We start from the raw sequence: 72089 nt of genomic DNA on the forward strand, positions 1-72089 counted from the left end.
GTTCAAAAATTTCTCGGGGTAACCGTTTCAACTAATCTTGAGTGTACGGGGGAGGTCCACTTTTGATGAACTCGTATGTGTGGTGACAGCCTCATTTCGTTTTACTTGTTTCTTAGACGTGAAGGCTAGCTTTGCTCCGATTTTTAAATTGCCTGAGTTGTTTTCCCACCATGCTTGGAAAGTTTGGCTGCATGCCAGTTTGGTTCTAGAGCTATTTTCCGTTTAATGGATGGCAAATTCGTAACATACTTAGAAAGTTTTACTCTGTTAGTTTGGCTTTAATATTGATTTCTTTTTCGGATGGTATAGTTCATTTTAGGTATTTATTGCAAATTTTCACACTGCCAGTCTTTGATGAGGAAATTTTTTTTGGAAATGATTCAGCGCAAAGGTGCTACAGGATTTGGGGCTGGGAATGTTACAGCTCTAGCAAGATCTATTGAAGAATCTTCAAAAAATCTAGTCAATACCAATTAGTCAAATTTTACCTTAGTTTTATTTAAGTAAATTGTTATATTACTATACCGTCTATTATGTCTTTAAACCAAGAATGTACCCATATTTTAGTGAAATTCATGGAACTGATTCTGTGGAAGGTTTGTATCGTTTGACATAATTGACTGTAACACTTTAATAAATTATTTCGAAAAAAGGTTGAAAAGTAAATTAAAAACTTGTTTACCATTGAATCTTTGACGTTCAATTTTTTTTTTACTATTTGAGCAGAATGGCGCATTATTTTGTTTAATAATTTTGACCCTCTTATTGGTTTTTGTAGCGAAACATATTTTCTACCAGCTTCCCTGAAGGTCTTTGTGAATACTGTCATTACCTAACGAGCAAGTAACGCTTAATGTCTAATAATTTTTACTAAGAATAGCTGTCACTTAGTACCCCTTGTTACCTTAGAAATGCTCCTCTTGCAATATACCTAAGAGTAACATGGGTAGTGCTTCTATTGCCGCCAATCTGATCATTTTTATTGTAATACAATATAATACATTACAAAACAGCCCAAATTTTGGTCGGTTTTAGCTATTTTTTTGGTATGCCATCTTTAGCCTCAGCTGGCTGCTAATACTTTTAAATTTCTATGCATAGCTTTTAATTAGAACTTTTATTAGTTTTTCGAAAACGAAATATACTTTCCAGGAAGTACTTCTCTTGCCATAAACCCAGAAGTCTGATTATAAGACATTATGGTGGTTTCATCGAAACCACCATACTTCTGATAGTTTTCCTTGTCCAAATAGTATCTGTGATTAAAAAGCAAATGAATTGTAATTTGTTCTTTCCACTCCCTCCAGTAGCTATGGTAAAGCTGAGGTACAAGCATGTGAGCACCAAATTTCAGCTTCACCCTGTGCACAAGAGATGGATCTTTGTATAAGACTTCCACTGTTGGACGCTCACCAGCGTTGTAATACCATCTAAAATAAAATTATGGTTCGTTACTGAAATAAATAATGATTTTATTCCTTGCTATTTTTTGAAAGATCGTAACTGTCAGTTACACTGGGCTGAACTTTGTTTAATACTTGGTTGGAGCAACCGCTGCCACCATGATAGTACCATGGTATACTATATGCTACTATGGTGTACTGCTACCATGCTACCATGGTGTACTACCATGCTATACTATATAGCACAGTTAACAATTAAAGTTGTTTTAGAGAGATTCTTGGATACTTATTTTGCGTCTTCAAATTTTTTCACATTAGGCACAAAAAAATCGTCCACTTGATTTAATGTAAAACTTTACTTCCTATTTTTGAATGCTATGTCGGCAGAGATTTATGTTATTTGTTTATCAAGATTTTATTCACGATATTCGTAACTTTCTTAACTACTGTGAAGAACATAACTTAGTCAAAGCCTGAAAAATGTGGTATGTATAGCAAATGTTTTTTTTTCTTCTGCCCTTGTCTAAGAAAACTAGTTAAGCTTTAGCACCTTTCAAGTACTTTTCAGATCAATTTAAAATATCCTCAATTTTAGGTAATGAGGTAAAAAAGTAATGAGGCCTCAGGTGCTGTTGGTGCAGTAAATGAAATTTGAAACATGTAGGCTACGAAATTAGAAATAAATTAGCGATAATTGTGAATCTGACTTTTGAAAAAGAGGAAGTGCTTAGCGATTTAGGAAAACTTTAATTAAACCTCTTTCTGAAAAGGTGATACGAATAAGTGTAGTAATTGTAGGGACATTAGTTTGGTGTGTGTAAGAATTAAATTATTTGGTATAATGCTACATTTTAGACTTGTAGATCCTGTAGATAAAATTTAAGAAAAGAATATTGAGGTTTTAGGAAGAGTGCAAGAGGCGTCAACCAAAATTTCACTATTAGATTAATAATTGAGAAGTGTCTGAGTCATAAGACCGCTTTAATCTTCGGTGCTATAGATTAGGAACAACTGTTTGATTCAGCCGAGAGAAGAGGTTTTGTGAAGGTTCTGTCCTTGGATGGTATACCAGATCATTATAATAAAGTGATTGTTTTATGTATGAGCATAATATTGCTGCAGTCAAAGTACGGAATGAAGTTTGTAGCTGGTTTCGTAATAAATCGGGGCGTTAGAAGACCTGTGTTCTATCCCCATTTATAGGGAGTACCCTGCTCAAGGTGGTACTGACGAGCTGTACTTCGGCGAGTTGATCGTAAGGGTTTTGTTCTATTAGGAACAAGCTTTGATAGCTTTTCTGATGGAGGGTTATATATGTACTTGTAGAAAATTGACATGGAAGCCACGTCGAGGCGTTCCTGGATCAACTGTGGGGTTACAGCTTTTGTGTTGCTAGAGGATGCTGCACGAACTGATCTATTTTGAATTTATTGGAGTTGGGCGATGTGGCTGTTTGGTGCAACAGCGAAGAGAGGGCATGCATATTCCATGACAGGTCTGATGCACGAAATGATGAGTAGAAGAATAAACTCATCAGGATGAAGATTTTTGCATCTTAGGATAACTCCTAGCTTCTTGGAGCAAGAGGATCTAATTTTACTTAAATGTCAGTCCATGAGAGATCTAAAGAGGAATTAGCTTCAAGTAGGCGCTGTGTATAACCTCGCTTTATTGCCTCTCCTTTGAAGACAAAATCAGGATGAGCCCTCATATTACGCTTCTTAGAAATTAGGAGCTCTTTGGTTTTTGATGCGTTAAAACTTACAAGCCATACATCTGCCCACGCCTCAATTCTCTCAAGTTCGTCCTGAAGCTCCTTGCGGGGTTCACTGGGACCTTCGACTTTTGCAATTGAGGTTTTTGTTGTCGTGTCATCAGCAAAGTGGTGAGGTATCCATACAAGGTTGTCCCCTAGCTCGTTTATGAACACCGAGAAAAGAGTTGGTCCAAGAAGGCTTCCTTGGGATACTCTTGATAAGACTGGATGTTGTTTTGATATTAAATCACCAAGGAAAACTTCCAATGACCGTTGACGAAGTAAGTCAGTAAGCACCTCAAATAGTCGTCCATCAATTACATAGCCTTTCAGTTTACTAAGAAGTCCCTTGCGCCATACACACTGAAAGGCTTTTGCGATGTCAAAGGAGAGAAGGCAAATATCGTGCCCCTGAGAGAGGAGCTCAACCCAATCTTGATACTGTGCAATCAGACAGTCTAACGTGAATCGTTTGCTACGAAAACCGTATTGCGTGTCTGCCAACAACATATTGGTCTTACTAATTAATTATTTTATTTTAATTAATTAATGGTATTGGTTAAAAGGTCTTACTAATGACGATAATGGTAAAGGGTCTTACTAATTACTAATAATGGGTCTTACTTATTTTGTGTAGCTGTGTTGGCCTCAGGCGGCCTCTTGTTGCAGTGAGTTATTTGTATTAGCAGTAACACTTAAATATTCTTTGAGGGTAATATATGATATACATACTTTTTTCAAGTTCCTAGGTTCAGGATGGAAAATTCAAAGAGTTTGGGAAAATTCCAAGGAATAGCAGCCCCACAGCCACCAATTGACAATGTTATTCTTGAAATTGTTAAACCTCTGATCGTACCAGAATGAACTTGTGCCTTCTGAAAAAAAATGGCTTGAAATACCTTAGATTCCATGGTATTTTTTTACCAAGAGTCCTTGGATTTATTTATTAATATTTTTTTTTTGGTTAAAAGGTGTGAGATCTTGCCAGATTGATTGACAAGAATTAGGGGTTATGTATTTTAAAACAGACATTGAACCAATGTGTTAGGATGAATCAATACTCATGCTTCTTGTAGTTTACATGTATAAACAATATGAAAAATCAAACATAGAAACAAGTGCACATAATTAGGCCCATATTATATAGAAATAAAATCTAATAATCTACGTATAACCGAGAGGGACCTTGTCAAAGCGCCGAGAGGTGAGAGTCCACTGTGCAAGTACTTGGGTACCACTATCTGCAGGCCCAGATTTAACAATAGCCCCACTAGGTCCGGGCCTAGGGGCATATAATGCCTGGTGGCAGAAAAGGTTGGCACTGATTGATTTTTTCTTAACAAAAACGGGATTGATATGATTTATCATCAACGTGCCAGGTGCACTTTGTCACCGCACTAGCTATTTACGGAAAAGTGATTTAAAACAACACAAGAATTCCGTGGCAACTTACAAACTGTAAGATGTCTCCTAAGAATGGTAGCTGAGAATTCGGTATAGTCTTTCATTTCCATTACATTTGGCTCATCAGCTGCGTTCTATCCATTGCTTCTACTATCCCTAAATTTTTGGGGATTTCAAAAGAAAATATCGCGAAAACGGAGCGGGAAATATGCTTTTGTCTAGAAGGATGACATATTGCTGAAGATTGTCCTTTATGGTCAACTTTCTAGGGCTAATCGGAAAGCAGGTCGATCTCGTTTAGGGCGGGAAGATGTCATGAAGAAGGATTTAAAGGAAATGGAATACTACTACTACAAGTACTACTACTAAAACTATTTCTACTACCACTACTACCTCTAAACTACTACTTCTATAGCGAGTTTTACCAATCTCGAGGTAATTGAAGTGAACTTACTTAGGGAAAGAGAACCTAAATCAAAACATACTATGTTCATAAAGATTGTCAAAAGGGCGCATCAGCAATATTTCATAACGCCTTGCCATGTCAAGATGAAACTTCCGGGGAATCATATGGGGGACTACTACTGCTAATACTACTATTACTGCTACTATTATGCTACTACTACCATTAATACTGCTGCTACCACTACTACTAACACTGCTATTAAAGCTAAGCACATGAAGAAGAAAAATTGAGAGAATTTGAACTAAATCAAAACACACTAATGTATGCAGTTGGCCAAAGGGCATATCTCAATAATAGATTTTGGTATTAAGTCAAGACTTTCAGAGAATGCTTAAAGAGGAAGCTAAGTCGACCAAAAGGCAGTATATGCATGCTATTACTGAAATTACAACCGCTGCTAATTTTACTACTACTACTAATACCACTTTTACTGCTCCAAGTCCTACCTCTGTTGAAAGTAGTTGTAAGTTTATGAGCACTAAGATGAAAAGGGTGTATAAAGGGGCTCAAAAGGGCATATCATCGATATTTTTGGAATGGTTTACCGTATCAAGATGAAACTTCCGGGGTGTCATGAGGGGGAAGTTCAACTGACCAAGAGGCAGCATGTACATACTACTAGTGCTATAACTACTGCTGTCGCTACTAGCTATTGCTACTAATAACACAACACTGCTACTGCTACTACTACTCCTTATACTACCAATACTGCTATGATACTAATAATACTAGGACTAAGCTAATGAAGGTGAAAATTTGAGTGAACTTCAAATTGAGAGAAATCAAAAAAAGTGTGTGTCTACAGATTGTCAAAAGGGTCTATATCAAGAATGGATTTGTGTATTAAGTTGGAAATTTCATAGAATGCTTAAAGTGGAAAATCTAATTACCAAAAGGCAATAAGCCCACGATACTATCACTACTACTCCAATTATTACTTATATTGCAACTACCAGTAAGGCTAAGAGTATTAAGATGAAAAATTCAGGAAGTATCAAGGAGGAGGTTTAGCTGAATTGAAACCATGTATATACAGATTATCAAAATAACTAGCTCTACTAGTGGTGCTACAACTTTTAGTGTGACTACTATTAGGACAATGCCTAAGGACATGAAGGTGAAATTATAAAGAAATATTGAAAGGGGAAGATGGAATGAATAACAACACGCCTTCTGTATGCAGGTTGTCAAAAGGGCATATCAACAACACCTTAAGAATGGTCTGATCTGTGAAGATGAAACCTACAAGACATATTTTGGGGGAAGTTGAGCTAAACAAAAAACAACAACAATATTTTATCGTAATATTACTGCTTCCACTACTATTACTTCTACCACTGCTACTATTACTAGTTTCGCTAGTACTATTACCTACTGTTGCTAAGGCTAAGGCTACTAGTATTAATTCTATTGCTAGTACCTAGTAGCAGCTACTACCCAAAACCCTCAGGGCAAAGACTGTAAGCTATGCAATTCGCCCATCACTTACATATTGTACATGTTACTGAAAAAGGGGGATGTTTGATCTATCATTTCGGAACAGACGATGAACATTAAGGTGAGCCTTTCATAGAATGCTTAGGAGAGTGGTGAACTAAACCAAAACACTTTATTTGCATACGGGTTGTCAAGGGGGGGGGGTGAGTATGTTAATTTAAAACTTTCAGCAAATGATAAGGAGATGAAAAATTAACCAAAAAGACAATATTACACGCTACTACAACTGCTGCTACTACTACTACTAAAACTACTAACACCATTAGTACTACTACTATTACTACTATTACTTCTATTACAACTGCCACTGCTACTACTACTACCACTAAAGCTATTGCTTAACATTACAAAACTATTACTAAAACATTTTGTTCATTTAGAAATATAAAGCTCTCACAAGCAAAAAGATATGTCTTTCTCAAATGTTCAGAAGAACGTCTTTGGCCCGGAAAAGTTTCCTGATATCGGCAAAATGATTAATCAGTCATTGAGGGATGTCTGTTAAAAAGAAAGAGCCAATTAAAGCTACTACTGATGTAATCCATGTTAAAGTGGATAGGTAAGGGTAATGAGAACTATTTTGAAAGCAATGGTTTGTGAAAATTAGATACTGACTAGTAAACATGAAAAATAGAAGAAAAAAAAGCATTTTAAAACCAATTTTTGCCACCCCTACAAGGATGGTAACCCAGGGGGTCCCCCTTACTATACCATTGCCTGATATCGTTATAAGAATACCTGACAGTCAACTCCATTCATTAAATATGTTAAACAAGATTGAATGGAACAAACTTACAAAGCTTATAATCATATATTTGAAAACCACCACAAAATACCAACACAAGTTTCTTCATAAAATTGATTACTTAGTTTTCGAAGGCTATCCAGGCTACGTAAAAACCCAAACACAGAAAAATTGTAAGAAAAACTGTTGAGAATTATCTAGAAAACCGCAAAAATCTTACTAGCTCAATTAATGTTTTTTTTTTCATCGCTGGTCATCACTTCACAATAGGGGGTATCGTATGAATACAACTACTGCTGCCAACAATTCAATATAGCACCAAACGAACCTAGGCCAACACAGACGAGCAAGCTCTTCCCCCACTTCCTTCTATTCAGAGCTTCATCCTATCCCAATAAGTTCAATTTTTCTTTAAATTCTTTTTCATTGTCTCTTCTTCCTTCATTTGCGGGTGACCTTCATTTTGTTTGACCCCAGATTGATGGCTAAAAAGTACAATCTTAGGCAATATGTCATCCTTGGTCCATGTAACGTGTCCTACCCATCTCAACCTTTCTTTTATTTTGACCCCATGATTTGGAATCGAACTACATCTTTCATACAGCTTGTTGTGTGTTGCACGGCCAGTCAAAAAGATACTAAGACTATTATTTAGGTAGTACTTCCGGAAAATATTTAAAAGATCTTCCTCTGCCTTTCAAAGTGACCACATTTTAGAGCGATACTTGATTACTATCGTTAACGTAGCTTTCCATATTCTAATCTTGTAGTTGAAGCATATTAATTTTGTTTTTTGTTGGCGACAAGAACTTGTGTTCCAAGAAATTGATTTTCATCCCAGGCCAATGCCATTTCAAAACGACGATAATAATTCAGGTTTTGAACAACATAGACATCATTGTCAAACCATATTCCACCATACTTTATCAATATTTGAATTCGTTCGATGTCAGATCCATGAGGAAGACGCCACCCTATGAAATTGCATGTGTTCTATGAAAATGCTTTGATAAATAATAGCAAAAACTGTCACAGTCAAATTCTCTTCTAAATTCTAACAGTGCCGTAGTTAGGAGAAACAGCGGTTTTCATGTGGAGCCTCTAAGGGTGGACTAAACTGAATTATTTTCACTTATGGTAATAATGGTGGGGGGATTATCTTGTACCAAGGAACTGAAAACCCTCGTTACGCCTCTTAATATCAGATAGCTTGCTTAAAGATTTTGCTATTGTATAAAAGACTACTACCAAAACAAGAGCAAAAAATAATGAAAGTCAAACTAAATTTTGGGAATGCTTACACTTGGAATTTTTTCGTGTTTTACACAGTTATTACCCTTTATGACGCAGGTCAAATTTACACAAACTGTGAAACAAAAGATAAGTTATTTATGGAACACGTAGGACACTTATGTGAGTTATTAAATATTGTGAATTACTACTGTGATTATTTCTCAGGTTCATGCTATCTCGTGCTCTACGCGTATATATCAACATTCAAATGATTTGAAAACTATATTTTTTTTATACCTAAGTTTTGTCACCTTTGTTACAGAGGAACAAGATAAGAATAACACATGTATCATTATATATTGCGATCATATATCTCTGATCATATATATTGTGATCAATATATTACGTATTGTGAGCTATTGATTATATACTGTGAGTAATTAATAGTTATTAAACATATTAATTATTAAATATTTATTTTAGTCAATCTCAAACTCTGCTTGTGAGCTTTGGCCTTATCATATTTTTACGTTGGACTTTATCATGATTTGATTACGAACACCCATATTTCAATATTTGCCTTTTACAAAAAAAAAGCTAGAAAGATTTCGAATTCAAAATAGAGTAGGAACTGAAGGCCCTTGTAAGAAATTTAGGCGGGATACTGTGTTGTGCATTAGGACGCTTGTGCTTGAATTCAAGTCCTATGCTTTTAACTAATGCTTCAAAACCCTCAAATGCCAATCATGGTTGTAGCCGTAGCTGCAACCTAGAAAAGAATGAACTACGGCCCATAGTAAAAAATATTTAACACACTATTTAAAAAAAAGTGGTGATGAGAAAAAATGGCATTTGTTGCTGATTCAAGGATGGTAATTATTATCTCTATTTGTCTTAATAGAAAAGGTTATTTCGAAAACAAATGTATGAAAATTTAAAAAAAAATAGGCTACAATCTACAAAAAAGGCGTTAGACTTGAACAGTTGTAGTTAAAATCAATCACTAAGTGTTAAATAAGTAACTAATTTTCTCTTGGTCGAAATTAAATAAAAAAAAAATTAACTGAAAGTAAGGAGTGACAATAAAACTTAAAACGAATAGAAGTTATCCCATATATGAACGGGGCTGTCCCATTTTCAACACCCCGCTCTTTACGCTAAAGTTTTTTACTGTTTTATAAAGTAGAACTGTGACAAAGGGTCAAACTTTAGCGTTAAGAGCAGGGCATTGAGCAGGAGACAGCCCCTTTCATATATGGAATAGTTTCTTTTCGTTCTAAGTTTTAATGTCGTTCCTAACTTTCAGTTAAAAAAAGTTGTTTTTTTTATTTAATTTCTTAACGTTTTTGAATTAATGCTGGTTTTGATTTTGGCTCATCGTACATGAATATTTAAAACAAAATTTGGCTATAAATTTTTGCTTTTTTGGCTAAATGGCTTTCTCAAAGTTTAGATCGGATGATTTTGAGACAAAAGGGGCGGGAAGGGGACCTAGTTGACGTCCAATTTTTTGGTTACTTAAAAAAGCCACTGGAACTTTTAATTTTATTTACGAACGTTTCATTAGTAGTAAATATACATAACTTAGGAATTAACTTACCTAACGACTTCTATATTCGTATATTCTACTACGTATATGAGGGGGCTCACCCCCTCGTCAATGCCTCACTCTTTACACTAAGATTCGAATTTTGTTTCAATTCTTTAAGAATGACCCCTGAATCACATAGACCATTTAATTAGAATAAATAGCTCATTTGAAATTACTAAAAATACTTTAGTGTAAAGAGCGAGGCATTGAGAAGTGGACGAACTCCCTCATATACGTAATAATTTCTGTCCGTTTTAAGTTTTAATGTTGCTCCTTACTTTTGGTTAAAAAAAAAACTTGTTTTTTCATTTAATTTCTCATTGTTTTTTTGAAATAATGCTGGAAAATCCAGTGCCCCCTTCATGGAGAGTCTTTTTCCCCATTATAAATTTCTCCGTCGAAAGATACTCCCACGTAACCCCCTCTTCTCCCACCACCAGAAAAAAAATCCCCCCTAAAAACGCCTTTATGCTTCCCAATTACCAATACTATATGTAAACAATGGGCAAAGTTCATAACTTGCAACCCTACTCCTGGGGGCTCTGGGGGATTAGGTCGTCGTCAAAGACATAGTTATTAGATTTTTTGACTATAATGAACAAAATGGGTATCTCAAAATTTTGATCCGGTGATTTTGGAAAATACTATTCTTAATTAGTCTTTTGGCCACACTGCTTGGGCGAGTATAAGTACAAGATTAATTTCAGTTTTAGAATTGCTCTGTATTAAAGTGGTCTCCAAAACAGCCTAAGCTTTAAGTAAACATTATCAATAGCACCTTAATTAAGCGTTTGTAAAACAAATTTTTCTTATTAAATTGATAATGGCCCAGATACATAAATATCTAAAAAAATGAATATATCATCAAACTATTGAAAAAATGATTCAATTTTGCATCGTAAGCTTTAAACGGTGCATTTAATGCTATTTTTTTCTTATGCTACTAAGTCTTACGAGAAGATCAATTGTAGAGAAATGAAATAAGACGTATTTAAAAACGTTTGATCCGCTCTGACTGTTAAAATTAACTTGGTGAGTTCTAATGTGCTTTTTAAAAGGTAGATGCTCTTTCTACTGCGTCCAACCCTCGGGAATTCAATGATCACAAAGCATGGTTTAAATATGAAAATACCCTATGTTGTTACCAAATGTCGCTATATCATTACCTCAGAGAAAAGAGAGTTCATCTCTAAAAACAATTGTGCCTAAGAAACTTTTCACTTTCTTAACTGGCTAAAAATCACATTAATGAAAAAAAACAATCAAGTTTGGTATCCTTACTATGGGGTCAAAATTTTACATAAAATATCAAAGCGTAAAAAATAAGAAATAATCTTGCTTCCCTTTCTGACAAATTCTAAAGGAATATTGTGATTGGCTTACAAAAACACATCACAAAAATATGTCAATAGAATCGAAACGCACTTTTTGACTCGAAAATATGGAGCAGTAACTTCCCCTTTTCTCTTTCCTACTGCCATTAAATAAAAAACAAAATTTAACTGAAAATAAGGAGCGACATTAAAACTTAAAGCTAACAGAAATTACTTCGTATATGAATGGGGCAGTTATCTCCTCAACACCCCGCTCTTTCCGCTAAAGTTTGACTCTTTTCCTCAACTCTACTTTTTAAAACAGTAAACAACTTTAGCGTAAAGAGTGGGGCGTTGAGGAGGGAACTGCCCCTTAAATATCTGAAGTAATTTCAGTTCATTTTAAGTTTTAATGTCGCTCCTTACTTTCAGTTAAAAAACTGTTTTTTTTTATTCAAATTTTGAACGTTTTTGAATTATGCATGTTTTGATTTTGGCTCTCCGCAGATGAATAATTAAAACAAATTTGTGTATTTATTTTGCTAAATGGCTTTGTCATGTTTTTGATCGAATGATTTTGTGAAAAAAGGAGCAGGAGAGGAGGCCTACTTGCCCTCCAAATTTCGGGTTACTTAAAAAGTTAATTAGAACTTTTAACTTTTTACGAACGTTTTTATACATAACTTACGAATTAGCTTACGCAACGAACTTCTATATTTGTATGTTTTTACTACGTACTAGCTGGGTCCCGGTGGCTTTGCCGCCGGGCCCCAGCATGGCACGTGGCAGGCTTCTACATATGGATTCCCATCTATATATTGGGACAGTGACACGCGGCAGGCTTCTACCTATGGATTCTCATTGTCCCTTGTGTTCTAACCACAGACATTGCTGGGTCCCGGCGGCGTGGGCCACAGTATGGCACGTGGCCGGCTTCTATATATGGATTCTCATTGATCCTTGTGTTCTGGGTCCCGGCAACGCTATGTCATTTTTGGGTCGAATTGATGACGTAAATAGAACATTCCTAATCTGGCCCTTTCTCTTTGAGCTTCAAGCCTGGTTTTGTGTTGCTCTGGTGTTACCTTTTTGGTGACGTTGTAGGATAATTATAAACGTATTGCTTTTGTAGTACACCGACACGCCTTCCTTTTTTACTATTTCAGTTAGCCGCAAGCTTGGTTTTGCGTTGCGAATATGACGTCATTTATGGATTTTAATCTTTAATTACAGTTCTTTTTCTTTTTTATTTTCTTTTTTTGTTTTTTCAATTTTTTGAGGTCATATTTTAGTTTTTTTCTTTTTAGTTTTTTCTTTTTTAGTTTTTCCTTTTTTAGTTTTTTTTTCTTTTTTTTCTTTTTTTTTAGTTTTTTTAAATTCTTTTAGGTTTTTTTTTGGTTAGTTTTTTTATATATTGACGTCATATTTAGTGACAGACAGACAGTGTAACGATAAAGATAGTGTAACGGACAGATAGAAACTACATTTATATATATATATATATATATATATATATATATATATATATATATATATATATATATATATATATATATATATATATAGTATATATATATATATATATAGATAGATATGAGGAGGTTCACCCCCTCGTCAGTACCTCGCTCTTTACACTAAAGCTTTAATTTTGTCTCAATTCCTTAAAAATGACCCCCGAGTCACAAAGGCCGTAAAATAAATAGTTGAAATTACAAAAAATACTTTAGTGTAAAGAGCAAGGTATTAGGAGGAGGTGAAACCCTCATATGTGTAATAATTTCTGCTCATTTTAAGTTTTAATGCTGCTCCTTACTTTCAGTTGAAAAAAACTTTTTCATGTTTATTCTTTAATTGTTTTTATAAGTAACACTAGAAAATCCTGCACTCCCTTCGTGGAAATTATCTTCCCACATGACAAATTCCTCCATAGAAAGTTCCCCCAACCTATCCCCTCTTCTCAACCCTTTACCCTCAACCAAAAAATCTCACTTAAAACGTCTCTACGCTTCCTAATAACCATCACTATATGTAAGCACTGGTCAAAGTTTGTAACTTGTAGCCCCTCCCACGGGGACTGTGGGGGAGCAAGTCGTCCCCAAAGACATAGTCATAAGGTTTTCGACTATGCTGCATAAAATGGCTATCTCAGAATTTTGATCCGGTGACTTTAGAAAAATGATTAGCCTGGGAGGTGGCCTAGGTGCCTTCCAACTTTTTGGCCACTTAAAAACGCACTAGAACTTTTCATTTCCGTTAAAATGAGCCCTCTTGCGACATTCTAGGACCAATTGGTCCATACGATCACCCCTAGAAAAAAACAACAAAAAAACAAAACAATCAATTACGCATCCGTTATCTGTCTTCTGGCAAAATATAAAAATTTCCACATTTTTGTAGATAGGAGCTTAAAACTTTCACAGTCTCATGGTGTGATTTTCGTTAAGATCTTATGACTTTTAGTGGGTGTTTCTCCCTATTGTCTAAAATATGGCAAATTTTCTCAGGCTCATAACTTTTGATGGGTAAGACTAAACTTGATTAAGCTTATATATTTAAAATCAAAATTAAAATGTGATTCTTTTGATGTAGATATTGGTATCAAAATTCCGTTTTTTACAGTTTTGGTTACTATTGAGTCGGGTCACTCCTTACTACAGTTCATTACCACGAACTGTTTGATATAGCTTATTGTTACTATGAAACTTACCTTTACTAAGTTCCTGGCCAAATATTTCAGAAGGTGGCTCTAGCCAAAAAATCTTGATACGGCTTGACCAGTCCTTTTCTTCGTTAATTCTTTCCCACCATTTTCCACTAAAATTCATATTTGTGTATACATGAAAATATTGGGGGCTATGATTGATGTATGCAGACCGAAAACAAATGTAATGTGTAAAGCTATATTCTGCCTTATTCCAACGTATATAGTGCACTATGTTTGGTACCAAGTAACTTTCGGTCGGTGTGTCATTTTTAAACTTATTTCCATCAAAAATAATATCTTTAATGATCGAGGAATTAGTTGAGGAATCCTGCTCTTTTACTCGATAATGATATTTTTCTTGTACACTAGCTTTATTAGTAGATTTTCTGATACTTCTATGTATCACCAGTAGACTGAACAAGATGAATATTGGTCCTAACCAAACTCTCCTTCTGACTCGCTTCCTAGAATAGTTTTGATTTAACCAAAACAAAAAACAAATAAGCTGATACAACTGAATATATCTAATAATTTGAACTCGAGGTTTTATTCAGTAAGCACGAAGAAATAGTATATCTGAGTCCAGCTGAAATCAACCGTGCTTATCGTATTTTTGAATTCAAGTTAAATAAGACAGCATCAGAAGGTTGCAATTTTAGTTTCTGGGTAGAGCGATATGGTATGGACGACATTAAAAATTAGCCAAATGGCTGAGATATGGGCGTTCAAAAGCCTGATGGGTCAGCTGCTACTGGAGAACAAATATAAGGCAAGGAAAACAGACTTAAATTGTGGAAATTACTTTGCAGGCAGCCAATGATTCTAAGTGTGTTGAAACAATATGCGTCTTTTCATAGATGGGCCAGCTGGTACAAATAAAACCTTTTTGCATGATACCTTCTATAGCTGTGTAGCCGAAATCGCAAAGTAAAATGAATGGCTTGTATTATAATCCCCTTACCTGTTGCATACACAAAAACATTTCACCTGAAAGTTTCAAACTCACCAGATTCAATTTTAAACAATTAACCTAGTTCGGTCAAAGGTATAGAACTAGCTCAATTTGATAGTTTCCTTATGGGGCAACGAGGTTACCAAAGTATGCTTTACAAAATATGGATCAGCTGTTGCGGTCTACTGCAAATCCAAGCTCACCATTTGGAGGGAAATTTCTGTCACCGGACGGAATTTCCGTCAGTGCTTAGCTGTTCAAGTCGAAAACAACCATAATGAAACAGTCGACTTTTTGATAAAAGCGATCTCCGGAAGTATTTTCGAAAAAAAATTCGTTCACGAAAACATGCTTGTCGATCTTGAACAGGAATCATTTGGAAAGTATATCCTGAAAATGGGAAACAGAAATATTCCAAAAAAATTACTTCAAAAAAATTCCGTTAACAAAAACATGCTTGTCGATCTTGAACAGGAATCATTCGTAAAGTAAATCCTGAAAATAGGAAATAGAAATATTCCAAAAAATTACTTCAATGAAATCGAACTACCGGATGATTTATTTTTCAATAATAATTTAATTGATGAAATATTTGGAAATTGCCTCGAAAATCGAAATTACGATGGAAGGAAGCAACATTTTATTTTAGAGTTACTCAACAAAGAAGTAAGTATAATGAATGCTGAGGTTATTGATCGTCTCCAAGGAGATTACAAATTCTACAGAAGTTATTTTCCTGTGGAGGATAAAACAGGAAGGATTGATTGAACTCATAAGAGAATTTCTTAATTAAATTGAAATTGTTGAGCTGACAGTCCATAACTTAAAACTAAGGAATAACAAGACAATTATGCTAGTGCATAATTTAAAAATTTCAGTGGGTATATGCAATGAAGCATGCCTGGTTGTTACTAAATTATTTAACAACGATAAATATTAAACGTTTATTATTAAACGTTAATTATTAAAGCAACTACATCAACTACACTTTGAATACTCGTATTCAAACTACATCGACATTAACCCCATTTCTATCATCGTTTGCGATGACTGTACATAAATTACAAGGGCAAACTTTTGAATCTATTGGTGTTCATCCCTGTACATCTGTCTTATATCTCGGCATGTTGTATATATCCTTTTCTCCGTGTTAAATGACAAAAAAAAAACTCTCTAAAGTTCTACTACTAACTTTGGACGCACAGTGTTGCATGGAGGTAGGCATTGAACGCTCCCCAAGAAACTTGTATTGTGAATATTTTTAATAGAAATATCAAATGACGTCATGATATCATGACAATAGGCTCAAATAAAAGTTAAAATTTTCTTAAGCATATTTTTGCTGAAAAATATTCTTCTAAACTGCTGAAATATTTCCCTCTATCTTTGTCTTTCAATTCTTTGTCCTATATCCTTCCCTCCCTTTCTTTTTCTTCGTTTAATTTACTGGTTTATGATTTAGTGTTTAAATAATTGCATTAGAAACTGACGCAATGGCACATGCGAAGGCTATTGCTAACTTTAATCAACGTGCAGATGAGAAAGTAAAATAAAATTTATATTTTGGTACTATTTGGCATACTCCTCAGAAACGTCAACTGCCGAAATTCAGAGTTTTCTACAGAATTGTAAAAAAGTGTCGTAAATACGATCATCCAGACCTTTTCGCTTGAAGTTTGAAACCAATGAACACCTACAAAAAGTGATAGACAGTCCATCTAAGATAGGCTTTGAGTGGCTTCTCGTTATAGAATACAAGTTCCTGACCCCTCAATGTTACAGATGGAAAGCATTTGACCACAATTCTACTGACTGTGTTAATACAGAGAAATGCTTTCAGTGTGCTGGTCCATGTAAGAACTTTAGAGACAGTTCCCGTTACCTAGTCGTGACACATACACTATGTGGTAAAACGGACCACCCCTGCTATGTATATAAGTGCCCTATAGCCCAGAAAATATTACAAAAAGTCACTCTCTGAGTCGCCAAATGAGGTGCAGTCATCAATAATAAACCTCTCTTTGTTTCACCTCGTGGCTAATTGTGATGTGCTTCGTCTACAGAAGCATTTCCTATCGAAAGAAGGACTAGCCCTGCTACAACTTGATGGTTGAGGTGAAGTATGCCTGGATTGTCGAGTGGTAAAAGAAGACTCTCTAAATGTTTAGCTCAACCTATTCGTTCCGAACGTATGCCCAAACCAATTTCGTCCTCTGATTTCTTTATGTTTGTTCAACTCTTAGACGCTGGTGTGTTTTTACATATATGCTAATTGACTACCATGGCTTATGCTAAGAGTGGAAGTTCAACATAGCTGGAAGTGAGGTTGGAAGCTCTGTGTCAGAAGCACAGAAACAAGACCTTAATGCTATCGTTGCAGGAGATATGAACTGTAATTTTAGCGATAGCAATAGCTCCAGGAAAGTGATTCTTAGTTGCTGTCCTCAAATGAACTATTTTTTAACTATTTATTTTTCTTCACACATAAAACCAAAACACAAACACATCTTTTTCAAAATGCTAAGAAAACCTCCAGTTTTGTATACAAAAGAAAGTAACAAGTAATAATTTATATTCCATTACAGATCACAACATACCCAACACACAGTAAATACACGGTTATCAAATCACGGTTAACAACGACCTGTTATTTACATATGCGCATAACAGTGGGTCTACATTCAATATAGATCTTTTCTTTCAATGAGACCGAATGTGATTAACCGCTCTTCCAGTGTTAACAATTCAATCAGTGTTTCTGACCATCTACCGGTTTCAAATATCTTTCGTGTTGGTTTAGATAATCCTATTGCTCGACTAATGAATCTTAGTTGCTGAGTTTAGAAACAGGAGTGAAAAAAAAACTTGATGTCGATGCACATAGCTAGAATCAAATACACTGACCGCATCACAAATACCGAAGCACGCCAACGGCTCCAGTCGAGTAAAACCGTTCTCAGTAGATCAAGAAACGGCAACCGTGTTGGTTTGGCCACGTCAAGTGAATGGAGCCAAGCCGCCTTCTTAAAATCGCTCTTGAAGGATCTCTGCACGGTCCCCCTCCGCAAGACACACCACGAATGATCTGGATATAGAAATTCAATTTTTACAGCGTGAATTTAGCCTAATTGTCACGCACTGCACCTGATAGAATAATATAGAGAGCCTTTGCGCGGGAGCTAGCAAAAGGAGTGGCCCCAAAAAAGGAGTGACTTCCAACGAAGAGGGTTGGGACCTAAGGGCTAAGGACTTACCAATTAGTTTTTGATAACATATTGTCGAAAAATAAAGTGCCCTATCACCTATTTCAGACTAGCTGAGACTAAGGTAATATTGACAAGCATTTACCACTGAATACCTATTACTGGGAAATTATACGCACGTCGATGGTGGTAGAAATGGTGGCTCTATCTTCTAGAGAAACTTAGATCAGAACAGAAATATGACGGTAGAACGAAAACTCCAAGATTAGTAAAGGCTGCCATCGGTCTTGGTTTTGGTCTTAGCTGTGGTGTGATGCTAGGCATAAAGTGGGCAGAGAGAATAAAATCAGATTTTACACGAAACGCAAATTTTCAAAATTTTTAGCTCATCCCCTGGCTCATATTATAAAAGAAAATGTGCTCGAATCAAAATAAACCATTCCCTGGTCTGAAAATTTGTGAAAAATAATAAACGTATTAAGTATTCGGATCCTGTCCATCTAAGCCGTTGAAGGAAGAGTCGAGTAGCTAGTAAACTTCCGAGGTTTTGCACCTGGTCCACAGCTTGAACAGACTTTTGAAAAGGAACTAGATAAAATGCTCTCAGGATCTATTGAAAGTCCAGGCTTTGTAGAAGCCTTCTCGAGCGTCTGTAATGCTATTAACAAATTAAAAAAAAAATATTGCTCAAAGGGAGTTAATTATATTTGTGGCCTGCATCTATTGAATGGCAGTCTAATGCTGTTTAAGCACTTAACTTTAATGTACCAAAAAATATTCTCGCATTGATTAATGCCCAAATTGTTTGGTATCAATATCATCACTCTCCAGTTATTAAAAAGGTAAACGACCATTCTCTGTGTAGTTTGTATTGGCCAATTACTGTTGCTTCGATTCTCTTTAAAATTTTGAAATAGTAGTTTTTGATGATAAAGACCGAGTGTGCCACTCACCCAGCAACCAGTTTGGGTTGCTGTTACAGCAATAAAAAAAGGGCTGTAGTAGACAGCAATGTGCACCATCCTGTGTATAATATCCTTCGTTATTGCAGGTTTGAAATGTAAGTCAAGCATTCTACTCCAGTCTTAATAGTCATCTGCTATTGAGAGCACATGTAAGATGAGTCGGTAGTCTTGACGCGGTCTTGACAAGTTGGTAGTTCTTATGTTCCGTAATTTGTACCGAAAACTTGCAGTGGAGATTAAGTTTAGCCAACTAAGTTTGATTAAGACTTCTTCTACTACTATCCCAGTTCAAAAAGGGATTTGTCAAGGATCTCTTCATCACTTCTTTTCAACAGCAGTGTAGTTGAGGCTCAGCATGTGGTTTAACCAAGTTTTCTTACCTGGGCCAAAAACTGTATTTGTTGAACTATGCCGACAATATTTTGTATTTAAGTCGTTCTTTTTCCTGTTCTGAAAAGAGTTTTGTAGCGTTGAATTGCTGAAATAAGAAAATCGGTCTGTCTTTCAACGAGACTAAAACAGAGCTTATTGTCTTTAATCGTAAAGGAAGTTTTCCTACTCGAGAAGTAAAACTTTGTGACAAGATAATAAAATTTTCTTCAAATATAGAGCATCTTTGTCCACCTGTGGATTGAAAAGTTAAACCAATGCGTCTGTTTTTAATAGATGATATTACTAGTAAAGTCCGAAAAACTCGCTTAATATTTGTATCTTCGAAAGCTTCATATATAATCAATTGATTCGGACCCAGCTTTTTTTGGTGATGGTTACACCACACGTGTTGGCGATCACTGCTTTTCTGGATTCTCTTATCAGATAAGAATAAACGTAAATTGCATTCTTGTTACTACCGTTTTTGTAAATTCCTTTTGCGTGTAACTCCTTGGAAACGTAACGCAGCTATTAGCAACCAATAAGAAAAAATAGTAGCCGTACAGGTCTATTCAAAAGAGACTGGAGGAGTTTTATACGATTTTAACGGAAACTGAACTCTGTGACGCTTTGCGATTTTAGTGTCAATTTGTTGTTCTGCCTGTATACATTTGTGCGTTTCTTATTTGGTACATTTTTGTTGTTGTAGTCTGTTGTTGTTTTGTTGTTGTATGTTGCAGCCTGTTGTAACGCAGTGGATTGATGCTCTGCTTGGCAATAGGGGGCCCAGGGTTCGATCCCCGTTGCAACAAGGTTGAGCGACAAGCTTGCTACTTGTCCCTAGAAAAAAAACACTTAGCAACTTAAACGTCGATTCGACGCCCTATGGACCATCAATGGCTTTGGAAGATCTTTATTCTTTATCCTTTGTTGTTGTTGTTGTCTATATTTTATTATTGCGTTAGTGACATTTTATCTTTTTAGTGGGAAATATTGTTCCTGCCTTCATTCATGTGTTTATTTCCCCCTCCTTTACAGGTCATGGAGTATTTGTGGGGATCAGCGAATTATATTTGTTTTGTGATTTTTTTTTATTGTTTGGAAGCATATCTTATCTATTGTCTAAATTTTTCAAGCTGTTTGGTGCTGATTTTACTGCTAATTTTTCATATATTTCTTTTTTTTAACTTTATGCCCACTACAACCAAATACTGCACAAGTGCATATGGAGGTCAATTCATTGCAAACTGGATTTCATGGTTTTCCATTTTTTTTTGTTTTTTAATATGCAGCAGAATAAAATCTCAGTTAATTTAATTAAAATACTGAGATTTCCATTTTATCTTGCTTGCTGTTTTGACAATCAACAATGAGTACCAAATTTTCCTGGATTTGTGGGCCGAGACCTTTTTTCTCGGGTTTTACTGTACTTAATTCTGTTTCTATTGTTTTCTACTTTATTTTGCTTTATAATTCTTGTAGTGTGTTTTGAAAGGGGAAAACTGATTTCTGAAACTGTAACTAAAAAAACTCTTCAAAAGTTTTTTCAAGAATAATCCCTATTTTAGAAATGCCCATTTTGGATTTTCTTTTTGTCATAATTATGAATTTTCTTCGTGAAAATGGCGACTTTTGATATGACGTAAATTCGTCCTCAATCAGCTTGAAAGAATGTTTCAGATGAAATAATAATGACAATCGAATTATGCGAATAATAACCCTAAATTTTCTAGGATCTGAAAAAATTCAAAGTCAAGGTTCAAAAAACTACTAGGCCTACTAAAAAAAAAAAAAAAACAATTTAAGTTAAAATCATAAGCTTAAACTAGTTGTATTTGAACTGTGATCGCACTTTAAATTTGGAATTTTTCAGTAACATTAGGCTTTGAATTTGAGAAAAAAAAGTCTCTCAGACGTTACCAATCGGCAAAGTAGGGAATATATCCTCATATTTAATGGTGATCAAAAATAGAAAAAAATGCTAATTTTCCTTTTTATTTCGAATAGATAGGCTGTATAGTGCTAAGAACCTGAGATAGGATGAACACTAGAATATATTAAGGCCACAAAACAATCATGGGACACCAAAAGAGGAAGACAATGTTTCTATCTAATGAAAATATTTGATAGTTGCTTTGTTTCAATACTTCTTTCCCTCTGTATTTTGAGTCGCCGCTTCAAGTTTTATTTTTAGCTCTTCAATTAATTAAAAGCAACTTGTTTATTTTATTATTAAATAAAAAACAAGTATTTTTTAACTGAAAGTAAGGAGCGACATCAAAACTTAAAATGAACAGAAAATACTCCGTGTATGAAAGGGGCTGTTCCTTCCTCAACGTCCCGCTCTTTAATACTACTACTACAACTACTACTACTACTACTACTATTACTACTACTACTAATAACTCACTGCAGCACCAAGCCACCTGAGGTCAAAACAGCTATGCACGATCCTCCTCCAGCCTAATCTATTTAAAGCCTCCCTCTTTACAACCTCCCAGGAAGTTCCCATTTACTTTAAATCTTTATTTATGACTGCCTCTCAACCCAAACAAGGACGACCTGCTTTCCGTGTAGCCTCAGACGGTTGGCCAAAAAGGACAATCTTCGGTAATCTGTCATCCTTCATCCGTAGAACTTGGCCTAGCCATCTCAACCTTTCTTTCATTATAGCGCTAGAAAGTGGGATTGAACCACATTTTTCGTACAACCTACTGTTTGAAATACGGTCAGTCAGCCGGGTACCCAAAACAATCCGTAGGCAATTTCTCTGGAAAATATCTAGTGAATTTTCATCTGCTTTTCGGAGCGCCCATGCTTCAGAGCCATATTTGATCACTGTCATCACTGTAACTTCTGATATTCTAATCTTGGTTTGCAGACTTATCCTTCTATTCTTGCAAACTTTTTTTAACTGTGAAAAAACACCCTGAGCCTTAGCTATTCTACTTTTAACATCTTCAATGGTCCCAACATCTTTACTAATAAAAATGCTACCAAGGTAACTGAAGCTTTCAACCTGATCAATCTTTTCGTTACCTAATGTCACCTGTTCATCTTCACTTATTTCTAGCCTTAGTGACTTAGTCTTCTTAACATTAATTTTCAAGCCAATTTTAGCACCCTGAACTTGCAAAACCTCTAAAAATTCATTCATTTTTGTCAAATTTTCATCTAATATGCTTCAACCATCAGCATAATATAAGTCCAGGAGTGTTTTTCCTCCCCGTTTGATTCTGTGGTCTCCAATTGCCTTTCCTATACCTCTTAAGACGAAGTCCAGTTAAAAAAAAAAAACTTTTTTCTTATATTTAATTTCTGAACCATTTTTGAATTAATACATGTTTGATTTTGGCTCTCCGCAAATGAATAATTAAAATAAAATTTGTGTATTATTTTTTTTGCTGAATGGCTTTCTCTTAGTTTTGATCAGCACGATTTTAAGAAAAAAGGGGGGGAGAAGGCATTGTCGTCCTCCAGTTTTTTCGTTACTTAAAAAGGCAACTAGAATTTTTATTTTTTAACGAAAGTTTGTATTAGTAAAAAATATACGTAACTTACAAATTAACTAACGTAACGAACTTCTATATTCGTATATTTTTATTATGTATATGAGGGGGTTTGCCCCCTCTTTAATACTTTGCTCTTTACACTATAGCTTTAATTTTGTCCTAATTCTTTAAGATTAACCCCTGAATCACAAAGGCTATAGAATAAATAGTTGTAATTACGAAAAATACTTCAGCGAAAGAGTGAGGTATTTAGGAAGAGATGAACCCCCTACATGCGTAATAATCTCTGTTCGTTTTAAGTTTTAATTTTGGTCCTTACTTTCAGAGGAAAAAAACTTTTTCATATTCATTTTTCATTTTTTAAATAATGCTAGAAAATCCTGCGCCCCCTTCATGGAATTTCTCTTCGCCCATAAAAATTTCTCCTAGGGAAGATCCTCCCACGTATCCCCTCCCTTCAACCCCTCCCCAACAAAAAAATCCTCCTGAAAAGGTCTATACACTTCCAAATAACCATTACTGAATATAAACACTGGCCAAAGTTTGCAACTTGCAGCCCCTTCCCCGGCAACTGTAGGGGAGTAAGTCCCTCTACAGACATTGTAGTCCCCCTAATAACAAAGACATTGTTATTATGTTTTTCGACTATGCTGAGCACAATTGACATCTCAAAATTTTGATCCGTTGACTTTGGGAAAAAATGAGCGTGGGAGAGGGCCTAGGTACTCTCAAATTTTTATGTCACTTAAAAACAGCACTAGAACTTCTAATTTCCGTTAAAAAGAGCCCTCTCACGACATTCTAGGACCCCTTGGTTGATACGATCAGCCCTGGGGAAAAAAAACAAATAAACACGCACCTGTGATCGGTCTTCTGGCTAAAAATACTAAGTTCCACATTTTTTTAGATAAGAGCTAGAAACTTCAAAGTAGGGTTCTCTGATACGTTGAATGCGATGGTGTGATTTTCATTAAGATCCTATGACTTTTAGTGGGTGTTTCCCCCCATTTTTCGAAACAGATTTCTATTTGCACTTAACTTTTGATGAGTAAGACTAAATTTAATGAAACTTATATATTTAAAATTAGTATAAAAATACAATTCGTTTGATGTATCTATTAGTATCAAAATTCTGTTTTTTAGAGTTTGGTTTACTATTGAGCCGGGTCGCTCCTTGCAATAGTTCGTTACCACGAACTGTTTGATAGACGGGATCTAAACAGTGAATGGCATTAGGCCGTGTCATCATATTGGCTTTTTCTGGAATTGTCACTCGTACTCTGTTAGTTTTTAGGGCAACCCCAGTTTTCTTTGGTACTTTTTATGGCTCAAAAGGCAAATCAGGCACATTTAAAGTGATTTTTCAGAAATGTTTATCTTACGACGAACAAACTGACTTCACTATGTCTCAACCGACTTCGTCTGAAAAAGACATAATGAAGACAAGGTCTAAAGGATTGCTCCTTAAGAACGATTTGGCCAATACGAAAAATTAAGCAAAGAAAAACAGGTTTTAATTTCGACACAGCAGTGAACAAAAATAAAATATAAAAACTACACTTTAACTAAAAAATAAAAATTCTCCGAATATTTCGCCTCTCGTCCGGGAGCCTTTCTCAACGGAAAAAAAAATGCAACCGACAATTAAGACTTTTTTAAGACATCACAAAAAAATGCGGGTCTGTCAATGCGTATGATTGTCCGTTGTAATTTTTTTTTTCGTTGAGAAACGCTCCCAGACGTGGGGCTGAAATTTTCGGAGAATTTCTATTTTTTACTTAATGTGTAGTTTTAATTTTTATTTTTGTTCCCTGCTTTTTCAAAATTAAAATCCGTTTTTTCTTTGCTTAATTTTTCTTAAATGGAAAAGCAGTGTGGTCTAAGAAATTATTTACGTCTAGCCTACGGGTGACAAAAGACCAATTCAATTTTAGCGCTTTTGAATTTAGCAAAATAACATGCCAATATAATTACACAACAAAGGTTTTTAGAAAAATGCAAAGTAAGTAAGATAATTCCAAAATCGTTTCGTTTCAAGTTTTATTTAAATATATATAATGAGACTAATCTCACGAGAAAGGTAAATTTACTAAATTTAAACCATTTGTTTAAAGATAAAGGTTTCCAGAGATAACAAAAAGTAAAAGAAATAGATTTTTAGAAAAATATCCTTTGCGTGTCCGTTAATGCGTATGATTTCCAACAAATTATATCAATTTAAAAAGTTCTTTTGAACATGTGTTAAGGTTATCCAGGAAGAGGTTAAACCAAAAATTTTTGCAATTAAAAAGGGAACATGAAGGACAAAATATATCAACGTATAAACCTAAACATTTCCCAGGGCCAGGTGTGATTAATTTAAGCAAAAAGAAGTTAATCAAAGAACAAAAGGAAATCCTTGAAAAAGGTATAAAATTTGGAAAAAATCCTAAAAAAATACTGGTAAATTTCAAAGATTGAGACAGGGATTCATGCGTTTGCAAAAGATGTTAATAATGTTGAGAATTTAAGACTGGGTGTCGCTAATATTACAAAGATTTTGTCAATTTTCAAGAAAACCTTAGGAACAAAGATGCAAAAATTTTGAAAGATTTAAAAAAGATTATTTTCTAATAATAAAGAAAGCTGATAAAATCAATACGGTAGCAATTCTAGAAAAAAGATGATTATGATAGTGAAATAGAAACAATTCTAAAGGATATTTCAACATACAAAAAAATTAACTCAGACCCAACTAAATCGTATGTTGCAAAATTAAGAAAGGACTTAGACGGCCTAAAAAATAATCGAAGCATCTCACCAGAGATGTATTATAAGTTCTTTCTGAGGTGATCAATTTGCCCAGAAATATATGGTTTTCCAGCAATACATAAGACAGACATTCCTCTAAGACCTATAGTATCAACAAGGAACTCGCCAACAGAAAAAAATTAAAAAATGGATAGCACAGATGCTTAAACCTTTATTATCTCCAAAATTCGTATATAAAAAACTCAGAATTTTTAAAAGATAAACTTAAAATATTGAAATATCAAACGAATCTAGACTTTTTAGTTTTGATATAAAATCAATGTATACGTATATACCTTTCGATAGATCTGTATTTGTTTTATCTAAAAAAACTTGATGAACATAAAAATGAGATAGAAGAATTATCTTTAGGCATTGAGATTGAAACTACATCAAATTTAGTTAAAATAACTAGCAGGTTTACTAATTATTTCAAATTTAGAGATAACTTTTATCATCAAATTAGAGGATTAACAATGGGAGGACCTTTAAGTCCGCTGTTAGCAAATATTTATGTAGAGTATGTAGAAACTTTAGCTATTGACACATATTTCTTAAACCCTAAATTTTGGGGCAGATATATGGATGATGTTTTAGCTATTTGTAACAATGAGCAATCACAAATAGAAGGTTTTCTCGAACATTTAAATAATTTGGAAGAGGAGTTAGTTTTTACAATTGAAAATGAAACAGAGAATAAGTTACCGTTTCTGGATATTTGGATCCATAGAAATAATAATGAACTAGCTTTTTCAATTTACCGTAAACTAACTAACAACAACCGTTATTTGTCTTTTGCATCAAATCACCCGATCAAACAGTTCGTGGAAAGGAACTGTAGTAAGGAGCGACCCGGCTCAATAGTAAACGAAACTCTAAAAAAACGAAATTTTTATATTAGTAGATACATCAAAAAAACAGATTTTTATGCTAATTTTAGGTATATAGGTTTCATTAAATTTAGTCTAACTCATCAAAAGTTAAGAGCCCGAGAAAATGTGCCTTATTTGGAAAATAGGGGGAAACACACCCTTAAAGTTATAAGATCTTAACGAAAATCACACCATCACATTCACCGTATCTGGGAACCCTACTGTAGAAAATTCACGGGTGCGTGGGTATTTTTTTTTCCCAAGGGTGATTGTATCGACAATGTGGTCCTAGAAGTCGCGAGAGGGCTCATTCTAACGGAAATCAAAAGTTCTAATGTCCTTTTAAGTGACTAAAAAAATTGAAGGGCACCTAGGCCCCCTCTCACGCTCATTTTCTTCTCAGAGTCTAAGGATCAAAATTTTGAGATAGCAATTCTGTTCAACATAGTTGGAAAACATAATAACTATGTCTTAAAGGCTGATTTACTCCAACTGAGTCCCCAGGGGAGGCACTGAAAGTTACAAACTTTGACCTGTGTTTACTTCCAGTAATCGTTATTTGAAAGTGTACAGACCTTTTCAGGGAGACTTTTTGGTTTAAAAAAAACAATGATATTGTATGATATCAACATACATATATACGAATATAAAAGTTCGTTACGTAAATTGTAAGTTACGTATGTTATTTACTAACAAAAACATTTGTTAAAAATTGAAAATTCTAGTTGCCTTTTTAATTAACAGAAAAACTGAAGGGCAACTAGGCCTCTTCCCCCACCCTTTTTCTCAAAATCGTCTGATGAAAACTAAGAGGAAGCCATTTAACAAAACAAAAATACACAAATTTTGTTTTAACTATTCATTTGCAGAGAGCCAAAATCAAATATACATTAATTCAAAAACATTCAGAAATTAAACTAAAAAAAAAGTTTTTTAACTAGAAGTAAGGAGCGACATTAAAACTTGAAACGAACAGAAATTACTCGGTGTATGAAAGGGGCTGTTTGAACTTCCCGCTCTTAACGCTAAGGTTATTTACTGTTTTATAAAGCACAAATGATAGAAAGAGTCAAACTTTATCGTAAAGAGCAGGACTTAGATATAATAAAAAACCTGAAACATTTCCGCTATAGCGGAACACGTGTATAATTTTCCTCATCACAATATTTTATTTTATCAGACAAAAATGATTGATAAGTCAGTAGAGCCTTTACAAAGTTTCAGAGAAATTAAAAAAATAAAAAAGATTACCTGTGGGGGTATTAGTATTAATAGAAATGAAGGGGATTTTAAGATAGAGTAAATTTAAAATAGTTTAATTAAAGACCAGTTACAAACTTCAACGAGTATTGATTTACATAATTGTCCTGAAACAAGTGATAACCTTGCGAACGAAAGTCAAAGCAAGGTCAATGCTGTGAGAAGTCAACGGACTGCAGCTAAACAAGCAAAGAAAAAATCCATTCAATTTAGAATTCATAAATTTGTTTCATTAACCTGAAAGATTTTTTTTTAGATTTCGGGCTGGGTGACCTTCTTTTGTTTCGTTCATGTGAATATTATTTTTATTTTTAATAGATTCTCATTTATACACCGATTGTTGCAGAGGAAATGAACATTGGTTTCATAATAAACATTTGCTTTGATTTTGTTCTAAAGTTATTACCATCAGTGCTGGACGTTTTGTCTTATAATGTGAGTTGTTTTTATTTATTTTATTGTTTACATATTTATTGTTCGCTGTGTTTTAGTCGGTATGGTTTTTTTGTGATGTCTTAAAAAAGTCTTAAATTGTCGGTTTAAAAATTTTTTTTCCGTTGAGAAAGGCTCCCGGACGTGGGACTGAAGTATTCGGAGTATTTTTATTTTTTTGGTTAAAGTGCAATTTTTATCTTTTATTTTTGTTCACTGCTTTGTCGAAATTAAAACCCGATATGTTGCTGCTTAATTTTTTGTAAATGGAAAAGCAGTGCGGTCTAAGAATATAATTTGGCATGTAAGCAGCAAATGATCTTCAGCAAGACCTTGTCACATTTTCAAACATTCGTAGGGAAACCATTCCGTGGTTCCAGATTCTCCGCGGATTACTGCAAATGAATTTTTCTTTTCATCTCCCAGTTTGTGCTTCTTGAAGGGTACTGGATATTAAGCAAAGAAATCGTAACAGGCAGTACCTTTCGGATGAGACAAAAAAGCTAGTATATCAATTACTTCGCAACCTAATGACAATTCTGATGCTTTAAATCTGTTAAAAGGAATATTACAAATCCCACTGTGAAAATGCTCGCTTGACCGTCAAATTAAGAACAACGACAAAATTTGTCTAAAATGAATTCTTGAACAAAAGATGCATTTTTCATCCTATATCCAGGGTTTTCACTCAGTCACTTTGTCACAGTTCAATTGGAGATTAACCAAGCTTTTAACTTCTCCAAGAGTTTTGCTTTTTGAGGACTGCATGAAAATCATATTTCTGTTGTGAAACCCATACATTTTATATATATCCTTTGGTTTGAACTTAATTTGTGAGCCGTTGAAGGTAACCAAGAATATTTTCCAGGTATGAAGAAAATAAAACTGCGAGACATGTTAAAATCATTCTTTTTTCTGTGAAAGGGTAATACTGCACAAAAGTGAAATAAGAGTTTGACACAATATTGATCAAGCATGACTTCTGATTTTTGCCAGCAAAATTTGTTTTCATTGGTCCTCGACCCTTTTATTCTCCCAAATTGAGCCCCTTAAAGGATAATTTCTTATTCCTAAAAGGATTAAAAATCACAATCAAAGAATAAGATTCTAGGATGCTAAAAATGCTTGAACGCCTGCAATGGACTAAATGGAGCTTAATTAAGTACTCTATTGCCAGAACTGCTATGAACAATACAAAAATCACCTGCATTGCATAAATGCAAAAAAAAACAACGGTAATACTTCTCTAAAATGGATGCTTGAGCAAAATATGTATTTTTATCCTATAGCCAGGGTTGTCATTCAGTCACCTTGTCCCATTTCAATTGGAGATTTGACTTGTCATTTTAATTTTTTCCCTTTGATGTTCGTCTTTTTGTCGTGTTTGCTGGGCTTCATTCCTATTTTTGTTACACGGAGGGCAGCTCAGCGATGGTTTTTGTCGGGAATTTGATTATCTTTGTCACAAGATAAAATTTTTACTCGTTATTTTAGTACCTTTCTTACTACTGAAGGCGTAAAACCTGAGCCATTCCAACTATTACTAACGTAAAGCCTTGGTATAATTGCTGGTGAAACGTAGCTCAAGGGGTCTGGGGAGTGATTGGTTCAGCAAACTAACGAGAAAAATCTTAGAAATGAATTAACAGTAAGATGACCACTACCACTACCAGCTACCACATAATAGCCACTTTAGATTAGATATAGAGACAATATTCATTTTCACAGAATCTGCCTATCGTCTTTACATGTTGCCAATCTGTGAAATACAAAAACACATTTTCTACAGGGGAGCCTTTGGTATATCTGTCGAAAAGATAAGGTTTTAATAAAAGTCAAGTTCGCCCTCTTATGACCCTGGCTAACTGAATAAAAATAGACAGATAGTCTTATGGGGGAGATGAATATTCTTTTGGCATTCTTTCGGAGCCGATGACATCTATATAAATAGGAATAGGTTCTGAGATCATGCTCGCTATGAATGATCTACGAAAAAACGAAGAACAAAAAAAATGAAGAAATAAAAAGACAAAACAACAGTGAGGAAATTGTTCAGTCCTCGAATAACAGAACCAAATCAGAAATTTTGGCAAAAACTTCTGCTAGTCATCCTCAATGTTAAAAAACTAAATCATGTGCCACCACAAAATAAAACTAACCCTTCTAAGCAACCTTTAAAGGTTATCTTCGGTGTTTTTTGTTTGTTTTTCTTCCGCTTTTTTGTTCTTTGTCGTTGTTTTTTTATGGATATTTGCATGGAAAAAATTTTGCAAATCATTATTATGAAACTGAAGATGTAAATCTTCTGTTGTTTTTTCGATATCGAAGAAATAATTTCCCTTTATTTTGAAATAACCGCAATTTTGAAATAGTTCATTTCTTTATATTAGAAAAAACAACAAGTTTTTTCAGTTGAAACTAAGGAGCAGCCTTAAAACTTAAAATAAAAAATTAATTCTGTAAGTTGGGGGGGGGCTCACTTTCCTCTGTCCCCTGCTCTATATTCCAAAATTGGTTAGTATTAAAAAAAAAAATATTTTATTCGAATTAAAAGGCTCTTATTTTTCGAAAGTCGTTCTTGAAGAATTAAGAAAATAAATAAAACTTTAATGTAAAGAGTTATATATTTAGCAGGGGGCAGTCCTCTCATACAACGAATAATTTTTGTTCATTTTAGATTTCGAAGAAGCTCCTTATTTTCAGTTGAATAAACTTGTTTTTTTCTAATTTTATTTTTCGAATATTTTGGGGAAATCTGCCTCCTCCTCCATCCCGATTGTTTCTCAAATCATGCCAGTTATCCCCCTCCGAAGAGAAGTGTTCACTAAAGACCTCACTCCTTGTCATTGGAAACTTTTCCTCGTGAAAAAGTCCCCCATGAACAATCGCAAAAAATTTCTTCCCACGCAGAAAAATTTCTTGGGCAATCTCAACTGGTCTGAAAATTGTCCTTGTATCATTCCCACGAAATATCTCCACATGGAAAATGAGTCACAAAAAGAAAGTAAGACAAATAAAATGAATTTCAAAGAGGAATTCTGGAAAACTCGACCATGCAAAATTTCACGTAAAAATTTCTTCCCCAGAAACTTCCCTCCCGACAAAAGATTCTCTCTGTGGAAGATCTTCGTGAAAAAATCCCCCCTCCTCTAGAAAATGTCTGTATACAGCCCAATAATATAAAACAATATGTAAACATTGGCCAAATTCATATCTTATAGCTCTCTTTCCAGAGACTCTAGGGGGTCATCTAATCCTCAGAGGCATTTCTATTTGACCTTTCAACTATGTTGAACAAAATGGCTATCTCATAATTTTGATCAGATGACTTTGGGGAAAAATGGGGAGTGAAAAGAGGGATAGCTGCTCACTAATCTTGTTGGTCACTTAAAAGGGACAATATAACTGTTAATTTTTGTTTACAAAAGCTCTCTCCCAATCTTTTAGTATCATTATTTCGATATGATCACCCCTGGGAAAAAAAACATGAATCTGTGATGGTTTCTTTTCTTACAAAAAATACGAAGGTCCACTTTGTTGCAGACGGAACTTGAAATCTCTACCGTGGAGTTCTTTGATACGTTGAATTTAATGATGTGATTTTCTTTAAAGTATTTTGACCCTTTTAGGGGTAAACCCCCTTTTTTCCAAAATCACAGAGATTTTTCAGGCTAGTAGCTGTTGATGAGCAGCATTAAACTTAATGAATTTTACATGAGCTCATTACATTACATTCATTACATAATGAATTTCTACATGTATCTCTCGCTATCAAAACTCTGTTTTTACAGTTTTGGCTACTATTGGACCGACTCGCTCCTTACTTACAGTTTGTTAACATTGACTGTTTTATGGCTTCATTCACTAATTACTATATTTAATGAATAATAAGTTTTTCTGTATAAAAACTTACATTTATGTTGGTACCATCACTACTGATTTTGTACTCTTAAAGTAATCAATACAAATTGGAACTAACTTGTTTTCACAGAATGAAAGATAAGAATAGGACAAAAAAAATAAATAATACGCTTCTCCAATTTATCATGATACCTTATCGTATTGAATAAACTAGCGCTATTATAGAACTAATTTCTGCAAATATCAACCTGAAAATATGTCAAACAGTTCTTTGTAACGAGCTATAAGTAAAGGGCGATGCTGTTCAATAGTAAGTAAACCTTCGATAGAACTGAATTTTGGTCATTATTCAAAATATATAAATTTCACCAAGTTCAATACCACACATCAAAAGTTACAAGTCTGAGTACTTAATTGTTGAAAAAAAGGTGGGACCCTTTAAAACCAAGTGACCTTAGTGAAAATTGCACCCTTAGATTCATCATATCTGAAATCCCTACAGTAGAGATGTTAAGCTCCTATATAAAACTAGATAAAAAGAAACAAGTTTTTTAACTAAAATTAAGGAGTTACATAAAAACTTCTCATATTTTGTATAAACGTAAAATAATTCGTGTTGAACAAACCTAGCGCTATTATTAAAATAATATTTGCAAATATCAATCTAAATGTATATCAAACAGTTCGTGGTAACCAACTGTAAGTAAGTGTCAATGTAAGTAAACAAACAGTTCAGTGTAAGTAAGCAAACAGTTTTCGGTAACGAACTGTAAGTAAGGAGCGATGCGTTACAGTAGCAAGCGAAACCTTCAAAAAAATTGAATTTTTGTCCTTACTCAAAATATATAAATTTCACCAAGTTTAATAGCACCCATCAAAATTTACGAGCCTGAGAAAACTTGCTTAATTGTTGAAAAATGGGGGTAACCTTGAAAATTAAGTGACATGAATGAAAATAGCACCCTTAGATTCAGCATATCCGAGAAGCCCACTGTAGAGGTGATAAGCTCTTATACAAAAATATGGAACTTAGTTAGTTTTTTTCCAGAAGCCAGATCACAGATGCGTGTTTATTTGTTTGTTTGCTTGTTTTTCTTCCCATGGGTAATTGTATCGAGCAGTAATCCTAGAAGATCGAAAGAGGATTCCGAAAGAGGAGTGCCTTTTTTAAGTGACCAACAATATTTGAAGGCAGCTATCCTCCTCCCAAGTCCCATTTTCTCCAATGTCATCTTATCAAAATTGAGACTGCCATTTTGTTCAGCATAGCCAAGAGGTTTAACAAATATTACTTTTAGGATGACTTAACCCCCCACAGCCTCCAGGGGAAGGGCTCCAAGTTATGAACTTTGCCCAGTTTTACATATAGTATTGGCTATTGGGGTGTATACACATATTTAAAAGGGAGATTTTCTGGCTGAGGCGTTATGTAGGAGGATCTTTCCGTGGAGGAGTTTTGCGTAGAGGAAGGGAATTATCCATTGAGGGGGAGCTGAATTAGCCTGCATTAATATAAGAAAATGATAAGAAAGCGAATAAAAAAGTAAAAAAGTTTTCAACTGAAATTAAAGAGCAACATTTAAACTTAAAAAAAAACAGCTCTTCACTTCGATTTTATAATAAAGCTTTTTTTTTCGAACTTTTAATTAAGATTATAATTTTAATTAAACGGCCCTTGTGTTTCATTAGTAATTTCTAAATAATTGGAACAAAGAGTCAAACTCTAACGAAAACCCCCTTATATATGTAATAATTTCTGTTTACTACAATTACTAATTCAAATAATTCAAATAATGTTTGCAAATATCAATCTGAATGTATAGCAAACAGTTCGTAGCAACAAACCCTAAGTAAGGATCGATGCGGTTCAATAGTAATCGAAACTTTCAAAAGAATTGAATTTTGGTCATTCCTTCAACTCCCCTATGTTTTCTGTTTGTTTACTGTTTTATGTAACAAACAGTTTTTAAGTACATAGATATAATGTGTAATCTATAATATAAATACGATATATGCATATGAAAATATATTTTATATATTATTTTAAATATTCATTTTATACATATATATATATATATATATATATATATATATATATATATATATATATATATATAAATAAAAACACACAACCAAGGGGGAGGGGCTTATTCCCGAGGCAACCTACGAATTTTGTGTTGTACTATTTCTCATTCTTACATATGCACTAAATAAATGGTTACTAACGAAAGTTATACCTTATACCGGGGATCTACATTCAACTATCATTTATATGGGCATATGAATATATATATATATATATATATATATATATATATATATATATATATATATATATATATATATATATATATATATATATATATATATATATATATATATATATATATATATATATATATATATATATATATATATATATATATATATATATATATATATTTATATATATATATATAAATATATATATATATATATTACATACATATTATATGTATAAGTAAAACAAAAACACAAGGGGGAGGGGCTTATTCCAAAGGCCACCTACGTATTTTGTGTTGTACTATTTCTCATTCTTACATATGCACTAAATAAATGGTTACTAACGAGAGTTATACCTTATACCGGGGATTTAAATGCAACTATCATTTATATGGGCATTCGAGGCTGCTTCACCGGAGGAAGTAATTAATTCGATATTACGGAAAGATATCACAGTATAAGATAAATATCAGTAGAGAAAACAAAGGAGACATCTTTTTTTATTACCAAACTGTGACTTTCTAAGATCTTGGATGACGCCAAAAGAATAAGAGCGAAGGAACAATTGATGTTAATTCTTTGTCTTTGATTTTGTATAAATAACATCCTCTAATCGCATAAATAAGATAAGTAATTTTCTTAGAAAAGGGAGGGGGGTACGAAAATTTGGTATTTTCCGTGGTGGTAACCATCGGCTACCATAACTATTTTAATCTGTTTTAAAATTATTCCTCACTAAGTTAGATTGAAATTCGATATCTACCTTTGTGTGTCAAATCAGATAAACATCCGATTAAGTCTATTCATGTCACTAAAGATGATGATTCAAGAACAACGTCAACTAAAGAGGCAGGCGAAGTACTTTTCTAGAGATGGTTTGGAAAAGATGATGTAAGTAGTGATACCCAATATCACAAAAAATTAAAAAGTGTAGTTACAGACGTCTTGACAATGGAAGACAATGAAGAAATGAAAATCACAGAAGAAGAATTAAAAGAAGTGATTAATAGCATGCATCCTTTACAAGCCCCCGGTTCAGATTGTATTGTTACTCTATTTTAAACTAATAATATAAATGTTACAACACCATCACTATTAAAAATATTAAACGCATGCATAACACTCCAGTATTTCCCGTCAGCCTGGAAAATGGCAATTGTGATATTAATTCTATGGAGCGGTAAAATAATAATCGTATTCCCCAGTCTTACCGCACAATTAGCATGTTTTCAAATGTAGGGAAATCTTTGAACGTTGAATCATGTATCAACTTCATGACTTGGGCTTCAAGAACTGGATCTCGAGGAACCAGTTTGGGTTCATGAAAGGCCGTAAGACTTTGGGTGTTATATATAATCCTGTTATAAATATTGAAAAAAAAAGAAACATAAACTTCTCACGCTGTGCCTGTTTTTTGACATTCAATGTGCATCTGACATCGCTTGGCACCCTGATATTGTCAATGAATTGAAAGATTCCGGATGCCCAATTTGGATGGTTAAGTTGTTGTATAGCTATCTATTAGACAGACTTGTATCGTATAATAATGAGTTTTTCTTCAAAAATTGAGAAATCCTATCCACAAGGTGGAATATTATCGCCTTTTTTATGGAATAGTAATATTATTGACCTATTAGATTTAAATTTGCCCAAAAATTCTCACATTCAAGCTTATGCTTGCAACACTAAAAGTGATTTAGATTTTACAACATCTAAGGTTTTTCGAATCTTTGATCGTTGGGTGAGTAATAATAAATTAGTTTTCAATTCAAAGAAAGCAAAAGCAGTTATTTACACTAGTATAAGAATATTTCCTAAGCCTGACCTTGTTTTTGATGGTAATGTAATTGAAATAAAAGAAAAAGCTAAATATTTGGGAGTTACCTTAGACAGGAAGTTATTCTGAACGGAACATATACAAAATTGTTGTGTGCAACTAAATGTACTTGGGGTCTAAAACATCGTGCTCTTAAAAATTTGTTTCTGTTTGTTATAGAGAGCCTCATTCTATATGCAGTCCCTGCATATAGGGACCAGCCCCCGTCCCCGCTAATTTGCAAATATATAACCCAAGTTAGGAGTCCAATGCATATTTTCACCCGTAACTTGTCTATGTGGCTATGAAACTGGTATTTACAGATCTACAAATTACAATTCTTGAGTTTGTTCTGAATAATCAACAAGTATCAATGGCATTACTCACGTCGAATAAATTTTCACCCAAAATTTAATAGCTTTGTTATTTTTCACTTACCAAATTTTAAGGGGTTTAAAAAATAATTAATGCGAGATCAGATGATATTCTATTGTGATGAGAACCAAGATGAATTCAGTTGAACTATAATTCACTGATTTTCCACGTTCTAGAAAAATTAGGTTATAGTTTTTAATAGTTTATCATTGAAGTGACGTTTAATCTCCATCAGAATGAGCATGGGGACCAAACAGGCTGGAAACCAGCACCGTTCTTAGGGTTGGTGGTGCCTGGGATAAAATTAATTTCATTGTCCCCTCCTGTATCGAATGAGAGCAAGGAAAAACAAACAAAGTTAAAAACGTGATCAAAGTGGGCAGCTCCTCAGCCAAAGTACTCGGAGCAACTTGCCCCGGTCGCTACTCCTGAGTGACTTTGTTGTCCCTCCGAACGGCTGTGCTGGCAGCCCCTTCACAAAAAAGATAATATTTGTTCATTTTCAATTCTGAAGTTACTTTTTTTTATATCATATTTGCCCAGTTTGAGGATAATCAAATACAAGTAAAGAAAAGGAAATCAATTGGTAAGGCTGTGAGGTGGTAAGGCGGGGAGGATCACCATTTCAATAAGAAAATTTCCAGATAGGCACTTAAGCTTTTATTTGGATATTTTTTATAGTCAATCACGGAATTTTCTATGAAAATTCTAAAATAAATTCCTAGAGGATGGCAAATGTTTTTTCTTAACACTGGTTTTCTTATTCCGTGCAATCTTTTATATTACAAGTTTTTTTTTGTGGGGATATCAGCCAACTAATTTTATATTTCTTTCATTTAGGGTGTTTATTTGGTTTTTCGCTAAAAGAATTTATCTTGGTGGAAGACTATGTTTCGGACTTTTTTTTTGTGGATTGAATGCTTTAATTTGATGCTAGTTGTTGTTGATTGTGAATTGTGATGCAGTCAAGAATCAGGATAACATTTTAAGATGGTCAGAGGTGTCAGTTTAAAAAAAGGTCTTTATATAATCGCTGTATGATAAATGAAATGCATTAATAATTTCTTTTTTGTATTCATTTGCAGCCATTTAAATTTATTCTATTAGATGGACAATATTTTTACAAACCGTCAATTTTTGTTGAAAAACTAAATTTTTTAATGTATCTGCTTTAGCATCAATTATTTACAAGGGACCCAGGTCCCATGTTAAGCCCTAGTTGAAAATGATAGGTAATTGATAGATAACAATTCTATCTTTTCTTTGGTTTAGGTGGACTTTTTTGGTTTGAATAGCCTCCTTTTAGCTAAGTTATCTATTAAGGGGTGCAAACCCATTAAAGTATACTATTTGTACCCATGAATAAAAATGAGAGGGAGGTGATAGTATTGAGAGCGCTTGTACAGGACATCGATTCTTGTTGATAGATGAGCATTGCCAAGTGTCGAAAACCATGTAGTGACAAAGATATGCCCAGGATCGTACAAAGCCTCCATTCAGCTATAGGTTGCACATAATTTTTGCTGTCCGGATTGCAATCAGCTTGGTGTAGACTTAACAAAACGTATTAGTTCCTGACCGGAACTAGTCTGAAAGCAAAAACATTGCTTTTTCTGAGGAAATAACTATTCTAACAACTTAAAATAATATGAAAGTTGCGACTTAGAACCTTTCAAATATTAACATGACTATCGTTTTAAACTTTAAACTGGACAAATTCAAACGTTTTGGACTAGACTTGTTTGGAGTTTCAAAGCCCTATTTCCTAGGAGTAGAAAAATTGAATTAAGTAATTTGAATTTATTTACTCAGGCAGGAAGGATGGGGTACATAGGCAAAGAGAAGGGCTTATGATGAATTAGAAATCTTCTAAGTCTTGCTTTGGTTGGGAAGGTATTAATAGTAGAATTCCAGTTTTTCATTTTATGACTAAAATTTGCAATGTATCAGTCATAGTAGTATATACCCCGGAAAATTTGGTGTGGGAAAATAAAAATAGCAACGAATAAACTGCTACAATTTTGAAGGTATAACAATCCATTACTACTACTACCATTACTAGAAATACTACTACAACTACTTTTATTACTACTAACAACTCACCACGGCACCAAGTCAGCTGAGGTCAACACAGATAATCACAATCATCTTCCATCCAAATCTACTCAAAGCCTAACTCTTTACATCCTCCAAAGAAGTTTCCATTTCCTTTAAATCTTCCCTATACGATGTCTTCCCACCTCATTCGGGGATGACCTGCCTTTCGCTCGGAATGAAGTTGTGAGAAAAAATTTAAATGAAATTGAAAGTGCTTGGGAGAGTGTAAAGAGGGAATCTTAAAATGGGTTGTGATGGAGGAGGAGTGAGTAAAGCTGTTTCGGTTTCAGGTAGCTTGGCGCTTCAGTAAATTGCTAGCAGTTGTAGCAGTAGCATCAAAAACTCTAAGATTAATGACTTCCTGTTTTTATACCCTAGTGCCTACCTCCACCAGATCCACCATTCCCCATGCATTACCAATCTGTACCAAGCCGATTTACGTTCTCCCATAGCAAGTCGATCTCTGCCATGCTCTACTATTTATTACCACGGTCTACGAAATTATGGAGCTGAATCAAATGTCGCAATGTCTAAGAACAAATGGCTTTTCATAGGCAAAGCAATGGCACTGCCCAAGTAAAAAGTGTTGTGGGCACTATGTATTATTTATTCATTTATTTATCCATTTTGTTGTTGTTTTTTTCTGACCAAGGCACTTCGTACAGAAGGAGATGTTGTAAAAACTTTGAAAGAAGCTCATTTGGTTGGAAATTTAAAATTCTTGGCCCTTTTAAAGAGTCAAAAATAATTAGAGGGCGACAGCCCCCCCCCCGAACCCAATTTTTTTTAGATAGCAATTACGTTCAGCATGGTTAAAAGGTCAGGACAAGAGTTTTAAGTTATACTATTTGCCCATTATCAACATATACATGACATACACAAATATATGATCAGAATTTCTAGTGTCCCTTTTAAGAGCACATAATAAATATGACACATGCACACAAGAACAAAAAACACATGTTGTACATAATCAGAATTTCTAGTGCCCTTTTTAAGAATCAAAAGTGATCGGGGAGAAATTAGCCCCCCTCAAAGAAAAAGCTTTAGCATAAAGATCGAAGTGAAGACCTGTTTTTTTTAAGTTTAAATGTTGTTCTTTAATTTCAGTTCAAAACTTTTTTACATTTTTATTCACTTTCTTATCGTTTTTTTATATTAATGCATGCCAATCCAGCTCCCCATCCTAGGAAAATTCCCTTCAACCACGCAAAACTCCTCCTCCAGAAAATTTCCCTGTAAAATATATGTTTACACCCCAATAGCTAATACTATATGTAAAAATGGGCAAAGTTCATAACTTGGAGCCCTTCCCCTGGAGGCTGTGGGGGGGTCATGTCATCCTAAAAGACATATTTGTTAAGCCTCTTGGCTATGCTGAACAAAATGGCAGTCTCAATTTTGATAAGATGACATTGGAGAAAATGGGACGTGGGAGGGGGAATAGCAGACAGACAAGACCTACATACAGACAGACCAGACAGACCAGAAAGACCGACCAGACAAACCAGAATAAAGAGACAAAACAGATCAATCAGACAGACAGACTAGAAAGACAGACAGACAAATCAGACAGACAACCAGACTAGACGGACAAACAGACCAGAGAGACCAGACAGACTGACAGAAAAGACAAACAGAAAGACATACAGACCAGACGCAAAAACAAGACAGACAGACAGACAGACAGACGGACAGAAAGACAGACCAGATCAGACAAACAGACAAATAGAAAGACAGACAGACTTGACACACAGAACAGAGAGGAAAAAAACAGACATACAGAAAGACAGACAGAATGACAGACATACAGACCAGACAGACAGACAAACTGACCAGACAGACAGACCAGACAAACAGACTGACAGACAGTCACGTAAACTGTCTGAAACCCCTTCCCTCAACCCCACCCCAAACCAAAAAAATCCCCCTGAAAAAATCTGCACACTTCCCAATAACTATTACTGTATGTAAACACTGGTCAAAGTTGGTGACTTACAGCCAACAAAGTACATAGTTATTATTTGTGTTACACACAAAGTAAATCATTACCAAAGACATAGTTATTGTGGTTTTCGACTATGCAGAACAAAATGGTCATCTAAAAATTTTGATACGTTGACTTTGGGAAAAAAATGAGCTTGAAAGGAGGCCTAGGTGCCCTCCAGTTTTTTCGGTCACTTAAAAAAGGCACTAGAACTTTTCATTTCCGTTAGAATGAGCCCTCTTGCTAGGTTGTAGGACCTCTTGGTCGATACGATGACCCTTGGGAAAAAAAAAACAAATAAACACGCACCCGTGATTTGTCTTCAGGCAAAAAATACCAAATTCCACATTTTTGTAGATATGAACTTGAACTTTTTGATGTAGGGTTCTTTGATACGTCGACTATGATGGTGTGATTTTCGATTCTATGTCTTATAGGGGGTGTTTCCCCCTATTTTCTAAAAAAGGCAAATTTTCTCAGGCTCTTAACTTTTAATGACAAAGACTAAATTTGATCAAACTTATATATTTAGAATCTGCATAAAAATCCCAATCTTTTGATGTATATTTAAGCATCAAAATTTCGTCTTTTGAGAATTTCGTTTACTATTGAGCCGGGTTGCTCCTTACTACAGTTTGTTACCGCGAACTGTTTGAAATTCCAAAATAATCAAACAGTTCGTGGTAACGAACTGTAGTAAGGAGCGACCCGGCTCAATAGTAACCAAAACTCTAAAAAATGGAATTGTGATACCAATAGCTACATCAAAAGAATTGCATTTTCATGCTGGTTTTAAATATATAAGTTTCATCAAGTTTAGTCTTACCTATCAAAAGTTACGAGCCTGAGAAAATTTGCGTTATTTTAGAAAATAGGGGGAAACGCCCCCTAAAATTCATAGAATCTTAACGAAAATCACACCATCAGATTCAGCGTATCAGAGAACCCTACTGTAGAAGTTTCGAGTTCCTATCTACAAAAGTGTGGAATTTTGCATTTTTTGCCAGAAGGCAGATCACGGATGCGTGTTTATTTGTTTTTTTGTTTGTTTTTTTTCTTTTTCCCAGGGGTGATCGTATCGACCCAGTTGTCCTAGAATGTTGCAAGAGGGCTTATTCTAACGGAAATGAAAAGTTCTAGTGCCCTTTTTAAGTGACCAAAAAAAATGGAGGGCACCTAGGCCCCCTCCCACGCTAATTATTTTCCCAAAGTCAACGGATCAAAATTCCGAGATAGCCATTTTATTCAGCGTAGTCGAAAAACTTATAACTATGTCTTTGGGGACTACTTACTCCCCCACAGTCCCCGTGGGAGGGGCAACAAGTTACAAACTTTGACCTGTGCTTACATATAGTAATGGTTATTGGGAAGTATACAGGCGTTTTCAGGAGGATTTTTTTGGTTTGGGGGAGGGGTTGAGAAGAAGGGGATATGCTGGGGGAACTTTCCTTAGAGAATTTGTAATGGGAGAAGAAAATTTCCATGAAGGGAGAGCAGGATATAGGCTACTAGCATTATTTAAAAAAAAACAATTAAAAATAAAAGTGAAAAAGCTTTTTCAGCTGGAAATAAGGAACAGCAATAAAACTTAAAACAAACAGAAATTATTACCCATATGAGGGGCTCACCTCCTTCTAATACCTCGCTCTTTACGCTAAGGTATTTTCAGTAATTTCAACTACTTATTCTACGGCTTTTGTGATTCAGGGGGTCATTCTTAATGAATTGGGATAAAATTTAAGCTTTAGTGTAAAGAGCGAGGTACTGACGATGGGGCGAATCCCCTCATATATGTAATAAAAACATGAGAATACAAAAGTTCTTTACGTAAGCTAATTTATAAGTTACGTAAATCTTTTACCAATAAAAAGATTCGTAAGAAATTAAAAGTTCTAGTTGCCTTTTTAATTAACCAAAAAATCGGGGGGCAACCAGGTTTCGTGCCCCGCTCTTTTTTTCTCAAAATCATTCGATCAAAATTATGAGAAAGTTATTAAGCCAAAAAAAATATGCAAATTTCGTTTTGATTATTCCTCTGCGGAGAGCCAAAATCAAAACATGCATTGATTCAAAAACGTTCAGAAATTAAATAAAAAAAACAAGTTTTTTTAACTGAAAGTAAGGAGCGACATTAAAACTTAAAACGCACAGAAATTACTTCGTATATGAAAGAGGCTGCTTCCTCATCAACGCCCCGCTCTTTACGCTAAAGTTTTTTATTGTTTTAAAAAGAAGAATTGAGAGAAAGAGTCAAACTTTAGCGTAAAGAGCGGGGTGTTGATGAGGAAGCAGCCTCTTTCATATACGAAGTAATTTCTGTGCGTTTTAAGTTTTAATGTTGCTCCTTACTTTCAGTAAAAAAAACTTGTTTTTTTTTATTTAAATAAAATATTTAGATGTAAAGCCAATTCCCAACTAATGATTTTTGCTGTTTCAGGATTCTTAGTTATTTTTTTTCTCATACTTTTAGTTTTTTGTCAAAATTCAATTTTAATCACCTATTTTAGTACTTTTCTTTCAATTTCTTTTGAATTCTAAGCACCATATTAAAAATTTAGCTTGAAGTTCCAGGTGATTTAGCTTGCTTGTTAAAAATATATCGTATGCTAAAGTTTACATGCCTATTTTATTTTAATATACACCAATAAATTTGCTAACAAATGAGGCATATTAGAATGAAAGTGATAAAACTGCTTAAGGAGATACAAAAAAGTTCTGGTGAACTTCATAGCAAAGAAATAGTGACTTGGATGTCAAGCAGATTAAATACGATTAAGGTTCAATGTAGACAGAAAGGATGTCGAAACAGCTGACAAGTTTCTATTTGAATTAATTGGAGATTTTTGTTTACATCCACCAGTATTGCGAAGTCTGTTAAAGATAAAAATAACAAAATGAATTAACAGTGGGAGACCACAGCCTCAACCTAGGAATTGACACCAAAAAACGACATAGAAATAGAATGCAAAACTGAAACTATGAAGTTTTGCCAGAGGGACTTTTCTATTTGGGAATTGAACAACTGCAACTGACCAATGAAGCTAAACAGTGTTCAGAAAAACGATTGAACAGCTTGGAAAAAGTCAAGTATCGCCTGACGCTAGGTGGCGTTGATAGTGTATTTTTGTGTATTGTAGGGCTAGTTCCTAGTCTTATACGTTACAAATACTCTTTGGCTCAGACTTCAGTAGTGGCATCGAAGATTTTGGGTGACGGGTTGACGGGGAAAGAGGAATATTTAAGTAGAATGAACAAAGGAAATGAAATATGATTGTTTAAAGTGGCTGAGTGAAAACCTATCTCTATATGATTTTCGTTAAGATTATATGACTCTCAGGGGGTTTTACCCCCTATTTTCTAACTTTTGATTACAAAGACTAAATTTGATAAAACTTGTATATTTTAAATCAGCATGAAAATTCGATTCTTTTTATGTATCTTTTAGCATAAAAATTCGTTTTTTAAAGTTTGGTTTACTATTGAGCCGGGTCGCTTCTTAATACAGTTCATTATCACGAACTGCTTGATAGGGTTATACAATCGTGAATTGGATAAATATATAGCAAACCATGTAACTGGCTTTTGTATAAAGTGAATATAGCACTTGATGCCTTTTTTTATGTTCTTTAAGAATATAATAATCGCGTCTATTATAAATTTAGAAAAAGGTAAAATTCTAGTTAATTGACTTCTTGCTATCTTGGAAAGGGTTTAGGTTAGGGAAAATGAAACTTTCAGGGATTGGTCTACAGGCTAATGTATGTCCCGGGAAGGTATTTTCAAGTACCTACCTCCACTTCTTCTCCCTCTAGACCTATCACTCCTTGTCCACAGAAAGTAGACTTACTGAAGCTCCTAAATGTACAAATTGTGATGATAGACATCAATCAACCGGTAACAATTCATATAATAAAAATATGTTCAACGATCTAAAGTTTTAAGGATTGCTGTTCAAGAAAGTGTCCCTTCCCCTATAGCTGCAATGGACCTGGCTAAGGTTCCAAAAAGCCCTTTCCAAAAAAACCCTGGCTATAGGTCCTCAAAAACAACCAAAATCAAGCACTCATACCTCTTACTGAGACTTCTTACTCTTTGTTGGCTAAAGAGCATCACAGGGTGTCTGAAGTTAGTCAATCCTTCAACAATCCTAGAACTAATATGAAATCCTGGTCTGAAAGAGTGGCAGCTTTTCTTAATATTTCTACTCAAGCCAACGCTATGCAAGATGGAGTTGGACATCATATTACTAATTTAATTAAATATGTTGCATCAATGGACCTAATCTTACAATCAAATATGGCTATAATTACCTAATTTGATGGTCCCATTTGAAGGCTCTTCTTTAACCTAATGAGCCAAAACTAGAATAGAGATTTACACATAATAAAAAGGCAAAAAAACACCACAACTTCTTTAAGTTATCTGAGGTCAGTAAAAAATATGCATGTTAAAAAAATTCAGAGAATACTTTGACACTACAATCCTTCGAAACCTTCATCCACTATTACGCATTATTTCTTGCTTCATTCATTAAATCCAGTAATCTTTTAGGGTTTTTATGAATCTCAATGTCCTGCCCTGTCATTAATTAATTGCTTAATAGTATAAAAACCTTTTCCAGAGTCAAAGTTTCTGGCAACTTGGCATCCAGAAACCTTGAGTAGAGGTTCAGATATTCTTCTAATTCTTTGCTTGGGCTAAAATTTAGTATTTTTCTGCTACTTATATTAAAACTATTTAAATGATAAAATTCATTTAAGCCCAAGTAAATAGAATTAGAAGAATATTCGAACCTTTACTCAAAGTTTCTGGCAACTTGGCATCCAGAAACCTTGAGTAGAGGTTCACATATTCTTCTAATTCTATGCTTGGGCTAAAATTTAGTATTTTTCCGCTACTTACATTAAAACTATTTAAATGATAAAATCATTTTAAGCCCAAGTGAATAGAATTTTTCAAGGATAAAATTGTTATAAAGTTAGCGTGAAAATAAATCACATGAACAGATACTGTTGCTCCTTAACTCATGCAACTAATCTTTTCATATACTGTATCTGCGCAAAGACGCGCAAAGAGTTTAAACCTAAACCAATACCATCTCCCCCGAAAATATACATTTTATTTTGCAGAAAGTTTCTTAAGCAGCTCATAGAGAACAAAGACTAAGCACTAAAGTGATAATCTAAGTGTTTTGTTAATTGTTTTTTCTTTTTTTTGGCTAATGCACTTTGGCTTAAGGGCATATAGACAGAAATTCTCATAAACCAGAAAATCATCTCTATTCTGGATAACCTAATAGGCAACTAATCTGAAATTTAGGAAAATATACTTTTTTAAGAGAAGCAGAAAGGAATGTCGCATTCTAAGATCACATATTGTCAGAGAAAAATTAAATACTCTAACGAATTAACAAAATAAAATATTTTTTCTTATAGCAACTTCTTTTATCTTTCTATCGAAGTTTCTCAATCAAAAAGGCGCACCTCAATAACCATTTTGTAGCCGTTTAAGCTTTAATCCTTCCTGGCTCCATCTTAAGTCTTACAGCAGTTTCCTTTGGTCTTTTTTAATTGCTTTCTATGGTTTTTTCAAGGTCATTATAACATTATTCAGGTTAGAATCCCAGCTTAAAGCTTCACCAGACAGTGGTTTAAAGTAAATTAAAAGCCTTTTTCAGATGAAAGCACTATAAGGAGAATTTTTCAAGGGGATTCGTCCGGGTGAAATTTTAAGGGAGATTTTCAGACAGGATTGAATTATCCATGGGTAATTTTAGGGGGATGGGTAGTTTACATTAGAGAGCTTTTCAATTACAGGTTTCCCATGAACGAAGTGAATTTTTTCATGAAGGGAGAACCAGATTTAACAGCATTAATTGAAAAATTATCAGAAACTCAATAAAAAAATCTCGAATGAAAGTAAGAAGTAGACCTAAAATAAAGACAGAGGGAAATTATTCCATATATGAGGGAGTTTGTATATTTGTCTCAACTTTTTAAAAGTGACTCCTGAAACCCAAAGACTTTTTAATTAGGATAAAAAACTCTTCTAAAAGGGAAAACTAGAAATGAATAGCAAGGTATCAAGGAGTAAGGTTAAGAGCAAAGTAATACCCCCTCCCCAAATTTATAAACGGAATAATTCTTTTTCGTTTTTAGTCCCAGTGCTGCAGCTAATTTTCAATTGGAAAATCTTAGTTTTCAATTAGTTTACCCAAAAAGGGATGGACAGTTCGTAAAATAAAAATAGAAACCAACCACAAATTGAATCTTTGAATAGAGATTCAATCAATAATCCAAAATATTCAGGATCAAAGAAAGATTCAATCAATGAAATACAGGATCTTTGAAAAAAGACTCAAACAGTAAAATATATTGTACTGTTTCGACGACCAAACTTGTAGAACTAGGAACAATTATGTGAACAATTTAGAGAGCATCAGATGGAATAAATATTTTCCCTTGCAGCTAGGATTGGAGCTGAATGAGCTCCTTACCTATTGGGTATATTTGGCCCCAAAAATCTCGTATTTATAAGAGCCCTAAAGTTAACATTAACTTTGTTTTGGGGAAAGGGTAACTTTAAAATTGCTGAACATGTTAAACATCATTGCATATACCTTACAATACATTTATGCTGTATTGTCTGACGTCAATAAACCACTAACTCTGACCTACTCCACCAAATATATACAATGTTTCTTTTAGGGGCTTTGATAGACAATAACAATAGACGAAGTAGATGGTTCTTACTGAATTACTATATAATCAATAGACAAATTCGTGAATCTAAAAGAAAGATATTTTTCCTGGGCTCGTAGAGTCTTTGTCAACATTCATTAAATCTACTCGAATCGGGTTCAGTTTCTTCTTTTATGAAACGGAGAAACGACCAGTATTACAAGTACCTCTTGACATGTCGTAATTCTTTCATTTACAAAGAAGGAAAAATTATGCGAGATAAGTATTTTGACCCTTTTAGGGGTGAACCCCCTTTTTCCAAAATCACGGATATTTTTCAGGCTAGTAGCTTTTGATGAGTAACATTAAACTTAATGAATTTTACATGAGTTTATTACATTACATTCATTACATAATGAATTTCTAGATGTATGTAACGTTATTAAAACTCTGTTTTTACAGTTTTGGCTACTATTGGACCGACTCGCTCCTTACTTACAGTTTGTTACCATGGACTGTTTTATGGCATCATTCACTAATTATATTATGTAATGAATAATAAGTTTTTCTGTATAAAAACTTACATTTATATTGGTACCATCACTACTTATTTTGTACTCTTAAAGTAATTAATACAAATTGGAACTAACAGGTTTTCACAGAATGAAAGATAAGAATAGGACAAAAAAAATAATAATACGCTGCTCCAATTTATCATACTGAATAAACTAGCGCCATTATAGAATTAATTTCTGCAAATATCAACCTGAATATATATCAAACAGTTCTTTGTAAAGAACTGTAAGTAAGGAGCGATGCTGTTCAATAGTAAGTAAAACTTTGAAAGAACTGAATTTTGGTCCTTATTCAAAATATATAAATTTCACCAAGTTCAATACCATACATCAAAAGTTACAAGTCTGAGTATTTAATTGTTGAAAAAAAGGTGGGACCCTTAAAAACCGAGTGACCTTAGTTAAAATTGCACCCTTATATTCAGCATATCTGAGAACCCTACAGTAGAGGTGTTAAGCTCCTATATAAAACTAGATAAAAAGAAATAAGTTTTTTAACTAAAAGTAAGGAGTTACATTAAAACTTCTCGTATTTTGTTTAACGTAAAATTATTCGTGTTGAACAAACCTAGCGCTATTATTAAAATAATATTTGCAAATATCATTCTATATTTATATCAAACAGTTCGTGGCAATGAACTGTAAGTAAGTGTCAACGTAAGTAAACAAACAGTTCAGTGTAAGTAAGCAAACAGTTCGCGGTAACGAACTGTAAATAAGGAGCGATGCGTTTCAGAAGCAAGCGAAACCTTCAAAAAAATTGAATTTTTGTCCTTACTCAAAATATATAAATTTCACCAAGTTTAATAGCACCCATCAAAAGTTACGAGCCTGAGAAAACTTGCTTAATTGTTGAAAAATGGGGGTACCCTTGAAAATTAAGTGACATGAATGAAAATAGCACCCTTAGATTCAGCATATCTGAGAAGCCTACTGTAGAGGTGTTAAGCTCTTATACAAAAATATGGAATTTAGTTAGTTTTTTTCCAGAAGCCAGATCACAGATGCGTGTTCATTTGTTTGTTTGCTTGCTTGTTCTTCCCAAGGGTAATTGTATCGAGCAGTTATCCTAGAAGATCGAAAGAGGATTCCGAAAGAGGAGTGCCTTTTTTAAGTCAGCAAAAATATTTGAAGGCAGATATCCCCCCTCCCACGTCCCATTTTCTCCAATGTCATCTTATCAAAATTGAGACTGTCATTTTGTTGAGCATAGCCAAGAGGCTTAACAAATATGTCTTTTAGGATAACTTGACCCCCTACAGCCTCCAGGGGCAGGGCTCCAAGTTATGAACTTTGCCCATTTTTACATATAGCATTGGCTATTGGGGTGTATACATATATTTTACGGGGAGATTTTCTGGAGGAGGCGTTGTGTAGGAGGATCTTTCCGTGGAGGAGTTTTGCGTGGGGGAAGGGAATTTTCCATTGAGGGGGGGGGGGGGCTGGATTGGCCTGCATTAATATAAAAAAACGATAAGAAAGTGAATAAAAAAGTAAAAAAGATTTTAACTGAAATTGAAGAACAACATTAAAAACTTAAAAAAAACAGCTCTTCACTTCGCTCGTTATGCCAAAGCTTTTTTTCGAACTTTTAAATAAGATTATTAATTTAATTATACAGCCCTTGTGTTTAATTAATAATTCCTAAATAGTTGGAACAAAGAGTAAGACTCTAACGAAAACCCCCTTATATATGTAATAATTTCTGTTTACAACAATTACTAATTCAAATAATGTTTGCAAATATTAATCTGAATGTATAGCAAACAGTTCGTAGTAACAAACCCTAAGTAAGGATTGATACGGTTCAATAGTAATCGAAACCTTCCAAAGAATTGAATTTTGGTCATTCCTTCAACTCTCCTTTGTTTTCTGTTTGTTTACAGTTTTATGTAACAAGCAGTTTTTAATCACATAGATATATTGTGTAATCTATAATATAAATATGATATACGCATATGAAAATATATTTTATATATTATTTTATTATTTTACATATACATTTTATACATATATATGCGATATATATATATATATATATATATATATATATATATATATATATATATATATATATATATATATATATATATATATATATATATATATATATATATATATACATACATATTATATGTATAAGTACAAACAAGGGGGAGGGGCTTATTCCAGAGGCAACCTACGTATTTTGTGTTGTACTATTTCTCATTCTTACATATGCACTAAATAAATGGTTACTAACGAAAATTATACCTTATACCGGGGATCTACATTCAACTATCATTTATATAGGCATATATATATATATATATATATATATATATATATATATATATATATATATATATATATATATATATATATATATATATATATATATATATATATATATATATATATATATATATATATATATATATATATATATATATATATATATATATATATATATATATATATATATATATATATATACATATATATATATATATATATATATATATATATATATATATATATATATATATATATATATATATATATATATGCCTATATATATATATATATATATATATATATATATATATATATATATATATATGTATATATATATATATATATATAAGTAGTATAGGCCCTAACAGTTACTGCGACAAGGATAGGCAATTCAAGCCCCACCCCCTCCCCACCTCGATCATCCAATCAACTGTCTTCTAGATGCAAGTGACGCAACATTGCGATGTCGCAAAGGTAGGTATTTACGAACCTGGTGGTTATTACACAATATAGTCTAGGCTAGTAAATTTTATGCTAGAAAAAATATTTCTAAGAGTAGGTCTGGTTTTTTCCTAGCTTCCAATATGGCATAAGTAGTCTGGAGTAAGAAGTAGACATATTAAAATTTATTGTACTGAATAAAAAATATACAAATTAAATAAAATATATACATAAATATAGTTTTCTTGTGAGAAATTCAGGAATACTGGAGGAGAACCCTGTAAAGAAAAAGAATATTTATTATTTGTAGAGATGAAATTAAGAGAGGTATTGCGGAAAAAGGGGACTACATTTTATTTGGCAATCTTGGTAACTACATTCCGATGGTCGGTAAACAAAGGTGTTGTTGAAAGCATGGTTAGACATGTTTTGCAATTGTTGACATTTCAGCATTCCAATAGGTCATTGGATTTTCTAATCAGAATTGTGAAAAGGGGGGATTTCCCAATATTCGCAAATTTCACAATATTGCATAATCTTGAGCAAAAGCTATAAAAGGCGAGGGTTAAAGACTACGGCATCAGTTACAGTTTTGCTTACGATAAGAAAGTGTTCAGTGATTTAATATGGAAATTGAAAATTTAAACAGTGGAAGTAGTCAGGGTTCTGGATTTTCAGAGCCACCAGCGAAAAAAATAAGAGTTTCAATTAATGGCAGTGACACACAGAACAGTGTTGACTCGCTAGTCCAAACTTTTTTGGATTCTAACGACGACGATCTCTTCTTACAAGTAGATTTAGATAAGCCGGGTCCTTCTAATCAGTTTGGAGGGGCTCAATTTGAATTGAATGGTAGCGACACACAAACCAGTGTTGACTCGCTAGTCCAAAATTTTTTAAATGATAACGAAGATGATCTCTTCTTACAAGTAGATTTAGATCAACCGGGTCCTTCTAATCAGTTTGGAGGAGCTCAATTTGAATTGAAAGATCATGCCTTTCACAATTACTTGAGATCATATACCTTTAAATCCAATGTCGCCTTTAAGACCCAAAGATCTGGCGAACTAGTCAATGTTTTGTGCCAAACTATTGGTGGAATAATACGGCAAATTCAAGAAGAAGAACGTACTAGCGTAAGAGCTCAACTGGCAGTTAATGCAATTTTTAGCCGGGAAGATGAAGAGGATAGAACTGTCCCTTTGCTTTCGTAAATGGAACGTTTTAATAGAGGCGGGGATATAGATACAGAAATTTACAAATGCATCACAAAAATCAATGAATCGGCGGAAAAGTATGCAGAAAATGGGAGTGGATTTTCACTTACGGGAATCCGGAGTCTCGACATTCATATTGCGAAATTTGACGGGGATTTTCCCATTCCCGCTGGCCGGAACGGTCCTCCAGTTCCGCAAGCCCTTGCTAGCAAAAAGGAATTTTACAAATGCGGTTCGACCAAGGATTACAATGTTTCAAATGGTCGGTCTTGGCAGCGGGACATCAAGTTTTAAAAGACAATTCTAGACAGTCTAATTTACTAGAGTTAAATAGGAATGGGCTAGAAGGAAGTCATGGAGAACCGGTATTTTTCCAACCGTTACATTCAATTGTTTTGAGGGAATATGGCCAATCAAAATCAGCGATATCTCACAATGGGAGCAAGAAAACGCCTCCACCTCAGTAGGGATATGGGTATTACATTATAATGAACTAGAGAAAGCAATTTGTCCAATTCGTGCTCCATCTAATTCTAATGTAAAATATTATGCCTATTTACTGTACGGAGAGTCAGATAATGCAGACTACGCACATTTTTGGCCTATCGTAAATCTAAGTCGTTTACTATCTTCAGGAAAAAAAGCGCGATTCTATTGCCCATACTGCATGTCACCATCAAGGACTGGGGATAAATTAAACCAACATATCGAAGCCTGCTCTCCTCACGGTTTACAAACAGTATCTATGCCAAAGGGCGAAAAAGTAATAATTGAATTTAAGGATTTCTAAAATAAAATGCCATTTCAATATAGAATTTTTGCAGATTTCGAGTCAATCATCAAAAAAGTTGACGAACCTATTCGAAAAGGAATAATTTCAGAGCACCGGCCAGCAGCGTACGCACATGCCGTCGTCAAATACGGTAAAAAACTTGAAAAATACTGAGAAACCTATGGTCCAAATTGCCATATTGACGGCATGATATTACTCATTCAAGACGCACAAAACCGCTTAGACGAAATATATGATACTTGTCACGAGATGATAATTACTGAAAAAGATAGTCATAAATTTCAAGAGACTAATTGTGGTATATGTGAAAAACCCCTGATCGAAAAACCGAAAAAAGTAGGAGATAGAACAGTCAGACACCACTGCCATCATATTAAAGGACCGAATTTTGAATGTCTAGCTCACTCGACATGTAAAACAGTCTTAAGACATAAGCGGTATATTCCGGTTGGGTTCCATAATTTAAGTTATAACATAAAACATGTTTTGGAAGCCCTTTCACAAATTGAAGGTTTTAATTTACAGTACGAACCATTGGCTAAATCAAGCGAAAAATTTCTCACCTTAAAAATTAGCTGGTCCCGGAGCCTTGAAAATAACCAAGAACGCCGCTATTCAATTCTCTTCTTTGACACTTTTGCATTCCTGCCAAAATCCTTGGAAAATTTGATTGCTGTACAAAAGGCTGAAGATCCACAGTCTTTCCAAATCCTACGACAGAAATTTTCAAATGATCATCAATACAATCTACTTACACAAAAGGGTGTTTTCCCGTATAGTTATATGGATGAATTTACAGGGTTTGAAGAACCAAGTTTACCATCTCAAGCATCTTTTTATGATGATCTCAACCAAAAGAACATAAGTACAGAAGAATACGCTTTTGCGCAAAAAATTTGGGATGTCTTCGAGTGCAAAAATTTGTGGCATTATTGCGGAGTTTATCTTGCATCAGATGTGTTAACTCTAGCCGATGTTTTTATGACCTTTGTTGAAGATGTACTAGATCTTTATAGTTTAGACCCAAATGCATATATTTCAACACCATCTTTAGCATACCAACTAGTGTTGAAATTTGCAGCTCCACATAAAATCCACTTAATTGAAGATTTAGAAATTCATCTTAAGATTGAAAAAACTATATATGGTGGTCTGGTATTCCATAATGATCGGTACATTCAATGTGACCCTACTCATCCTGATAATCCGAGCTACGGTTTGTGTTTAGTTCATAATGGACTACATGCAAACTGCATGTCGAATTATAAAATGCCCATTGGTGACTATAAAATTTTAGAATCTCAGGATTACCCCGACTTTTCTACTATAAAAGAGAATGGAGAGTATGGCTATTTTGTGACAGTTAGTGGAGAAATTCCACGAGAATTCCACGACTATTATCAAATGATGCCACACCCTATTTCCAGACAGAAAATCCGTTTTGAAGATTTATCCCCATACAACCAAAAACGCATAAAGGAAGACAAGATCCCATGGACGTCAACAAATAAATTGCTCGCATCTTTTGGCTACAAAAAGGAAATTACCCTACACCATACATACTTGAAATTTATACTCAATCATCATTTTCGTCTAGATCATATCCATAACATAATTCAGTTCAAACAGGAATTTTTTATGAAACCGTATATTGACCATTTTATGGAAAGAAGATCACAAACAAAATCTAAAACGAAGAGTGAGCTCTATAAGCTATTTAACAACACTATTTTTGGGAAATCTGTAGAGCAAGTACGAAAAAGGACGTCGTGTATAGTTACAACAGATCTGAAAACTACAAGACGTCTGGTTGGAGACTGTAATATATCTTCTTTCTCAATAGTTAATGAGAATCTTGCGCTGATATTCAGAAAAAAGAGACATGCCCTTCTGAACAAAAATATTGCAGCTGGTGCAGCCATCTTATCTATATCCAAGAAAATTATGGCTGAGACATTTTGGGACAATTTAGTTCCATATTATGGTGGGCCTCTTTCTGGTAGAATTTATTTAGCTTACTCAGATACCGACTCAGTCTTTATTAAGATATTTACAAAGTTTTTAGTCGGTGATTTGACATTCCCAACCCTCCGACCTATCATAGACTTTTCCAATTGGGACCCCATCAAATATCCCCATCTGGTAAATAGCCAGAAGAAGAATGAATTTGGCAGACTTAAAAACGAACTAGGAAGCGATACGTTCATAGAATTAATCGCCGCTTCGCCTAAATGCTATTGTGTTGTAACGCAGAACGAGAAATTAAAGAAGGCTGCTAAAGGAACATCAAAACATCTGATGAAGAAATATCTAACGGCGGAAAGATTTAAAGAAGCTGTTTTTGAAGGAAGGGTCATTAGAACTACAACAAACGCCATAAGATCTCTCAAGTTGAAATTATATACAATGGAAGTTGTCCGTACTGCCACCTCTTGTGTTTCGGAAAAAGTATATATTTTTGATGATGGGATCACTACCCTTCCTCTTGGACATTACAAAATTGAAGTAATGAAGTGATCTCAGATATGATTGACATTTTCAAAAACAAATTTAGTATTGTATAGAAAGTGCTAGTGAAAATATGTATACTACAGTTAGTTTTCTTTGTGAGTGTTTAGAAATCCTATGTCAGAAGTTTATAGTAAGATATAAATGCAAGTGTAAAACATTTATGGACTATAATAATTGGAACATTTTAAATAGTCGAGTGTGTATTTCATGCAATTCTTTACCTGAGCTACAGATAAGGCTCTTAGAAAACGGAAGAGAATGTAAATGCAGCAAAACAACAATTTTGAACGTTTTAACGTTGGATGCAAAATTAGCAGGCTATAGTAGCCATAGCGGGATATGTGACTTTGAAGATACAATCAGTGACTGTTTACAGAACACAGTGTTGTACTATATTGATATAAAAGAAAGACAACCTCAAGAAGTTCGAGCAATTACTCAAAAACGGAACAATCTTTTAATCCATTGTTGTGAAGACTGCAAGAACTTTCTAAAGGACATTTACAAACAACACTTTTTTTTTCTCTTCAAAGAACTGGATATAGATAGTCTATAAGAGGAGTGGATAATCTTGAAAAGTGACGGTTTAAAGAAGAAAAGCAATCAGTCAACATGTTTAAAATTGAAACACCATTTCGGATGATTATTGCTGGTCCATCGATGTCGGGGAAAAGTGTTTTCATTTCTAATTTAATTCAAGAAAACTAAAAACTATTTGAAAAGCCTCCAAGAGAAATTTACTACTGTTATCGAACATGGCAGACAATATATGATAAAATAAAAGAAGAAATGCCATATGTCCATTTTATTCAGAACTTTGAGATTCTTGAGAACCTCAAGTCAAATTCTTTTGTGATTTTTGATGACCTTGCAACGCACATGGAGAAGTACTCTGAAAAGCTGTTGGATTTATGGACAGTCGAATCCCATCATATGAACATTTCAGTGATATTAGTATTGCATAATCTTTTTCAACAAACAAAAAGTATTCGAACGATAAGTTTAAATACAAATATATTTGTATTATTTCGACAAGCACGAGATCAATCCTCTATTACAACTTTAGGGAAACAAATGTTCCCAGGAAACTCTCGCTATTTACTGGACAGCTATAAAATGGCAACCGATAAACCTTTTGGATACTTATTTATAAATTTGAATAGCAAGGATAGAAATCTTATGCTAACAAGTAACATTTTCGAAAAAGAAGCAACAGTATATCTACCATACGCATTGAAAAAGTGACACTGGTCTTGAAGATGGAACGAATGAAGCAACTTCATCCTTTTGTAGAGATTTTAGCTAAAACTAAACCCAAGCTAAGACGTGCTTTATTACAAAATTTGGACAAGGATATTGTGAAAGCATTTTCAGAACTTTGTTTAAATATCACCAATTCAAACATTTCGATGCCATTATGTCAAAAGAAACGGTGCTGTCAACATCGTAAAATTATCCGTGATTTATCAGTTAAAAAGAAGAATATTAAACAGAAGCGCTCGAAATTAGTGCAACAAGGAAGTGGCTTTTTTGGTGTATTATTACCAATTATTGGAAGTTTAATTGGATCTCTACTTACCAGAAATGGCAGCAGTTCGACCGTACATGCTCATTCCACTGGAGACAGCTATTCAGCCAAGGCAGTGCTTTGAATATGAGGTGGCTGATTTCTTGAATAACGATTCCATATCTGATTCTGAAAAATTACTTTTATTTCAATCTGCAATGTCTCGCCTTCAAAAGTATCGAAGTGATATGACAAAACCAATTAAAGTGGATGTTGTTTCAAAACCTAGCCTACCCTCAGAACCGCAACCAAGCGGACCGCTAGTATCACGACGGGACCCAACCGCGGTAAATCAGAATCTGGGCCCGTGCGCTGCGCCGGTAAATCAAAATCACGGTCCGGGCGTGGCGGAACCTTTTTCACCACAGGCGAGCACACAAGAGTATGAAGGTCTTTTTGAAAAGTTCCCTGTATCCTACCGACAGTCTGCACAATTATTATATCATCACTTGCATGAAATGGATGGATTTGAAATTGAACGTGGATTTAACAATATAAAAATTCACAATAAGCTCTATAATGCAACAGATTTATTAACGGACCTGATTTCGAATAGGAAGTCACGATATGCTATTGATTCAAACATTATAAACTTTTTAGCTGACAGCAATATCCCCCTCAGTCTAATCAGAAATAAAAGCATTTTAAAAGACGTACAAAATTTAAGAAGAATCAGTTCAGACCAAGTCACTGAAAGTGACGGATCTTTTGCAAGTGTCAACTCTACAGTTCTCGAGTCACCAAGCCAGTCACCAATCAAATCGAGACAACGATTCAAGACTGGTACTCTTAGAAGTCATTATCGACGACCATCAAAAAGCCCAACACAGATTTCATTACTAAGCAAATGGCAAAAAATTTAAAGCAAGTTTATGAAAATATTGGCAAGTTTGGTGCTCTTTCCTCACCACGCCGTCTTGCATTGGCTGCAAATACATCTCAACAAGAAGCTCAAACGTTTTTGGAGAAGCAAGAGTCCTATACTTTGCATAGGAGAGCTGTTAGACCGAAACATTTTAGAAAAACTATAGCACTCTTGCTTCTCCAAAAACTTTTGAGCTTCTTGTTGAGATGTATTTGCAGCCAATGCAAGACAGCGTGGTGAGGAAAGAGCACCAAACTTGCCAATATTTTCATAAACTTGCTTTAAATTTTTTGCCATTTGCTTAGTAATGAAATCTGTGTTGGGCTTTTTGATGGTCGTCGATAATGACTTCTAAGAGTACCAGTCTTGAATCGTTGTCTCGATTTGATTGGTGACTGGCTTGGTGACTCGAGAACTGTAGAGTTGACACTTGCAAAAGATCCGTCACTTTCAGTGACTTGGTCTGAACTGATTCTTCTTAAATTTTGTACGTCTTTTAAAATGCTTTTATTTCTGATTAGACTGAGGGGGATATTGCTGTCAGCTAAAAAGTTTATAATTTTTGAATCAATAGCATATCGTGACTTCCTATTCGAAATCAGGTCCGTTAATAAATCTGTTGCATTATAGAGCTTATTGTGAATTTTTATATTGTTAAATCCACGTTCAATTTCAAATCCATCCAGTTCATGCAAGTGATGATATAATAATTGTGCAGACTGTCGGTAGGATACAGGGAACTTTTCAAAAAGACCTTCATCCTCTTGTGTGCTCGCCTGTGGTGAAAAAGGTTCCGCCACGCCCGGACCGTGATTTTGATTTACCGGCGCAGCGCACGGGCCCAGCTTCTGATTTACCGCGGTTGGGTCCCGTCGTGATACTAGCGGTCCGCTGGGTTGCTGTTCTGAGGGTAGGCTAGGTTTTGAAACAACATCCACTTTAATTGGTTTTGTCATATCACTTCGATACTTTTGAAGGCGAGACATTGCAGATTGAAATAAAAGTAATTTTTCAGAATCAGATATGGAATCGTTATTCAAGAAATCAGCCATCTCATATTCAAAACGCTGCCTTGGCAGAATAGCTGTCTCCAGTGGAATGAGCTTATACGGTCGAACTGCTGCCATTTCTGGTAAGTAGAGATCCAATTAAACTTCAAACAATTGGCAATAATACACTGAAAAAGCCACTTCCTTGTTGCACTAATTTCCGGCGCTTCTGTTTAATATTCTTCTTTTTAACTGATAAATCACGAATAATTTTACGATGTTGACAGCACCGTTTCTTTTGACATAATGGCATCGAAATGTTTGAATTGGTGATATTTAAACAAAGTTCTGAAAATGCTTTCACAATATCCTTGTCCAAATTTTGTAATAAAGCATGTCTTAGCTTGGGTTTAGCTTTAGCTAAAATCTCTACAAAAGGATGAAGTTGCTTCATTCGTTCCATCTTCAAGACTAGTGTCACTTTTTCAATGCGTATGGTAGATATACTGTTGCTTCTTTTTCGAAAATGTTACTTGTTAGCATAAGATTTCTATCCTTGCTATTCAAATTTATAAATGAGTATCCAAAAGGTTTATCGGTTGCCATTTTATAGCTGTCCAGTAAATAGCGAGAGTTTCCTGGGAACATTTGTTTCCCTAAAGTTGTAATAGAGGATTGATCTCGTGCTTGTCGAAATAATACAAATATATTTGTATTTAAACTTATCGTTCGAATACTTTTTGTTTGTTGAAAATGATTATGCAATACTAATATCACTGAAATGTTCATATGATGGGATTCGATTGTCCATAAATCCAATAGCTTTTCAGTGTGCTTTTCCATGTGCGTTGCAAGGTCATCAAAAATCACTAAAGAATTTGACTTGAGGTTCTCAAGAATCTCAAAGTTCTGAATAAAATGGACATATGGCATTTCTTCTTTTATTTTATCATATATTGTCTGCCATGTTCGATAACAGTAGTAAATTTCTCTTGGAGGCTTTTCAAATAGTTTTTCGTTTTCTTGAATTAATTTAGAAATGAAAACACTTTTCCCCGACATCGATGGACCAGCAATAATCATTCAAAATGGTGTTTCAATTTTAAACATGTTGACTGATTGCTTTTCTTCTTTAAACTGTCACTTTTTAAGATTATCCACTCCTCTTATAGATTATCTATATCCAGTTCTTTGAAGAGAAAAAAAAAGTGTTGTTTGTAAATGTCCTTTAGAAGGTTCTTGCAGTCTTCACAACAATGGATTAAAAGATTGTTCCGTTTTTGAGTAATTGCTCGAACTTTTTGAGGTTGTCTTTCTTTTATATCAATATAGTTTAACACTGTGTTCTGTAAAAAGTCACTAATTGAATCTTCAAAGTCACATATCCCACTATGGCTACTATAGCCTGCTAATTTTGCATCCAACGTTAAAACGTCCAAAATTGTTGTTTTGCTGCATTTACATTCTCTTCCGTTTTCTAAGAGCCTTATTAGTAGCTCAGGTAAAGAATTGCATGAAATACACACTCGACTATTTAAAATGTTCCAATTGTTATAGTCCATAAATGTTTTACACTTGCATTTATATCTTACTATAAAATTCTGACATAGGATTTCTAAACACTCACAAAGAAAACTAACTGTAGTATACATATTTTCACTAGCACTTTCTATACAATACTAAATTTGTTTCTGAAAATGTCAATCATATCTGAGATCACTTCATTTCTTCAATTTTGTAATGTCCAAGAGGAAGGGTAGTGATCCCATCATCAAAAATATATACTTTGTCCGAAACACCAGAGATGGCAGTACAGACAACTTCCATTGTATATAATTTCAACTTGAGAGATCTTATGGCGTTTGTTGTAGTTCTAATGACCCTTCCTTCAAAAACAGCTTCTTTAAATCTTTCCGCCGTTAGATATTTCTTCATCAGATGTTTTGATGTTCCTTTGGCAGCCTTTTTTAATTTATCGTTCTGCGTTACAACACAATAGCATTTAGGTGAAGCGGCGATTAATTCTATGAACGTATCGCTTCCTAGTTCGTTTTTAAGCCTGCCAAATTCATTCTTCTTCTGGCTATTTACCAGATGGGGATATTTGATGGGGTCCCAATTGGAAAAGCCTATGATAGGTCGGAGGGCTGGGGATGTCAAATCGGCGACTAAATCTTTTGTAAATATCTTAACAAAGACTGAGTCGGTATCTGAGTAAGCTAAATGAATTCTACCAGAAAGAGGCCCACCATAATATGGAACTAAATTGTCCCAAAATGTCTCAGCCATAATTTTCTTGGATATAGATAAGATGGCTGCACCAGCTGCAATATTTTTGTTCAGGAGGGCATGTCTCTTTTTTCTGAATATCAGCGCAAGATTCTCATTAACTATTGAGAAAGAAGATATATTACAGTCTCCAACCAGACGTCTTGTAGTTTTCAGATCTGTTGTAACTATAAACGACGTCCTTTTTCGTACTTGCTCTACAGATTTCCCAAGAATAGTGTTATTAAATAGCTTATAGAGCTCACTCTTCGTTTTAGATTTTGTTTGTGATCTTCTTTCCATAAAATGGTCAATATACGGTTTCATAAAAAATTCCTGTTTGAACTGAATTACGTTATGGATATGATCTAGACGAAAATGATGATTGAGTATAAATTTCAAGTATGTATGGTGTAGGGTAATTTGCTTTTTGTAGCCAAAAGATGCGAGCAATTTATTTGTTGACGTCCATGGGATCTTGTCTTCCTTTATGCGTTGTTGGTTGTATGGGGATAAATCTTCAAAACGGATTTTCTGTCTGGAAATAGGGTGTGGCATCATTTGATAATAGTCGTGGAATTCTCGTGGAATTTCTCCACCTACTGTCACAAAATAGCCATACTCTCCATTCTCTTTTATAGTAGAAAAGTCGGGGTAATCCTGAGATTCTAAAATTTTATAGTCACCAATGGGCATTTTATAATTTGACATGCAGTTTGCATATAGTCCATTATGATCTAAACACAAACCGTAGCTCAGATTGTCAGGATGAGTAGGGTCACATTGAATGTACCGATCATTATGGAATACCAGACCACCATATATAGCTTTTTCAATCTTAAGATGAATTTCTAAATCTTCAATTAAGTGGATTTTATGTGGAGCTGCAAATTTCAACATTAGTTGGTATGCTAAAGATGGTGTTGAAAAATATGCATTTGGGTTTAAACTATAAAGATCTAGTACATCTTCAACAAAGGTCATAAAAACATCGGCTAGAGTTAACACATCTGATGCAAGATAAACTCCGCAATAATGCCACAAATTCTTGCACTCGAAGACATCCCAAACTTTTTTCGCAAAAGTGTATTCTTCTGTACTTATGTCCTTTTGGTTGAGATCATCATAAAAAGATGCTTGAGATGGTAAACTTGGTTCTTCAAACCGTGTAAATTCATCCATATAACTATACGGGAAAACACCCTTTTGTGTAAGTAGATTGTACTGATGATCATTTGAAAATTTCTGTCGTAGGACTTGGAAAGACTGTGCATCTTCAGCCTTTTGTAGTGCAATCAAATTTTCCAAGGATTTTGGCAGGAATGCAAAAGTGTCAAAGAAGAGAATTGAATAGCGGCGTTCTTGGTTATTTTCAAGGCTCTGGGACCAGCTAATTTTTAAGGAGAGAAATTTTTCGCTTGATTTAGCCAATGGTTCGTATTGTAAATTAAAACCTTCAATTTGTGAAAGGGCTTCCAAAACATGTTTTATGTCATAACTTAAATTATGGAACCCAACCGGAATATACCGCTTATGTCTTAAGACGGTGTTACATGTCGAGTGAGCCTGACATTCAAAATTCGGTCCTTTAATATGATGGCAGTGGTGTCTGACTGTTCTATCTCCTACTTTTTTCGGTTTTTCGATCAGGGGTTTTTCACATATACCACAATTAGTCTCTTGAAATTTATGACTATCTTTTTCAGTAATTATCATCTCGTGACAAGTATCATATGTTTCATCTAAGCGGTTTTGTGCGTCTTGAATGAGTAATATCATGCCGTCAATGTGGCAATTTGGACCATAGGTTTCTCGGTATTTTTCAAGTTTTTTACCGTATTTGACGACGGCATGTGCGTACGCTGCTGACCGGTGCTTTTTCGCATGGGTCAGCAATTCAATTATTGCTTTTTCGCCCTTTGGCATAGATACTGTTTGTAAACCGTGAGGAGAGCAGGCTTCGATATGTTGGTTTAATTTATCCTCAGTCCTTGATAGTGACAGGCAGTATGGGCAATAGAATCGCGCTGTTTTTCCTGAAGATAGTTAACGACTTAGATTTACGATAGGGCAAAAATGTGCGTAGTCTGCATTATCTGACTCTCCGTACAGTAAATAGGCAAAATATTTTACATTAGAATTAGATGGAGCACGAATTGGACAAATTGCTTTCTCTAGTTCATTATATTGTAATACGCATATCCCTACAGAGGCGGAGGCGTTTTCTTGCTCCCATTGTGAGATATCGCTGATTTTGATTGGCCATTCTCCCTCAAAACAATTGAATGTAACGGTTGGAAAAATACCGGGTTCTCCATGACTTCCTTCTAGCCCATTCCTATTTAACTCTAGTAAATTAGACTGATTAGAATTGTCTTTTAAAACTTGATGTCCCGCTGCCAAGACCGACCATTTGAAACATTGTAATCCTTGGTCGAACCGCATTTGTAAAATTCCTTTTTGCTAGCAAGGGCTTGCGGAACTGGAGGACCGTTCCGGCCAGCGGGAATGGGAAAATCCCCGTCAAATTTCGCCATATGAATGTCGAGACTCCGGATTCCAGTAAGTGAAAATCTACTCCCATTTTCTGCATACTTTTCCGCCGATTCATTGATTTTTGTGATGCATTTGTCAATTTCTGTATCTATATCCCCGCCTCTATTAAAACGTTCCATGTACGAAAGCAAAGGGACAGTTCTATCCTCTTCATCTTCCCGGCTAAAAATTCCATTAACTGCCAGTTGAGCTCTTACGCTAGTACGTTCTTCTTCTTGAATTTGCCGTATTTTTCCACCGATAGTTTGGCGCAAAACATTGACTAGTTCGCCAGATCTTTGGGTCTTAAAGGCGACATTGGATTTAAAGGTATATGATCTCAAATAATTGTGAAAGGCATGATCTTTCAATTCAAATTGAGCTCCTCCAAACTGATTAGAAGGACCCGGTTGATCTAAATCTACTTGTAAGAAGAGATCATCTTCGTTATCATTTAAAAAATTTTGGACTAGCGAGTCAACACTGGTTTGTGTGTCGCTACCATTCAATTCAAATTGAGCCCCTCCAAACTGATTAGAAGGACCCGGTTTATCTAAATCTACTTGTAAGAAGAGATCGTCGTCGTTAGAATCCAAAAAAGTTTGGACTAGCGAGTCAACACTGTTTTGTGTGTCACTACCATTAATTGAAACTCTTATCTTTTTCGCTGGTGGCTCTGAAAATCCAGAACCCTGACTACTTCCACTGTTTAAATTTTCAATTTCCATAATAAATCACTGAACACTTTCTTATCATAAGCAAAACTGTAACTGATGCCGTAGTCTTTAACCCTCGCCTTTTATAGCTTTTGCTCAAGATTATGCAATATTGTGAAATTTGCGCAATATTGGGAAATCCCCCCTTTTCACAATTCTGATTGGAAAATCCAATGACCTATTGGAATGCTGAAATGTCAACAATTGCAAAACATGTCTAACCCTGCTTTCAACAACACCTTTGTTTACCGACCATCGGAATGTAGTTACCAAGATTGCCAAATAAAATATAGTCCCCTTTTTCCACAATACCTCTCTTAATTTCATCTCTACAAATCATAAATATTCTTTTTCTTTACAGGGTTCTCCTCCAGTATTCCTGAATTTCTCACAAGAAAACCATATTTATGTATATATTTTATTTAATTTGTATATTTTTTATTCAGTACAATAAATTTTTATATGTCTACTTCTTACTCCAGACTACTTATGCCATATTGGAAGCTAGGAAAAACCTAGACCTACTCTTAGAAATATTTTTTCTATCATAAAATTTACTAGCCTAGACTATATTGTGTAATAACCACCAGGTTCGTAAATACCTACCTTTGCGACATCGCAATGTTGCGTCACTTGCATCTAGAAGACAGTTGATTGGAGGATTGGGCTGGGGAGGGGGCGGGGCTTGAATTGCCTATCCTTTACGCAGTAACTGTTAGGGCCTATACTACTTATATATATATATATATATATATATATATATATATATATATATATATATATATATATATATATATATATTCCAGAGGCAACCTACGTATTTTGTGTTGTACTATTTCTCATTCTTACATATGCACTAAATAAGTGGTTACTAACGAAAGTTATACCTTATACCGAGGATCTACATTGAACTATCATTTATATGGGCATATATATATATATATATATATATATATATATATATATATATATATATATATATATATATATATATATATATATATATATATATATATATATATATATATATATATACTTACATATTATATGTATAAGCAAAAACACACACACAAGGGGGAGGGGCTTATTCCAGAGGCAACCTACGTATTTTGTGTTGTACTATTTCTATTTTTTACATAAGCACTAAATAAATTGTTACTAACGAGAGTTATACCTTATACCGGGGATCTACATTCAACTATCATTTATATGGGCATTCTAGGCTGCTTCACCAGTGAAGGTAATTAATTCGATATTACGGTAAGATATCACGGTATATGATAAATATCAGTAGAGAAAACAAAGGAGACATCTTTTTTATCACCAAACTGTGACTTTCTAAGATCTTGGATGACGCCATAAGAATAAGAGCGAAGGAACAATTGATGTAAATTCTTTGTCTTTGATTTTGTATATATAACTTCCTATAATCGCATAAATCAGATAAGTAATTTTCTTAGAAAAGGTAGGGGGGGTACAAAAATTTGGTATTTTCCGTGGGGGTAACCATCGGCTACCATTACTATTCTAATCCGTTTTAAAATTATTCCTCACAAAGTTAGATTGAAATCCGATATCTACCTTTGTGTGTCAAATCAAATAAACCTCCGATTAGGTCTATTCACTGAAGATGATGATTCACTAACAACGTCAACTAAGGAGGCAGGCGAAGTTCTTTTCTAGAGATGGTTTGGTAAAGATGATGTAAGTAGTGATACCCAATGTCACACAAAATTAAAAAGCGTACTTACAGACGTCTTGACAATGGAAGACACTGATGAAATTAACATCACAGAAGAAGAATTAAAGAAGTGATTAATAGCATGCATCTTTTACAAGCCCCTGGTCCAGATTGTATTGTTTTTCAATTTTAAACAAATAGTATAAATGTTATAACACCATCACTATTAAAAATATTAAACAAAAAACATAACACTCCAGTATTTCCCGTCAGACTGGAAAAAGGCAATTGTAATATTAATTCTAAGGAGCGGTAAAATAATAATCGTAGTCCCCAGTCTTTTACGCCCAATTAGCTTGTTTTCAAATGAAGGGAAAGTCTTTGAACCTTGTATCATGTATCAACTTCATGACTTGGGCTTCAAGAACTGGATCTCGAGGAGCCAGTTTGGGCTCATGAAAGGTCATAAGACTTTGGGTGTTACATATAATCCTGTTATAAAGATTGAAAAAAAAGCAACATAAACTTCCCACGCTATGCCTGTTTTTTGACATTCGATGTGCAACTGACAACGCTTGGCACCCTGGCATTGTCAATGAATTAAAAGATTCCCGATGCCCGATTTGGATGGTTAAGTTCTTGTATAGCTATCTATTAGACAGACTTGTGTCGTATAATAATGAGTTTTTTCAAAAATTGAGAAATCCTATCCACAAGGTGGAATATTATCGCCATTTTTATGAAATAGTAATATTATTGACCTATTAGATTTAAATTTGTCCAAAAATTCTCACATTCAAGCTTATGCTTGCAACACTAAAAGTGATTTAGATTTTACAACATCTGAGGTTTTTCGAATCTCTGATCGTTGGGTGAGTAATAATAAATTAGTTTTTAATTCAAAGAAAACAGAAGCAGTTGTTTACATTAGTATAAGAATATTTCCTAAGCCTGACCTTGTTTTTGATGGTAATGTAATTGAAATAAAAGAAAAAGCTAAATATTTGGGAGTTACCTTAGACAGGAAGTTATTCTGGACAGAACATATACAAAATTGTTGTGTGCAGCCAAATGTACCTGGGGTCTAAAACATTGGGCTCTTAAAAATTCGTATCTGTTTGTTACAGAGAGCCTCATTCTATATGCAGTCCCTGCATATAGGTATCAGCCCCCATCCGCGCTAATTTGCAAATATATAACCCAAGTTAGGAGTTGAATGCATATTTTCACTCGTCAGTTGTCTATGTGGCTATGAAAATGGTCTTTACAGATCTACAGATCACAATTCTTGATTTTTTTCTGAATAATTAAGAAGTATCAATGGCATTACTCACATCGAATAAATTTTCACCCAAAGTTTAATAGCTTTGAAATTTTTCAGTTACCAAATCTTAAAAAATTTAAAAAATATTTAATGCGAGATCAGATGATATTCTATTGTAATTAGAACCAAGATGAATTCAGTTGAACTATAATTCACTGATATTCCACGTTCTAGAAAATTAGGTTATAGTTTTTAATAGGTTATCAGTGAAGTGACGCTTAATCTCTATCAGAATGAGCATGGGGACCAAATAGGCTGGCGACCAGCACCGTTCCTAGGGTTGGTGGTGCCTGGGATAAAATTAATTTCATTGTCCCCTCCTGTATCGAATGAGAGCAAGGAAAAACAAACAAAGTTAAAAACGTGATCAAAGTGGGCATCTCCCCAGCCAAAGTACTCGGAGCAACTTGCCCCGGCTGCTACTCCTGAGTGACTTTGTTGTCCCTTCGAACGGCTCTGCAGGCAGCCCCTTCACAAAAAGGATAATATTTGTTCATTTTCAATTCTGAAGTTACTTTTTTTGATATCATGTTTGCCCAGTTTGAGGATAATCAAATACAAGTAAAGAAAAGGAAATCAATTGGGAAGTCAATTTGGTGGTAAGGCTATGAGGTGGTAAGGCGGCGAGGCTCACAATTTCAATTAGAAAATTTCTGGATAGGCACTTAAGCTTTTATTTGGATATTTTTTATAGCTAATCACGGAATTTTCCATGGAAATTCTGGATATGAATTTCTAGAGGATGGCAAATTTTTTTTCTTAATACTGGTTTTCTTAATCCATGTAATCTTTTATATTACAAATTGTTTTTGTTGGGATATCAACCAACTAATTTTATGTTGCTTTCATTTAGGGTGTTTATTTGGTTTTTCGCTAAAATAATTTATCTTGGTGGAATCACTATGTTTCGGACTTTTTTTTGTGGATTGAATTCTTTACATTGGTGTATCAATCTTGGAAAAGAACCCGGCGACACGTTGCAAACTTGATCTTAGATTATTTTATACGTAAGGTGTTCTGTCACAGACTTTTGCCAGGTGTAAATAATTTGATGCTAGTTGTTGTTGATTGTGATTTGTGATCCAGTCAAGAATCAGGATAATATTTTAAGCTGGTTAGAGGTGTCAGTTAAGAAAAAGGTCTTTATATAATCGCTGTATGATAAATGAAATGCATTAATAATTTCTTTTTTGTATTCATTTGCAGCCTTATAAATTTATTCTATTAGATGGACGATATTTTTATAAACCGTTAATTTTTGTTGAAAAACTAAATTTTTTAATGTATTTGCTTTAGCATAAATTATTTACAAGGGACCCACGTCCCATGTTAAGCTCTAGTTAAAAATGATAGGTAATTGATAGATAACAATTCTATCTTTTCTTTGGTTTTGGTGGCCTTTTTTGGTTTGAATAGCCTCCTTCTAGCCAAGTTATCTATTAAGGAGTGCACAACCATTAAAGTATACTATTTGTACCCATGAATAAAAATGAGAGGGAGGTGAAAGTATTGAGAGTGCTTGTACAGGACATCAATTCTTGTTGATAGATTAAATGCAAAAAAAACTAAATTTTTTTAGCTGAAATTAAGGAGCGACATTAAAACTTAAAACCAACAGAAATTACTCCGTATATGAAATGGGTTGTCCCCTCCACAATCCCTCGCTCTTTACGCTAAAGCTTTTAATTGTTTTAAAAAGTAGAATTATGGCAAAGAGTCAAACTTTACCGTAAAGAGCGAGGGATTGCGGAATGGACAACCCATTTCGTATAAGGAGTAATTTCTGTTCGTTTTCAGTTTTAATGTCGTTCTTCAATTTCAGTTAAAAAAATTAGTTTTTTGTATTTAATTTCTGAGCGTTTTTGAATTAGTGCATGTTTGGTTTTGGCTCTCCGCATATAAATTATCAAAATGAAATTTGTATATGAATTCTTTTTTTTGGCTAAATGGCTTTCTCTTAGTTTTGATCAGACGATTTTGAGAAATAAGGGTCGGAAAAAGAGGTCTAGTTGCCCTCCAATTTTTCGGTAACTTAAAAAGGCAACTAGAACTTTTAATTTTTAATGAATGTTTTTATTAGTAAAAAATATACGTAACTTAAGAATTAACTTACGTAACAAACTTTCATAATCTCATATTTTTGTTTTGCATACGAAGGGGTTTGTACCCTCATTAATACCTCGCTCTTTACACTAAATTAAATACAAAAAACGAATTTTTTTAGCTGAAATTAAGAAGCAACATTAAAACTTAAAAAGAACAGAAATTACTCCGTATATGAAATGGGTTGTCCCCTCCACAATCCCTCGCTCTTTACGCTAAAGCTTTTAATTGTTTTAAAAAGTAGAATTATGGCAAAGAGTCAAACTTTACCGTAAAGAGCGAGGGATTGCGGAATGGACAACCCATTTCGTATAAGGAGTAATTTCTGTTCGTTTTCAGTTTTAATGTCGTTCTTCAATTTCAGTTAAAAAAATTAGTTTTTTGTATTTAATTTCTGAGCGTTTTTGAATTAGTGCATGTTTGGTTTTGGCTCTCCGCATATAAATTATCAAAATGAAATTTGTATATGAATTCTTTTTTTTGGCTAAATGGCTTTCTCTTAGTTTTGATCAGACGATTTTGAGAAATAACGGGTGGAAAAGGAGGTGTAGTTGCCCTCCAATTTGTCGGTTACTTAAAAAGGCAACTAGAACTTTAATTTCTGAGCGTTTTTGAATTAGTGCATGTTTGGTTTTGGCTCTCCGCATATAAATTATCAAAATGAAATTTGTATATGAATTCTTTTTTTGGCTAAATGGCTTTCTCTTAGTTTTGATCAGACGATTTTGAGAAATAAGGGGTGGAAAAGGAGGTCTAGTTGCCCTCCAATTTGTCGGTTACTTAAAAAGGCAACTAGAACTTTTAATTTTTAGTGAATGTTTTTATTAATAAAATTATAGGTAACTTAAGAATTAACCTACGTAACAAACTTTCATAATCTTATATTTTTGTTATGCATACCAGGGGGTTTGTACTCTCGTTAATGCCTCGCTCTTTACACTAAATCGTAAGTTTTGTCCCAAATCTTCAAGAATGACCCCTGAATCAGAAAGATCGTAAAATAAATAGTTGAAATTACTAAAAATACTTTAGCATAAAGAGCAAGGTATTTATCTCTTCCTAAATACCTCGTTCTTTATGCTAAGGTATTTTTAGAACCCCTCATATGCGTAATAATCTCTGTTCGTTTTAAGTTTCAATGCTACTCCTTCCTTTCATTTGAAAAAACGTTTTCATGTTTATTTTTCATTGTATTCTTATAGTAATGCTAGAATATCCTGCGCCCTTTTCATTGAATTTTTCTTCCCCCATGACAGATTCCTCCAAGGAAAGCTCCTCCAACATATCCCTTTCCCCTGAGCCCCACCCCCAAACAAAATAAAATCCCCCCTGAAAACGTCTGTATACTTCCCAATAACCATTACTAAATGTAAACACTGGTCAAAGTATGTAACTTGCTGCCCCTCCCCCAGGGATTGTGGGGGAGTAATTCATTCCCAAAGACATAGTTATTATGGTTTTCCACTATACTGAACAAAATGGCTATCCCAAAATTTTGATCCGTTGACTCTGGGAAAAAATAAGCGTGGGAAGGGGCCTAGATGTCCCCCAATTTTTTTGGTCACTTAAAAAGGGCACTAGAACTTTTTATTTCCATTAGAATGAGCCCTCTTGCAGCATTCTAGGACCACTTGGTCGATACGATGACCCCTGAAAAAAGAAAAAAAACAAACAAATAAACACGCACCCGTGATTTGTCTTCTGGCAAAAAATACAAAATTCCACATTTTGTAGATAGGAGCTTGAAACTTCTACAGTAGGGTTCTCTGATACACTGAATCTGATGATTTCGTTAAGATTCTAAGACTTTTAGGGGTTGTTTCCCCCTATTTTCTTAAATGCTGCAAATTTTCTCAGGCTCGCAACTTTTGATGGGTAAGACTAAACTTAGTAAAACTTATATATTTAAAATCAGCATTAAAGTGCGATTCTTTTGATGTAACTATTGATATCAAAACTCAATTTTTTATAGTTTTGGTTACTATTGAACCGGGTCGCTCCTTACTACAGTTCGTTACCATGAACTGTTTGATGAGCATTGTCAAATGTCGAAAACCATGTAGTGACAAAGATATGCCCAGGATTATACAAAGCTTCCATTCAGCTATAGGTTGCACATAATTTTTGCTGTCCAGATTGTAATCAGCTTGGTGTAGACTTGACAAAACGTATTAGGTCCTGACCAGAACTAGTCTGAAAGCAAAAACATTGCTCTTTCTGGGGACACAACTATTCTAACAACTTAAAATAATATGAAAGTTGCGACTTGGAACCTTTCAAACCTTATCATGACTATCGTGTTAAACTTTAAACTGGAAAAATTCAAACGTTTTAGAATAGACTTGTTTGGAGTTTCAAAGCCCTATTTCTTAGGAGTAGAAAAATTGAATTAAGCAATTTGAATTTATTTACTCAGGCAGGAAGGATGGGGTACATAGCCAAATAGAAGGGCTTATGATGAATTATAAATCTTCTAAGTCTTGCTTTGGCTGGGAAGGTATTAATAGTAGAATTCCAGTTTTTCATTTTATGACTAAAATTTGCAATGTATGAGTCATAGTAGTATATACCCCGGAAAATTTGGTGTGGGAAAATAAAAATAGCAACGAATAAAGACTGCTACAATTTTGAAGGTATAACAATCTATTACTACTACTACCATTACTAGAAATACTACAA

The 72089-nt window shown here is 34.3% G+C and overlaps 1 protein-coding gene and 1 long non-coding RNA gene across 3 annotated transcripts; one reads left to right on the forward strand and one right to left on the reverse strand.

Moving 5' to 3' along the window:
* Positions 1–953: 953 nt before the first annotated feature.
* On the reverse strand, positions 954–48218 carry LOC136035421 (uncharacterized). 2 transcript variants are annotated; one of them, XR_010619417.1, is made up of 4 exons: positions 48133–48218; positions 14116–14576; positions 3892–8245; positions 954–1430 (listed from the first exon to the last, which is right to left on the reverse strand). It is a non-coding gene; the product is annotated as an uncharacterized LOC136035421 (long non-coding RNA). The 2 variants fall into 2 exon arrangements; XR_010619418.1 differs by lacking the exon at positions 48133–48218 and adding an exon at positions 32384–32459.
* A 4819-nt stretch (positions 48219–53037) lies between these two features.
* LOC136035747 (uncharacterized) lies at positions 53038–55368 on the forward strand. Its single transcript, XM_065717717.1, has one exon. It carries the CDS (start codon positions 53038–53040, stop codon positions 55366–55368), a length of 2331 nt encoding a protein of 776 aa, XP_065573789.1.
* Positions 55369–72089: the final 16721 nt, after the last annotated feature.

Source organism: Artemia franciscana, chromosome 14, assembly GCF_032884065.1.
Source record: "Artemia franciscana chromosome 14, ASM3288406v1, whole genome shotgun sequence".
NCBI lineage: Eukaryota > Metazoa > Arthropoda > Branchiopoda > Anostraca > Artemiidae > Artemia > Artemia franciscana.

Coding starts and splice junctions, on each gene's coding strand:
- LOC136035747 (XM_065717717.1), top strand. CDS start 53,038: ATGATATTACTCATTCAAGACGCACAAAACCGCTTAGACGAAATATAT.